The 72,089-nt window shown below is 41.6% G+C and overlaps 3 protein-coding genes across 4 annotated transcripts; all 3 read left to right on the top strand.

Annotated features, from left to right (window-relative positions):
• The first annotated feature begins 6,863 nt into the window (after nt 1–6,863).
• LOC106593538 (zinc finger protein 2 homolog) lies at nt 6,864–13,878 on the top strand. The gene is made up of 2 exons (XM_014184878.2): nt 6,864–7,473; nt 12,783–13,878. The coding sequence occupies exons 1-2, from the start codon at nt 7,092–7,094 to the stop codon at nt 13,652–13,654; spliced, it is 1,254 nt and encodes a 417-aa protein (XP_014040353.1). The 5' UTR covers nt 6,864–7,091; the 3' UTR covers nt 13,655–13,878.
• An 8,689-nt stretch (nt 13,879–22,567) lies between these two features.
• Nucleotides 22,568–37,575, top strand: LOC123725373 (gastrula zinc finger protein XlCGF17.1-like). The gene is made up of 2 exons (XM_045690496.1): nt 22,568–23,099; nt 36,280–37,575. Exons 1-2 carry the CDS (start codon nt 22,784–22,786, stop codon nt 37,029–37,031), a joined length of 1,068 nt encoding a protein of 355 aa, XP_045546452.1. The 5' UTR covers nt 22,568–22,783; the 3' UTR covers nt 37,032–37,575.
• An 18,770-nt stretch (nt 37,576–56,345) lies between these two features.
• LOC106592602 (gastrula zinc finger protein XlCGF57.1) lies at nt 56,346–66,481 on the top strand. 2 transcript variants are annotated; one of them, XM_045690490.1, is made up of 2 exons: nt 56,346–56,931; nt 64,018–66,473. In XM_045690490.1, the coding sequence occupies exons 1-2, from the start codon at nt 56,739–56,741 to the stop codon at nt 65,658–65,660; spliced, it is 1,836 nt and encodes a 611-aa protein (XP_045546446.1). In that variant the 5' UTR covers nt 56,346–56,738; the 3' UTR covers nt 65,661–66,473. The 2 variants fall into 2 exon arrangements, with proteins under 2 accessions (XP_045546446.1, XP_045546447.1); XM_045690491.1 differs by lacking the exon at nt 56,346–56,931 and adding an exon at nt 57,026–57,044 and having other exon boundaries at nt 64,018–66,481.
• The last annotated feature ends 5,608 nt before the right edge of the window (nt 66,482–72,089 follow it).

The following is a 72,089-nucleotide window of genomic DNA, read 5'->3' as shown; positions in this document are numbered from 1 at the left end:
CGGGTGCGCACGTACACGTGAAGAGTCCATTTTACATTTTCAGTCTTTGAACGAAAACGACGTCTCCCGGTCGGAATATTATTGCTATTTTACGAGAAAAATCGCATAAAAATTGATTTTAAACAGCGTTTGACATGCTTCGAAGTGCGGTAATGGAATATTTTGACATTTTTTGTCACGATATGCGCCGGCGCGTCACACTTCGTTACCCTTCGGATAGTGTCTTGAACGCACGAACAAAGCGCCGCTATTTGGAAATAACTATGGATTATTTGGAACCAAACCAACATTTGTTATTGAAGTAGAAGTCCTGGGAGTGCATTCTGACGAAGAACAGCAAAAGGTAATCCAAATTTTCTTATAGTAAATCTGAGTTTGGTGGGTGTCAAACTTGGTGGGTGTCAAAATAGCTAGCCTGTGATGGCCGGGCTATCTATTCAGAATATTGCAAAATGTGCTTTCACCGAAAAGCTATTTTAAAATCGGACACCGCGATTGCATAGAGGAGTTCTGTATCTATAATTCTTAAAATAATTGTTATGTTTTTTGTGAACGTTTATCGTGAGTAATTTAGTAAATTCACCGGAAGTGTTCGGTGGGAATGCTAGTTCTGAACGTCACATGCTAATGTAAAAAGCTGGTTTTTGATATAAATATGAACTTGATTGAACAAAACATGTATGTATTGTATAACATAATGTCCTAGGAGTGTCATCTGATGAAGATCATCAAAGGTTAGTGCTGCATTTAGCTGTGGTTTTGGTTTTTGTGACATTATATGCTAGCTTGAAAAATGGGTGTCTGATTATTTCTGGCTGGGTACTCTCCTGACATAATCTAATGTTTTTCTTTTGTTGTAAAGCCTTTTTGAAATCGGACAGTGTGGTTAGATAAAGGAGAGTCTTGTCTTTAAAATGGTGTAAAATAGTCATATGTTTGAAAAATGGAAGTTTTCGGATTTTCGAGGAGTTTGTATTTCGCGCCACGCCCTATCATTGGATATTGGAGCGGTGTTCCGGTAGCGGAACGTCTAGATGTAAGAAGTTAACCTGGAGAAGAGTCCCCTCAGCCAGCTGGACCTACAGAGAGATGAACCTGGAGAAGAGTCCTCTCAGCCAGCTGGACCTACAGAGAGATTAACCTGGAGAAGAGTCCCCTCAGCCAGCTGGACCTACAGAGAGATTAACCTGGAGAAGAGTCCTCTCAGCCAGCTGGACCTACAGAGAGATGAACCTGGAGAAGAGTCCTCTCAGCCAGCTGGTTCTGGGGCTCTGTTCACAAACACAAACAGACTCCACAGAGCCTTCACCTACAGAGAGATTAACCTGGAGAAGAGTCCCCTCAGCCAGCTGGACCTAAAGAGAGATAAACCTGGAGAAGAGTCCTCTCAGCCAGCTGGTTCTAGTGCTCTGTTCACAAACACAAACAGACCTCACAAAGCCCTCACCTACAGAGAGATTAACCTGGAGAAGAGTCCTCTCAGCCAGCTGGTTCTGGGGCTCTGTTCACAAACAGACCTCACAGAGCCTTCACCTACAGAGAGATTAACCTGGAGAAGAGTCCCCTCAGCCAGCTGGACCTACAGAGAGATTAACCTGGAGAAGAGTCCTCTCAGCCCACTGGTTCTAGTGCTCTGTTCACAAATACAACCCACAATGCCCCAGGATAGCAGCACGTTTAGACCCAACCAAATTATGAGAAAAGCAAAAAAGATAACTATTTGACACATTGGAAAGAATGAACCAAAAAAGGAAATTTGGTTATTATTTGTCCCCAAACACAGAGTACAAAATTAAGGAAATGTAAGGAAATGTAAGGAAATCCTTGACTATGTGCCTCACTGCCCACAAACTGAGGTCAGAAACCGAGCTGCACTTCCTAAACCACATTAGAGATACATATTTCCCACAAATCACAGACCCACAAAGACTTTTTTTAATTTTTTTTAAATCAAACATTGATGAACTCCCATATCTATTAGGTGAAATACCAGTGTGTAAATCACAGCAGCAAGATTTATGGCCTGTTTGTCACGACTTCCACCGAAGGTGTCTCCTCTCCCTGTTCGGGCGGCGCTCGGCGCTCGGCGCTCGGCGGTCGTCGTCGCCGGTCTACTAGCTGCCACCGATCCCTTTTTTCCCTTTTCAACTGTTTTGTGTTTCACCTGTTTCTAGTTTGGGTTATTAGTGGGGTACTGTTGGGGATAGGGGTAAGTATTTGCACGGCCGGATAAAAAAACGTACCCGATTTAATCTGGTTACTACTCCTGCCCAGTAACTAGAATATGCATATAATTAGTAGATTTGGATAGAAAACACCCCAAAGTTTCTAAAACTGTTTGAATGGTGTCTGTGAGTATAACAGAACTCATATGGCAGTCAAAACCCTGAGACAAATCCTAACAGGAAATGGAAATCTGATGTGTGGAAATCACTTCAAACATTTGCCATTGAAACACACAGGGGCTTATTAATCATTTAGCACTTCCTAATGCTTCCACTAGATGTCGACAGTCTGTGGCACAAACTGACCCAAAGAGAGGCTGTGGAACTTGGTCACAGGGGGTGGGCCATTTACTACAATGACGCGGCCGCCCATGGCTACCCTCCCCTTTCGAAACGTTTAGTAAGACAATGCAATCGTCCGCCTTGAATATTATTGAAGCTCTGGTTGAAAAAGCCCCTAAAGATTTATGTTATCCTCTTGACGCTACCCTAGGATAGGGGGCGCCACAGCACATTTTGGAAAAAATGTGTGCCCATTTTCAACGGCCTACTAATCAGACTCAGAAGCTAGGATATGCATATAATTAATACCTGTGGATAGAAAACACCCTAAAGTTTCTAAAACTGTTTGAATGGTGTCTGTGAGTATAACAGAACTCATATGGCAGTCAAAACCCCGAGACCGATTGAAACAGGAAGTGGAATTCTGAATTGTGGACTCAACTTCACGTCGTCGCCTATTATTCACACCGTGAACTATCGTTATTTGAGCACTTCCTATTGCTTCCACAAGATGTCGCCAGTCTTTACAAAGTGTTTTGAGCCTTCTACTGTCGAAACTCAGTCAATGAGACGCGTTGGAAATTGGTCACAGCGGGAGGGCCATCACCATTATGACGCCGGCGGCCCTGTCTACCCCCACCTTTGGAAACATTTTGAAACACATTGAAATCGTCCCCCTCGAATCTTATTGGCTCTCTTGTTGAAACAGGCCCTGAAGATGTATGTTATACAACGTTTGACATGTTTGAACGAACTTAAATATATTTTTTTTGCACATTCATGACGACAAGTCCCGCGCACTACGGTACATTTTGAGTAGCCTTCGGAACACGCTAACAAGAAGGAACTATTGGGACATAAATTATTCACTTTTTCGAACAAAACTACATTTGTTGTGGACCTGGGATTCCTGGAAGTGCCTTCTGATGAAGATAATCAAAGGTAAGGGAATATTTACAATAGTATTTTTGATGGTTGATGGTTCCAAGATGGAGCTAACATGAATCGCCTAGCCTATTTTTCTGAGCATACCAAGTCGTTTATTGGAAAGTGTGATTTCCCAGTAAAGTTATTTTTAAATCTGGCAAAGCGGTGGCATTCACGAGATGTTAACTTCTCTAGGGCCAGTGGGACGATTTCGTCCCACCTACGTAACAGCCAGTGAAATCCCGTGGCGCGTTATTCAAATACCTTAGAAATGCTATTACTTCGATTTCTCAAACATATGACTATTTTACACCATTTTAAAGACAAGACTCTCGTTAATCTAACCACACTGTCCGATTTCAAAAAGGCTTTACAACGAAAGCAAAACTTTAGATTATGTCAGCAGAGTACCCAGCCAGAAATAATCAGACACCCATTTTTCAAGCTATCATATAATGTCACAAAAACCCAGAAGACAGCTAAATGCAGCACTAACCTTTGATGATCTTCATCAGATGACAACCCTAGGACATTATGTTATACAATACATGCATGTTTTGTTCAATCAAGTTCATATGTATATCAAAAACCAGCTTTTTACATTAGCATGTGACGTTCAGAACTAGCATACCCCCCGCAAACTTCCGGTGAATTTACAAAAAATGTACTAAATTACTCACGATAAACGTTCACAAAAAGCATAACAATTATTTTAAGAATTATAGATACAGAACTCCTCTATGCACTCGATATGTCCGATTTTAAAATAGCTTTTCGGTGAAAGCACATTTTGCAATATTCTAAGTAGATAGCCCGGCATCACAGGGCTAGCTATTTAGACACCCAGCAAGTTTAGCCTTCACCAAACTCCGATTTACTATTAGAAAAGTTTGATTCCTTTGGTGTTCTTCGTCAGAATGCACTCCCAGGACTTCTACTTCAATAACAAATGTTGGTTTGGTCCCAAATAATCCATAGTTATATCCAAACAGCGGCGTTTTGTTCGTGCGTTCAAGACACTATCCGAAAGGGTAAAGAAGGGTGACAAGCACGGCGCATTTCGTGACAAAAAAATTCTAAATATTCCATTACCGTACTTCGAAGCATGTCAACCGCTGTTTAAAATCAATTTTTATGCCATTTTTCTCGTAAAAAAGCAATAATATTCCGACCGGGAATCTGCGTTTAGGTAAAAAGACTAAAGAAAATACAGCACGGGGTCGACTCGTGCACGCGCCTAAGCCCATTGTCCTCTGATCGGCCACTTGCCAAAAGCGATAATGTGTTTCAGCCTGGGGCTGCCTCGATATCATTCAGCTTTTTCCCAGGCTCTGAGAGCCTATGGGAGCCGTAGGAAGTGTCACGTTACAGCAAAGATCCTCAGTCTTCAATAAACAGAGACAAGAAGAACAAGATCTTGTCAGAGAGGGCACTTCCTGTAAGGAATCTTCTCAGGTTTTTGCCTGCCATATGAGTTCTGTTATACTCACAGACACCATTCAAACAGTTTTAGAAACTTTAGGGTGTTTTCTATCCAAAGCCAATAATTATATGCATATTCTAGTTACTGGGCAGGAGTAGTAACCAGATTAAATCGGGTACGTTTTTTATCCGGCCGTGTCAATAATGCCCCCTACCCCCAACAGGTTAATCTCTAATTCTTTGAATGGCAATATTACATTTTAACAATGTTTTCGAATAGTAATTTTGTAAATTGTAGCGCTGATTCACCGGAAGCATTTGAGGGAAAAGATTTTCTGAACGTCACGCGCCGATGTAAAATGCTGTTTTTATATATAAATATGAACTTTATCGAACAAAAAATGCATGTATTGTGTAACATGATGTCCTAGGAGTGTCATCTGATGAAGATTGTCAAAGGTTAGTGCTGCATTTAGCTGTGTTTTGGGTATTTGTGATGCATCTAGTTGCTTTGAAAATGGCTGTGTGATTATTTCTGGCTGGTTACTCTCCTAACATAATCTAATGTTTTGCTTTTGCTGTAAAGCCTTTTTGAAATCGGACAACGTGGTTCGATTCAGGAGAGGTGTATCTATAAAACGGTGTAAAATAGTCATATGTTTGAGAAATTGAAGTTATAGCGTTTATGAGGTTTTGTATTTCGCGCGACGCGATTCCACTGGCTGTTGACTAGGTGGGACGCAAACGTCCCACTGGCCCAGACAGGTTTTAATCTCGCCCTACCAGTTTAGTTTCGTGCGGGATTGTTTGTTTACCTGTGGTTGTTTTTAAAAAAAATATTTTAATGTTCTGTTAGACAGGTGTATTTTTCTGGATTTTGTTTTCCGGATTATTTTAGTGGGCTGCTGTTGTGGTCTGTTGCCTGTTCTATTGGATGGAAAATAAATAAATAAATAACTTAAATAAACACCTTCTCTATATTATTACTCTCCTGCGCCTGACTTCACACCCACCACCCCTCTCCTAGGGAGCATTGATACCGTTGCCATGAGAACAGGGCAACCAGTGGAACACAAACAACATTGTAAACACCACCTATATTTATCTGTTTTTTATCTACCTACTATTCTCTACTACAACTATTTGCACATTGCTAAAACACTGCTAATATAACACTTGAAATGTCTTTATATAATTTTTAAAACCTTTTTGAGTGCAATATTTACTGTTCATTTCTATCGTTTTTTGTTGTTGTTGATGTTTCGTGTCTTCTCTATTTTGTTTATTGGAGAGGAGAGGAAGAGACAGAAATAAACAGATAGAAATAAACAGAGAGAGAACAGAGGGGAGAGAGAGAGAAAGTGGTATAGATACAGAGAGGCTGAGAGTGGGTCAGACGGGAGAGGGGTCTCTCTCTCTCTCTCTCTCTCTCTCTCTCTATATATATATATATATATATATAGAGAGAGAGAGAGAGAGAGAGAGAGAGACAGACAGACAGACAGACAGACAGACAGACAGACAGACAAACAGACAGACAGACAGACAGACAGACAGACAGACAGACAGACAGACAGACAGACAGACAGACAGACAGACAGACAGACAGACAGACAGACAGACAGACAGACAGACAGACAGACAGACAGACAGACAGACAGAGAGAGTGAGAGAGTGAGAGAGTGAGAGAGTGAGAAATGGACAATGATATTAAGCAGATTCTGATTGACTCCCAGCCTAAATGTTTCAAATGATCACTTTGTATTTGCATTAATCAATGCATGGTTCCCTTTATGTACGTTTCATATAATGTTATAATATTATTATTGAAATCAAATAATATATATTTTTTTTAATCGTTAAAAGTGATTCACTTTTTTTGCATCTAAATAAAATAAATGTTTCCCTCAACTGCGTTACCCACTCCAGTCAGCAGATGGCGGTGTGGGAATTTAAGGTAGTGCTGTTGGTGTGACGTATAATCTAGTGGACGGAACACTTCTTTTTTTTTACCTTTACGCAACAACAGCTAGTCAGCCATCTCGGAAACCAAAATAGCTGAAACGTTAAAACTCTCTATACACTTTCTGGTATATTAGCCACGGTATTTGGTGGACACATTTCTGTCGTCTAGTTAGTTATCCGATTTCATTTTATATTTACTGTGTTGTTGTTGTTAGTCAGTTAGCGGGCTGGTTACGTTAGCATTAGCATAGCTAGCTAACATCTCCGACCATGAGGTCACGAAGCTACTCTCGTCCTGCTAAAGATGAGGAGGAAGAATCTCTCGTCAAAGAGGAGGAGGAAGAGGAGGATATCACAGTAAAAAAAGAAGTAGAGGGTGAAGCTGCTACAGTGAAAGAAGAGGAAGAGGCGTTCAGAGTGAAAGAGGAAGAGGAGGATGTTACAGTAAAAGAAGAGGAGGATATCACAGTGAAAGAAGAAGAAGAGGAGATGGACGTTTCAGTGAAAGAAGAGGAAGACGCGTTCCGAGTGAAAAAGGAGGAAGATGTTAAGGTGAAGGAAGAGGAAGATACCGTTTTTGTAGTGAAGGAGGAAGGAGAGATAACTGTCATATTGGAGGAAGAAGAGGAGATTGGAGATCTGATTAACACCAGTAAGTATTGTCGCACACTATGAATGCCTCATGAGTTTAGTTCAACTGTCATAACCCATCAGAACCCCAAATAGAAGCTTGTTTTTACTCTTGTTTGTAAACGAATTAAATGATAAATCAACACTGTACAGCCTCAACATGGTTAAAACTATAATGTTGATATCATGGATGGTCAGTCCTTTGCATCCATAGGTCTGTCTATGAAAAACAAGGCCGGCAAACCGTGCCAATATCCTCCAAACACCAGCTTCGAGGGCATTATCACTTTTATACAACGAGTTACCAACACATTCAAATAATGATTGACATATTTTCATTAAAAACTTTATTTTAATTAATTTATTCATACTATTTCATCCTTACACAATATATATAGCCCCGACACAAATCTAGGGTTGCTAGAGACACGACCCAGTTCTCTATATATATATATATGTGTATATGTGTGTGTAACAGATGTAAATCGTACTCTCCATGCGTTGTGTTTTCTCCTAATAAATCACACCAGCCAGTGGTCCCAGTTGAGCATCATTTATTACCTGTTGTTAAATAGGAAACAGCACGTTAGTTGTGGAGGGCTTAACGATATTGATGGCTGTCGATGGTAAAATCTGTAGCATGAAAACAACTGCGTCAGCAGTGGGCTTATGTGACCATTACAACGGTGTATGCTAGCTAACACACTTATTTACAGCAATCATATGCCAAAGCACATCCCAGAAAGCCCCTCAATCCCTAACAGGTACCATATACCCACACATGTATAAATCAGTAACGTACAGCAATCATATGCCAAAGCACATCCCAGAAAGCCCCTCAGTCCCTAACAGGTACCATATACCAACACATGTATAAATCACTAACGTACAGCAAACTTGTACACGTTGTATAATATAAAACAGTATTCAGAACGTGACTCCTTGCATCACATTTTCATACTGGGGAGACCTGACGTTCGCAATCTCCCCCTATCTGCAAGCGGGGGGCCAATCACAACACGCCTTATTGTCATCGGAGTTGAACCAACCAATAAGAATGCTTGAACATTAAATACACCTTTCTTTAGAGGCAAGTGGAAACATAACCAACCTTGTTACATTCTCCCCTGCTGAATTACACTTGCATAATATAATAGAAACAAAATGAGCTATGCAATACCTTGCAATACATATGTCACCAAATATTCCAGTGCAAAGACTATTCTCTAAAGAGAATTAGGGGAATTCAAAAATGGCGTCTCTTGATAGTTAAAAAAAAAATACAGACTTGGATTCTAATCCTACACCTACACAGGTATTCTAATGAATTCTGTATGAAAAACCCCTCTGTCTGCATTAGTCTCTATGAGTCTCACTGGGGCGTTTCCTAACCCGACAAGCCCCTGACCTGACAGGCCTAACAGAGTTATTATGTTTAACCTGTTCACCTACATATATAAATATATGTTATCTATATAGAATATCTATCGACGCGACCCAGTCGTTTGTTCTAAATGTTCCATCGCCGTACTGGCTGGCAACGTTCTTATCCCCTTGCTTGCTGACTAGCCAACTACGGCTAATTTACAATCGCGTCAAAAAATAACAGCCAGAATAACAGTAAAAAGTAGCTGCGTTTTTGTTGAAGCTGTTTTTTCTAGTGACTTTTTATTTGGATGCAGTCATAACACTGAACTAATGAGGCACGATTTCACCTGACATAGAACATGTGTTATCTCCTTAGGACACTGTTCAAAACGAGCTGGTACTAATAATATAACAATCACTTAGCAACAACAATATAACTTCATACTGAAGCTGGAAAGAAGCTGCAAACAAGATAAACTTCGTTTTGTTTGACCTTTTTCAATTTACATGTCTTTGTTTATATATATATATATATATATATATATACTGCTCAAAAAAATAAAGGGAACACTTAAACAACACATCCTAGATCTGAATGAAAGAAATAATCTTATTAAATACTTTTTTCTTTACATAGTTGAATGTGCTGACAACAAAATCACACAAAAATAATCAATGGAAATCCAATTTATCAACCCATGGAGGTCTGGATTTGGAGTCACACTCAAAATTAAAGTGGAAAACCACACTACAGGCTGATCCAACTTTGATGTAATGTCCTTAAAACAAGTCAAAATGAGGCTCAGTAGTGTGTGTGGCCTCCACGTGCCTGTATGACCTCCCTACAATGCCTGGGCATGCTCCTGATGAGGTGGCGGATGGTCTCCTGAGGGATCTCCTCCCAGACCTGGACTAAAGCATCCGCCAACTCCTGGACAGTCTGTGGTGCAACGTGGCGTTGGTGGATGGAGCGAGACATGATGTCCCAGATGTGCTCAATTGGATTCAGGTCTGGGGAACGGGCGGGCCAGTCCATAGCATCAATGCCTTCCTCTTGCAGGAACTGCTGACACACTCCAGCCACATGAGGTCTAGCATTGTCTTGCATTAGGAGGAACCCAGGGCCAACCGCACCAGCATATGGTCTCACAAGGGGTCTGAGGATCTCATCTCGGTACCTAATGGCAGTCAGGCTACCTCTGTCACGTCTGTCACGTGCTCAGTGTGAACCTGCTTTCATCTGTGAAGAGCACAGGGTGCCAGTGGCGAATTTGCCAATCTTGGTGTTCTCTGGCAAATGCCAAACGTCCTGCACGGTGTTGGGCTGTAAGCACAACCCCCACCTGTGGACGTCGGGCCCTCATACCACCCTCATGGAGTCTGTTTCTGACCATTTGAGCAGACACATGCACATTTGTGTCCTGCTGGAGGTCATTATGCAGGGCTCTGGCAGTGCTCCTCCTGCTCCTCCTTGCACAAAGGCGGAGGTAGCGGTCCTGCTGCTGGGTTGTTGCCCTCCTACGGCCTCCTCCACGTCTCCTGATGTACTGGCCTGTCTCCTGGTAGCGCCTCCATGCTCTGGACACTACGCTGACAGACACAGCAAATCTTCTTGCCACAGCTCGCATTGATGTGCCATCCTGGATGAGCTGCACTACCTGAGCCACTTGTGTGGGTTGTAGACTCCGTCTCATGCTACCACTAGAGTGAAAGCACCGCCAGCATTCAAAAGTGACCAAAACATCAGCCAGGAAGCATAGGAACTGAGAAGTGGTCTGTGGTCCCCACCTGCAGAACCACTCCTTTATTGGGGGTGTCTTGCTAATTGCCTATAATTTCCACCTGTTGTCTATTCCATTTGCACAACAGCATGTGAAATTTATTGTCAATCAGTGTTGCTTCCTAAGTGGACAGTTTGATTTCACAGAAGTGTGATTGACTTGGAGTTACATTGTGTTGTTTAAGTGTTCCCTTTATTTTTTTGAGCAGTGTATATATGTATATATATATGTATATATGTATATATATATGTATATATATATGTATATATGTATGTATATATGTATGTAAATATATGTATGTATGTAAATATATGTATGTATGTATATATGTATGTATATATATATATGTGTGTATATATATGTATATGTATGTATGTATATATGTGTGTATATATATGTATATGTGAATATATATATGTGTGTGTGTATATATATGTGTATATATATACACATGTATCTATGTGTGTATATATATATATACACATGTATGTGTGTATATATATACACATGTATGTGTGTATATATGTGTGTATATATATATGTGTGTGTGTGTGTGTTATATGTGTATGTATATATATGTGTGTATGTTATATGTATATGTGTGTGTATATATATATGTGGGTGTGTGTGTGTGTGTATATATGTGTGTATATATATATGTGTGTATATATATGTATGTGTATATATATATAATATATATATGTGTGTATATATATATAATATATATATGTATATATATATGTGTGTGTGTGTGTGTATATATGTATGTATATATATATATGTATATATATATGTGTGTGTATATATGTGTGTGTATATATATATATAATATATATATATATATGTATATATATATATGTGTGTGTGTGTATATATGTATGTATATGTATATATGTATATATATATGTGTGTGTATATGTGTGTGTATATATATATATATATGTATATATATATATATATATATATATATATATATATATATATATATATGTGTGTGTGTGTGTATATCTTATATATATATATATATATATATATATATATATATATATATATATATATATATCCATAAAAGTTATACCAGCTGATTTAATGATTTTGACTGGCTGAGAAACGCTACATGCCTCTCGTCCCGAACCCGACCCTGACCCCGACACAAACAATGCTGCAAATGTCGGAGAGACGGACAGCAAGGTGTATTACAAATCTCTGCTGTTGAAAACTAAATGTTAGTCTAAAAGAAATGTTAGATAATGTCTAGATGCTTTTTATAGTGGAGATCAAGTTTATAAATTGCCTGGCTGGGCTGCTGAGACAGTGGATTGTGCACAGTCAGATGGAACAGAGTAAATATTCATTTTAACACTATAGATTTAGCCGGTGGTAACTTGTGGAATAGACACCGGCTGGAATGCGGTTTTAACCAATCAGCATTCAGGATTAGACCCACCTGTTGTATACATTTCTCCAGCCCCATTCTTCAGTTTATTAGCAAAACGCATTATCGTTTCAGCTGCAGATTCCTATCCAAGATTTAATCAGCAACAAAATGGCCACTCTGATGCAAGGAATGTCCAGAATATTTTGGTGTCTCATTCCCTATGCTGGTGAAGACAGTTATCCTCCATGTTGGATCTAATATCTCTAGTAATAAAACAGTTATCCTCCATGTTGGATCTAATATCTCTAGTAATAAGACAGTTATCCTCCATGTTGGATCTAATATCCCTAGCAATAAGACACTTATCCTCCATGTTGGATCTAATATCTCTAGTAGTAAAACAGTTATCCTCCATGTTGGATCTAATATATCTAGTAATAAGACAGTTATCCTCCATGTTGGATCTAATATATCTAGTAATAAGACAGTTATCCTCCATGTTGGATCTAATATCTCTAGTAGTAAAACAGTTATCCTCCATGTTGGATCTAATATCTCTAGTAATAAAACAGTTATCCTCCATGTTGGATCTAATATCTCTAGTAATAAAACAGTTATCCTCCATGTTGGATCATCAGGATTATGTTGACAATTAGATACTGTACGACTGGAGTTTAACAGCGGTGCCTGAAGACTCCATCTTTCATGTTTTTTTCGTCAGAGATGCCTTATTAAATAACAGAGACTGAGGTCGCAATACAAGGTCATGAGTTAACCATCTGTCTGACTTTGTCTTTCACACAGGAGAGACATGTGACAATCGTCAATCCTCTGGGGAGCCTCAACAACATCATGATGCTGACGAGGCAGAGAAGAGTCTCTCCAGATCAGAACACCTCAAGAAAAAACAGCGGAGACCCACAGGGAAAAGAATTCACTTCTGCTCTGACTGTGGGAAAGGTTACAAATATTCATCAGCTCTTAAAAAACACCAGAGATTCCACACTGGAGAGAAATTATACCACTGCTCAGACTGTGGGAGGAGGTTTACTTCCTCAGTCGGAATGCAATTACATCAGAGAACCCACACTGGAGAGAAACCATACCACTGCTCAGACTGTGGGATGGGTTTTACTACCTCATGTAGGCTGATATCACACCAGAGAATACACACCGGAGAGAAACCATATCACTGCTCAGACTGTGGCATGGGTTTTACTACCTCAGGTGGAATGATATCACACCAGAGAGTACACAATGAGAAGAGTTTTGCTGCCCGGGCAGCCCTGGCTACACACAAACGAATCCACACTAAGGAGAAACCGTTTCACTGCTCCGACTGTGGAATGAGCTATATTACCTTCAGCGGCCTGAAAACACACCAGTCTAAACATACCGGAGAGAAACCGTATAGCTGTGATGTATGTGGGGATAGTTTTTCTCTCTCCACAACTCTATCTATACATAAACGAACACACACAGGTGAGAAACCATACCGCTGCCCTGACTGTGGAATTAGCTTTTCTGCTTCAAGTGGCCTGAGAAGACACCAGAGAAAACATACAGGAGAGAAACCTTACAGTTGTGATCAGTGTGGGAAGAGTTTTCTTCGATCAGACTCCCTGGCAAAACACAAGACAAGAGCCACAGAGTGTGGAATGACATCTGTGGATTAGGCGAAGGAGGGGTTGCGGTCAGGAGGTCAGGTCAGATCCCCTGAAGGGAGTAATAAGGGTTTAGTATCCTGTTACCCTCTTCCTGTCGAACCAGAAGATGTAAGGATTGGAGAGAAGGAGTGTCAAAAGTGGGGTATATATACTTGTGATGATGGAAACATGTTTTTGTCTGAATTTACAGCTGTAACGACCCTTTGGGAAGAATTAAAACTTTGTTAAACTTCTCTAGTGTCCGTGAGTTATTTACTCTGAAACAATTTGAACCTAACAGTTGGTTTGAATATTCCAGTCCATCAATGATTCCCAAACAAATTTACTGAGCTTGAGCACATTGTCACAAAAACAATGAATATATATGCAAGGTTGGTAGAATCTTATTCAAAACCCGACCAACAAACCAAAAGAGACCCAGAAAACCTAAGCTTATGCCAGTAGCTTGTGGCTATTAAGAATGATGCAGTGACCAAAGATTATCAGAGGGATTTTCAGGCTGAACTGAAGGTTCAACTGAGTCCATTTCTACGACAGCTGAGAAGTGATGCGGTACCATAGATTTTTTTTTCTCCTTCACAACAAAACAGAAGCTTGCTAACCTAGCTGGGTAAGTTAGCTTGCTAACCTAGCTGGGTAAGTTAGCTTGCCAACCTAGCTGGGTAAGTTAGCTTGCTAACCTAGCTGGGTAAGTTAGCTTGCTAGGCTAGCTGGGTAAGTTAGCTTGCTAGCCTTGCTGGGTAAGTTAGCTTACTAGCCTAGCTGGGTAAGTTGGCTTGCTAGCCTAGCTGGGTAAGTTGGCTTGCTAGCCTAGCTGGGTAAGTTGGCTTGCTAGCCTAGCTGGGTAAGTTGGCTTGCTAGCCTAGCTGGGTAAGTTGGCTTGCTAGCCTAGCTGGGTAAGTTGGCTTGCTAGCCTAGCTGGGTAAGTTGGCTTGCTAGCCTATCTGGGTAAGTTGGCTTGCTAGCCTAGCTGGGTAAGTTGGCTTGCTAGCCTAGCTGGGTAAGTTGGCTTGCTAGCCTAGCTGGGTAAGTTGGCTTGCTAGCTAACGTTAACGTCCTGTATTGAACTCTGATTGCCATCAGTTAAATCATATAGATATTTACACGTTGTCAATCAATTTCACTTATGCCACGGTACTGGTAGTCACTGCTAGACTGGTAGCTACCTTGAGCAGAGTAAACATGTTTGTTCATTCTATCTTTGACTGACGTAAGTTAACGTAAGCTAACTAATGTTAGCCAGCTATTCCACCCTTGTCTGGAAAACACTCCGTTACTAAAAAGATAATTGTCTTTATAGCCTCCTTACACTGTGTGTGGGGGTTCTGACTTATACACTTGAAACATCCTTAATCATGTCACAGAGGGAGAGAGAGGAATGCAGGACGTGTCAGAGAGAGAGAGGAACGCAGGACCTATCACAGAGGGAGAGAGAGGAATGTAGGACGTATCACAGAGGGAGAGCGAGGAATGTAGGACGTATCACAGAGGGAGAGAGGAATGTAGGACGTGTCATAGAGAGAGAGAGAGAGGAATGTAGGACGTATCACAGAGAGAGAGAGGAATGTAGGACGTATCACAGGGAGAGAGGAATGTAGGACGTGTCATAGAGAGAGAGAGAGGAATGTAGGACGTATCACAGAGGGAGAGAGAGGAATGTAGGACGTGTCATAGAGAGAGGAATGTAGGACTTATCATAGAGAGAGGAATGTAGGACGTATCACAGAGAGAGAGAGAGGAACGTAGGACGTATCACAGAGGGAGAGAGGAATGTAGGACGTATCACAGAGGGAGAGAGAGGAATGTAGGACGTATCACAGAGGGAGAGAGAGGACTGTAGGACGTATCACAGAGAGAGAGAGAGGAATGTAGGACGTGTCATAGAGGGAGAGAGAGGACTGTAGGACGTATCACAGAGGGAGAGAGAGGAATGTAGGACGTATCACAGAGGGAGAGAGAGGAATGTAGGACGTATCACAGAGAGAGCGAGAGGAATGTAGGACGTGTCATAGAGAGAGAGAGAGGAATGTAGGACGTATCACAGAGGGAGAGAGAGGAATGTAGGACGTGTCATAGAGAGAGGAATGTAGGACTTATCATAGAGAGAGGAATGTAGGACGTATCACAGAGAGAGAGAGAGGAACGTAGGACGTATCACAGAGGGAGAGAGGAATGTAGGACGTATCACAGAGGGAGAGAGAGGAATGTAGGACGTATCACAGAGGGAGAGAGAGGAATGTAGGACGTATCACAGAGAGAGAGAGAGGAATGTAGGACGTGTCATAGAGGGAGAGAGAGGAATGTAGGACGTATCACAGGGAGAGAGAGGAATGTAGGACGTATCACAGAGGGAGAGAGAGGAATGTAGGACGTATCACAGAGAGAGCGAGAGGAATGTAGGACGTGTCATAGAGAGAGAGAGAGGAATGTAGGACGTATCATAGAGAGAGGAATGTAGGACGTATCACAGAGGGAGAGAGAGGAATGTAGGACGTATCACAGAGAGAGAGAGAGGAATGTAGGACGTATCACAGAGAGAGAGAGAGGAATGTAGGACGTATCACAGAGAGAGAGAGAGGAATGTAAGACGTATCACAGAGGGAGAGAGAGGAATGTAGGACATATCACAGAGGGAGAGAGGAATGTAGGACGTATCACAGAGGGAGTGAGAGGAATGTAGGACGTGTCATAGAGAGAGGAATGTAGGACGTATCACAGAGAGAGAGAGGGGAATGTAGGACGTATCACAGAGGGAGAGAGAGGAACGTAGGACGTATCACACAGAGAGAGAGAGAGGAATGTAGGACGTATCACAGAGAGAGAGAGAGAGGAATGTAGGACGTATCACAGAGAGAGAGAGAGGAATGTAGGACGTATCACAGAGAGAGAGAGAGGAATGTAGGACGTATCACAGAGGGAGAGAGAGGAATGTAGGACGTGTCATAGCGAGAGAGAGAGGAACGCAGGACGTATCACAGAGGGAGAGAGAGGAATGTAGGGCGTGTCATAGAGAGAGAGAGAGGAATGTAGGACGTATCACAGAGAGAAAGAGGAATGTAGGACGTATCACAGAGGGAGAGAGAGGAATGTAGGACGTGTCATAGAGAGAGGAATGTAGGACGTATCACAGAGGGAGAGAGAGAGGAATGTAGGACGTATCACACAGAGAGAGAGAGAGGAATGTAGAACGTATCACAGAGAGAGAGAGGAATGTAGGACGTATCACACACAGAGAGAGAGGGATGTAGGACGTATCACAGAGGGAGAGAGAGAGGAATGTAGGACGTATCACACAGAGAGAGAGAGAGGAATGTAGAACGTATCACAAAGAGAGAGAGAGAGAGGAATGTAAGAGGTATCGCAGAGAGAGAGAGAGGAATGTAGGACGTATCACAGAGGGAGAGAGAGGAATGTAGGACGTGTCATAGAGAGAGGAATGTAGAACGTATCACAGAGGGAGAGAGAGGAATGTAGGACGTATCACAGAGAGAGAGAGGAACGTAGGACATGTCATAGAGAGGGAGAGAGAGGAATGTAGGACGTATCACACAGAGAGAGAGAGAGAGAGGAATGTAGGACGTGTCATAGAGAGAGAGAGGAATGTAGGACGTATCACAGAGGGAGAGAGAGGAATGCAGGAAGCGTCACAGAGGGAGATTAGATTAGGGTTGGAGTGAAAACCTACAGGAAGGTATCTCTCCAAGAACAGGGTTGCAGAGCCCTGATTTAGAACCACCGTAACATTTTTATTTATTTTTATTCATTTATTTCACCTTTATTTAACCAGGTAGGCAAGTTGAGAACAAGTTCTCATTTACAATTGCGACCTGGCCAAGATAAAGCAAAGCAGTTCGACAACATACAAAAACACAGAGTTACACATGGAGTAAAACAACATACAATCAATGATGCAGTAGAAAAAAAAAATACAAAAAAAATAAGATTATATACAATGTGAGCAAATGATGTGAGATAAGGGAGGTAAAGGCAAAAAAATGCCATGGTGGCAAAGTAAATAAAGTATAGCAAGAAAAACACTGGAATGGTAGATTTGTAGTTTGAAGAAAGTTCAGAGATAAAATATAAATAATATGGTGCAAAGGAGCAAAATAAATAAATACAGTAGGGGAAGAGGTAGTAGTTTGGGCTAAATTATAGATGGGCTATGTACAGATGCAGTGATCTGTGAGCTGCTCTGACAGCTGGTGCTTAAAGCTAGTGAGGGAGATAAGTGTTTCCAGTTTCAGAGATTTTTGTAGTTCGTTCCAGTCATTGGCAGCAGAGAACTGGAAGGAGAGACGACCAAAGGAGGAGTTGGCTTTAGGGGTGACCAGAGAGATATACCTGCTGGAGCGCGTGCTACAGGTGGGTGCTGCTATGGTGACCAGTGAGCGGAGATAAGGGGGGGACTTTACCTAGCAGGGTCTTGTAGATGACCTGGAGCCAATGTGTTTGGCGACGATTATGAAGCGAAGGCCAGCCAACGAGAGCGTACAGGTCGCAGTGGTGGGTAGTATATGGGGCTTTGGTGACAAAACGGATGGCACTGTGATAGACTGCATCCAGCTTGTTGAGTAGGGTATTGGAAGCTATTTTGTAAATGACATCGCCGAAGTCGAGGATTGGTAGGATGGTCAGTTTTACGAGGGTATGTTTGGCAGCATGAGTGAAGGATGCTTTGTTGCGAAATAGGAAGCCAATTCGAGATTTCACTTTGGATTGGAGATGATTGATGTGAGTCTGGAAGGAGAGTTTACAGTCTAACCAGACACCTAGGTATTTGTAGTTGTCCACAAATTCTAAGTTAGAACCGTCCAGAGAAGTGATGCTGGACAGGCGGGCAGGTGCAGGCAGCGATCGGTTGAAGAGCATGCATTTAGTTTTCTTGTATTTAGGAGCAGTTGGAGACCACGGAAGGAGAGTTGAATGGCATTGAAGCTCGTCTGGAGGGTTGTTAACACAGTGTCCAAAGAAGGGCCAGAAGTGTACAGAATGGTGTCGTCTGCGTAGAGGTGGATCAGAGATTCACCAGCAGCAAGAGCGACATCATTTATGTATACAGAGAAAAGAGTTGGCCCAAGAATTGAACCCTGTGGTACCCCCATAGAGACTGCCAGAGGTCCAGACAGTAGGCCCTCCGATTTGACACACTGAACTCTGTCAGAGAAGTAGTTGGTGAACCAGGCGACGCAATCGTTTGAGAAACCAAGGCTACTGAGTCTGCCGATGAGGATGTGGTGATTAACAGAGTCAAAAGCTTTGGCCAGGTCAATGAATACGGCAGCACAGTATTGTTTCTTATCGATGGCGGTTACGATGTCGTTTAGGACCTTGAGCGTGGCTGAGGTGCACCCATGACCAGCTCTGAAACCAGATTGCATAGCGGAGAGGGTGCGGTGGGATTCGAAATGGTCGGTAATCTGTTTGTTAACTTGGCTTTCGAAGACCTTAGAAAGGCAGGGTAGGATGGATATAGGTCTGTAGCAATTTGGGTCAAGAGTGTCACCTCCTTTGAAGAGGGGGATGACAGCAGCTGCTTTCCAATCTATGGGAATCTCAGACGACACGAAAGAGAGGTTGAACAGGCTAGTAATAGGGGTTGCAATAATTTCGGCAGATAATTTTAGAAAGAAAGGGTCCAGATTGTCAAGCCCAGCTGATTTGTAGGGGTCCAGATTTTGCAGCTCTTTCAGAACATCAGCTGAATGGATTTGGGAGAAGGAGAAATGGGGGAGGCTTGGGCGAGTAGCTGTGGGGGGTGCAGTGCTGTTGAATGCAGTAGGGGTAGTTAGGTGGAAAGCATGGCCAGCCGTAGAAAAATGCTTGTTGAAATTCTCAATTATAGTGGGCTTATCGGTGGTGACAGAGTTTCCTATCCTCAGTGCAGTGGGCAGTTGGGAGGAGGTGTTCTTATTCTCCATGGAATTTACAATGTCCCAGAACTTTTTAGAGTTGGAGTTGCACGAAGCGAATTTCTGTTTGAAAAAGCTAGCCTTGGCGTTTCTAACTGCCTGTGTGTATTGGTTTCTAACTTCCCTAAAAAGTTGCATATCGCGGGGGCAGTTCGATGCTAATGCATAAATATGGATATGTTCTAGAACCACCGTAACATAAATATGGATATGTTCTAGAACCACCGTAACATAAATATGGATATGTTCTAGAACCACCGTAACAATAAATATGGATACGTTTTATTAATCTGCCTTTCTTGATTCACAGAAGATATTTATATCAGCTGTACAGGGCTCTGTAGAATCAAACAGATGCTAGACGTTCCCATATCCAAAGAATGTTTGTTTATTTGTCAAATTCTAACATACAGGGGAGTGTACACTATTTAAGGCTAACTCAAGAGAACTGGGTATTCAACAAGAATGTTATATGGTAAAGTACCCCCCCCCAAAAAAAAATAGTATGAACGGTGTAGTTCAGTTCAGAGTGTGTCTCAGGTGTAGAGACCTGTAGCTACAGATTGTTACACCAGATAATGTGATTTAACCACAGGTTGTTACTCCAGATAATGTGATTTAAACACAGATTGTTACACCAGATAATGTGATTTAACCACAGATTGTTACTCCAGATAATGTGATTTAACCACAGATTGTTACTCCAGATAATGTGATTTAACCACAGATTGTTACACCAGATAATGTGATTTAACCACAGATTGTTACTCCAGATAATGTGATTTAACCACAGATTGTTACACCAGATAATGTGATTTGGTAGGCACCTTCGTACCTTGGTAGGCACTAGCGGTTCTGGGGTGGTGGTGGAGGGGCAGCGCCCCTGTGACAACAATTTTGGACCCCCTTGTGGCCCCCCCTAAATGTGGAGTATGAAATAATTTTTACTTAACAAATTTTTGCTATCGTTCTTTTTTTTTTTACATCCATTATTAGACAGTGGCAAGGCGGAACACGAATGATTATGAACATGGTCTTTTGCCTGCTAATGGCAGTGAAGAAAATGATATGACAACAATAACGTCTAATTTAACTGGGCCCCCCTCTAACAGTACACCCCCCCCCCCCCCCAGTTGAAATGGTCTAGAACCGCCACTGCAGTGGTTCCTCCTTTAAAAGTTGGGCTCTTACACTGCGGGACTTAGAGGTACCCAGCGTCACTGCTTCATTGCTCCAGACCACCACAAGGGGGAGTTAGAGCACTCATTATGCATTTGGGTCCCAAGGTTTTTATATGACCAATCGTATCGAGTGGTTCCAATGATGAATTGTGACGCGAGCCACCCGTCGTTCCTGGTGGCTTTCTTCAGCAAAGATGGCTGTAAAAACATTACGGGGGAAGCAGATGTAAGTAGTTATAACGAGTCAAGCAAAAAATGTACAATTGAGAGGAATATGTTAGTTAAGTTAGCAAACAGAACAATTACTTGATTTCCCCACCACTGTAACACAGTAGTATGTTAGCATTAAAATGGGGCAGAGCTACTAGTAACTAAGTAGCAAACACACAATATGGGGTTCAGTAGTTGTTTAGCTAGCTAGCTAACTAATTAGAAAAGAACAAACTTGATTTCCCCCCCACTGTAACACAGTAGTATGTTAGCCATTAATACACAATATGGGGTTCAGTAGTTGTTTAGCTAGCTAGCTAACTAAGTTAGCAAACAGAACAATTACTTGATTTCCCCCACACTGTAACACAGTAGTATGTTAGCCATTAATACACAATATGGGGTTCAATAGTTGTTTAGCTAGTGTAAGGTATAATTATCTTTTTACATCAGCACATGTATCAATATGTTCTATTGTTTTGTTAAGCTACATGCTTGTGTGATTATTATGTCCTAAGGGACCGTGTATGTGACTAAGTGCTGAGCTGTGGCTAATTAGGGGGTAAACCTGTTGAGGCATGAAGAAGGCTGTTTCACAAACTAGAGTAACATGAGAAACCAATTGATATTGAAATACAATAACAAGAACTGAGCCTGTTGTCAATAGGCTCAGAGTGTACAGGAAGTGCGTCACGAGGCTGGGACCAGCCTGCACGCCAACGATAGGATGAGTAAGTTTAAACCATGCTCATCCTCCCTCTGACAGGCCAGCAGTGAGCGGGAACTATCTCTGTCAGAGTATTTAAAGAAGAACAAAGGATGTGACACTCAGTTGTCTGTATACCCTGCGAGGTGGTGCAGTGAGCCCGTATATATGAACATCATATTTTCCATTTGTACTATCATACTATTTACTTAAAGATGAATTAAATAATCATTGCAAAACTAAGTTGCATGGTTTGTTTATATCCTAATACCAGATTAGATTGACGCAACCCAACACTAGCTAGCTAACTAAGTTAGCAAACAGAACAATTACTTGATTTCCCCCCACTGTAACACAGTAGCATGTTAGCCATTAATACACAATATGGGGTTCAGTAGTTGTTTAGCTAGCTAGCTAACTAAGTTAGCAAACACACAATATGGGGTTCAGTAGTTGTTTAGCTAGCTAGCTAACTAAGTTAGCAAACAGAACAATTACTTGATTTCCCCCCAGTGTAACACCACCTATATTTATCTGTTTATTTATCTACCTACTATTCGTACTACAACTATTTGCACATTTCTAAAACACTGATAATATAACACTTGAAAGGTATTTTAGATGTTTCAGTTTGTTGTTTTGTTGTTTTGTCTTCTCAACTTTGTTTCCATGCTAATAAAGCCCATTTTAAATCAATTACCCTTTATGTATCGTTTCATATAATGTTAGAATATTATGATTGAAATAAAATAAAAACCATCGTTAAAAGTGATTCATTTTTTGCATCAAAATTAAATAAACATTTTACTGAACTGCGTTACCCACTCCAGTCAGCAGATGGCGGTCTGGGAATTTAAGGTAATGCTGTTGGTGTGACGTATAATGTAGTGGACGGAACGCTTCTTTCAACATCAGCAACAGTTAGTCAGCCACCTCGGTAGCTTGCTAGACAAAATAGCCGAACCAATAAAGCTCTTTAGACGCTTTAGTGTATATTAGCTACTGTGTTTTAAACCCACTTCTGTCGTCTAGTTAATTATCCGATTTAATGTAATATAGTGTTGTTGTTATTAGTCAGCTAGCGGGCTGGTTAAGTTAGCATTAGCCTAGCTAGCTAACATCCCCGACCATGAGCTCACCAAGCTACTCTCCTGTTAAAGACGACGAGGAGGAGGTCTGCTTGACGGAGGAAGAGGGTCTGTGGCTGAACGTTGTAGTGAAAGAGGAGAAGGAAGAGGAGGATGTTACAGTAAAACAAGAAGTAGAGGGTGAGGCTGTTACAGTGAAAGAAGAAGAGAAAGACGTTTCAGTGAAAGAAGAGGAAGACTCGTTCAGAGTGAAAGACGAGGAAGATGTTAAAGTAAAAGAAGAAGAGGAAGGAGAGATAACTATTATATTGGAAGAAGAAGAAGAGGAGGAGGAAGTTGGTGAACTGATTAACACCAGTAAGTAACGTCTTAATAACAGAAGCACACACTATAAATGCCTCATGCTCCTGGTACCTACTACAATACCCCGTTCAAAGGAACTTCAATCTTTTGTCTTGTCCATTCCACCCTCTGCATGGCACACATACACAATCCATGTCTCAAGGCTTTATTAACAAAAAATCCTTCTTTAACCTGTCTTCTTCTCTTTTTAATCTGTACTGATTTTTGAAGTGGATTTAACACTGGCCTCCCTGTGGCTCAGTTGGTAGAGCATGGTGTTTGCAATGGTGTTTGCAACGCCAGGGTTGTGGGTTCGATTCCCACGGGGGGCCAGTATGGGAAAAACATGTATGAAATGTATGCATTCACTACTGTAAGTCGCTCTGGATAAGAGCGTCTGCTAATAGACAAAAATGTAATGTAAATGTAACAACTGACATCAATGAGGGTCAGTCTGTCATTGTGAGAGACAGTCTTTCATGGTCAGGGTCAGTCTGTCATGGTAAGAGACAGTCTGTCATGGTGAGAGACAGTCTGTCATGGTGAGAGACAGTCTGTCATGGTGAGGGTCAGTCTGTCATGGTGAGGGTCAGTCTGTCATGGTGAGGGTCAGTCTGTCATGGTGAGAGACAGTCTGTCATGGTGAGGGTCAGTCTGTCATGGTGAGAGACAGTCTGTCATGGTGAGGGTCAGTCTGTCATGGTGAGGGACAGTCTGTCATGGTAAGAGACAGTCTGTCATGGTAAGGGTCAGTCTGTCATGGTGAGAAACAGTCTGTCATGGTGAGGGTCAGTCTGTCATGGTAAGGGTCAGTCTGTCATGGTGAGAAACAGTCTGTCATGGTGAGAGACAGTCTGTCATGGTGAGGGTCAGTCTGTCATGGTGAGAGACAGTCTGTCATGGTGAGGGTCAGTCTGTCATGGTGAGAAACAGTCTGTCATGGTGAGGGTCAGTCTGTCATGGTGAGAGACAGTCTGTCATGGTGAGGGTCAGTCTGTCATGGTGAGAAACAGTCTGTCATGGTGAGAGACAGTCTGTCATTGTGAGAGACAGTCTGTCATGGTGAGAGACAGTCTGTCATGGTGAGGGTCAGTCTGTCATGGTGAGGGTCAGTCTGTCATGGTGAGAGACAGTCTGTCATGGTGAGAAACAGTCTGTCATGGTGAGAGACAGTCTGTCATGGTGAGAGACAGTCTGTCATGGTGAGAGACAGTCTGTCATGGTGAGAGACAGTCTGTCATGGTGAGGGTCAGTCTGTCATGGTGAGAGACAGTCTGTCATGGTGAGAAACAGTCTGTCATGGTGAGAGACAGTCTGTCATGGTAAGAGACGGTGTTTCCTGATGTTTTGTTTACTAAGTCATTTATCAGTTATATTCTATAAGAATCAATCGCTATCTATATATAGATCTTTCTATAACGTAGCCAGTGAGGATTTCCTGTGGTGGACGTCTTGTTACAGCTGTTTAATAAGTCATTAATAATAAATCATTTTTTTTTTATTTGTTATTCAATGTGTTTTTATTTATTTATTTTATTTCACCTTTATTTAACCAGGTAGGATAGTTGAGAACAAGTTCTCATTTATAACTGCGACCTGGCCAAGATAAAGCAAAGCAGTTCGACAACAACACATGGAGTAAAACAAACATACAGTCAATAATACAGTAGAAAAATAAGTCTATATACAATGTGAGCAAATGAGCAAGTTCTCATTTATAACTGCGACCTGGCCAAGATAAAGCAAAGCAGTTCGACAACAACACATGGAGTAAAACAAACATACAGTCAATAATACAGTAGAAAAATAAGTCTATATACAATGTGAGCAAATGAGGTGAGATAAGGGAGGTAAAGGCAAAAAAGTCCATGGTGGCGAAGTCAATACAATATAGCAAGTAAAAAACTGGAATGGTAGATTTGACAGTAGATGAGTGTGCAAAGTAGAAATACTGGGGTGCAAAGGAGCAAAATAAATAAATACAGTAGGGGAAGAGGTAGTTGTTTGGGCTATTTATAGATGGGCAATGTAGAGGTGCAGTGATCTGTGAGCTGCTCTGACAGCTGGTGCTTAAAGCTAATGAGGTGAGATAAGGGAGGTAAGGCAATAAATAGGCCATGTTGGCGAAGTAATTACAATATAGCAATTAAATACTGGAATGGTAGAATGTGCAGAAGATGAATGTGCAAGTAGAGATACTGGGGTGCAAAGAAGCAGGATAAATAAATACAGTATGGGGATGAGGTAGGTAGATTGGATGGGCTGTTTACAGATGGGCTATGTACAGGTGCAGTGATCTGTGAGCTGCTCTGACAGCTGGTGCTTAAAGCTAGTGAGGGAGATATGAGTCTCCAGCTTCAGAGATTATTTTTTTTGCAGTTCGTTCCAGTCATTGGCAGCAGAGAACTGAGAAGGAGAGGCGGCCAAAGGAAGAATTGGCTTTTTTGGGGGTGACCCGTGAGATATACCTGCTGGAGGGCGTGGTGGAGGGCGTGGTGGAGGGCGTGCTGGAGGGAGTGTTGGAGGGCGTGGTGGAGGGCGTGCTGGAGGGCCTGCTGGAGGGAGTGCTGGAGCGCGTGTTGGAGGGCCTGCTGGAGAGCGTGCTGGAGGGAGTGTTGGAGGGCGTGCTGGAGGGAGTGTTGGAGGGAGTGTTGGAGCGCGTGCTGGAGCGCGTGCTGGAGGGAGTGTTGGAGGGCGTGCTGGAGGGCGTGCTGGAGCGCATGTTGGAGGGCCTGCTGGAGCGAGTGTGATATTAAGATATAAAGTAGGGATGATATATCTGTCAACGTATCGCAATCGGACGATTATTAACTAAAAATGGCAACATCGGTATCGGCCCATTGTCTAGTTTAACGCCGATGTGCAAAACCGATGTCAAAGATGACGTGCTTACCTCTATAACGTAAGTACATGACGTAATGACGCCACGTAAATGTTTTTTTGGCGCTACACGTGCAACACAGCATTCCTAACCTAGCCCACAATGTCTGCTGTGTGGATCGAGCAGTCTACAAGTCCAGCGGTCATTTGAAAGAGGAAGAACATTTCAGCGAGAGACAACTCAAAGGCGACATACATTTAACGCCAAGATAATGGAATTCATTGCCCTTGATAATAAACCGTTCTCTGTTGTGGGTGATGTCTTTCGACCAACTGGTCGAGCATCGGTAAACACTACCAAGTAGGAGATATTTTACAGATGTGAGCACCGGTACACACTACCAAGTGCGCTATTTTTCAAATGTTGCCCTACCAGAGTTACACAGTAATAGCGTCACTGCTATTAGCTTCACGACATACTATGGAACACCGTTTGGGTCTTTGCGTGTCAAAAAAAGATACACACGTCAAATAACACTATTTGACAATAACACTATTTAACGTGTTAAATAAGCTTTTAATTTAACACGTCGTATAACACAGTTCTATTATAGAATGTTGTTTGTTCTGAATTTGCCCGTTCAAGCCAAGCGCCACCACTACTACTATCAGTAGCACTGTCAAAGCTGTACAAAAAAAAAGTCTGCAAACATGCAAACACCGGCCACGAACATGTGTTTACAATACCGCGTTGGTAATAAAGGATTATTTGTTCGACCACAACTTCTGGGGTAGCTAGCTTTAGCCTGGTACCTAGCTAGCACCAACACAACCAGTCTGAAAACAATGACCAGTAGAAACTGCAGTCATTTTTCATTATTCTTAGCAATGATTTAGGAATCCTTGTAACTATTAGCTAGGTAGCTACTTGTTGTTCATCTATTGAAATTGAACTTCAGTTCATGAAAATAAATAGCTAGCCAGCTACTTAACCCTGTTGCCCTAAAGCTAAAGTTATAAGCAGCCGGGCTAGCTTCATCTGACTAGTGAGGCTCGACCGGACCGGGTTATGTGTTGTGAAGCTAGCCACAATAAGGATTAGGCACAATAGTGGACTTTGCGGTTTGCCTTCAAAATAAAAGTACCTTTTTGAAAGTGTTGAAGAAGTTTACATTTGGTGGATTCATGCCATATTTAGACTAGAGCAGTGGTTCCCAAACGTCTTAGTGGCTCAGTTGGTAGAGCATGGTGTTTGCAACGCCAGCATGGTGTGTGCAACGCCAGGGTTGTGGGTTCGATTCCCACGGGGGGACAGTATAAAAAAAAAAAATGCATGAAATGAAATGTATGCATTCACTACTGTAAGTCGCTCTGGATAAGAGCATCTGCTAAATGACTAAAATGTAAATATAAATGTAAAACGTGTTATAGTCCTGTACCCCTTCAAACATTCAACCTCCAGCTGTACCCCCTCTAGCACCAGGGTCAGCGCACTCTCAAATGTTGTTTTTTATGCAATCAATGTAAGCAGGACTCTACACACACTGACAGGACTCTACACACTCTGACAGGACTCTACACACTCTGACAGGACTCTACACACTCTGACAGGACTCTACACACTCTAACAGGACTCTACACACTCTGACAGGACTCTACGCACTCTGACAGGGCTCTACGCACTCTGACAGGGCTCTACGCACTCTGACAGGGCTCTACGCACTCTGACAGGACTCTACACACTGACAGGACTCTACACACTGACGGGACTCTACGCACTCTGACAGGACTCTACGCACTCTGACAGGACCCTACACACTGACAGGACCCTACACACTGACAGGACCCTACACACTGACAGGACCCTACACACTGACAGGACCCTACACACTGAAAGGACCCTACACACTGACAGGACTCTACACACTGACAGGACTCTGACAGGACTCTACACACTGACAGGACCCTACATACTGACAGGACTCTGACAGGACTCTACACACTGACAGGACTCTACACACTGACAGGACTCTGACAGGACTCTACACACTGACAGGACTCTACACACTGACAGGACTCTGACAGGACTCTACACACTGACAGGACTCTACACACTGACAGGACTCTGACAGGACTCTACACACTGACAGGACTCTACACACTGACAGGACTCTGACAGGACTCTACACACTGACAGGACTCTACACACTGACAGGACTCTGACAGGACTCTACACACTGACAGGACTCTGCACACTGACAGGACTCTGACAGGACTCTGCACACTGACAGGACTCTGACAGGACTCTACACACTGACAGGACTCTACACTCTGACAGGACCCTACACACTGACAGGACTCTACACACTGACAGGACCCTACACACTGACAGGACTCTACACACTGACAGGACTCTACACACTGACAGGACCCTACACACTGACAGGACTCTACACAATAATGATGAAAGAGCTTAGCCTGACTGAACAGCCAAACACGATGGCTCTCCTGACAGGACTCTACACACTGACAGGACTCTACACACTGACAGGACTCTGCACACTGACAGGACTCTGCACACTGACAGGACTCTGACAGGACTCTGCACACTGACAGGACTCTGACAGGACTCTACACACTGACAGGACCCTACACACTGACAGGACCCTACACGCTGACAGGACTCTACACACTGACAGGACCCTACACACTGACAGGACCCTACACACTGACAGGACTCTACACACTGACAGGACTCTACACACTGACAGGACTCTGCACACTGACAGGACTCTGCACACTGACAGGACTCTGACAGGACTCTGACAGGACTCTACACACTGACAGGACCCTACACACTGACAGGACTCTACACGCTGACAGGACTCTACACACTCTGACAGGACTCTACACACTCTGACAGGACTCTACACACTCTGACAGGGCTCTACGCACTCTGACAGGGCTCTACGCACTCTGACAGAGCTCTACGCACTCTGACAGGACTCTACGCACTCTGACAGGGCTCTACGCACTCTGACAGGGCTCTACGCACTCTGACAGGGCTCTACGCACTCTGACAGGGCTCTACGCACTCTGACAGGACTCTACACACTGACGGGACTCTACACACTGACGGGACTCTACGCACTCTGACAGGACTCTACGCACTCTGACAGGACCCTACACACTGACAGGACCCTACACACTGAAAGGACCCTACACACTGACAGGACTCTACACACTGACAGGACTCTGACAGGACTCTACACACTGACAGGACTCTACACACTGACAGGACTCTGACAGGACTCTACACACTGACAGGACTCTACACACTGACAGGACTCTGACAGGACTCTACACACTGACAGGACTCTGACAGGACTCTACACACTGACAGGACTCTACACACTGACAGGACTCTGACAGGACTCTACACACTGACAGGACTCTGCACACTGACAGGACTCTGACAGGACTCTGCACACTGACAGGACTCTGACAGGACTCTGCACACTGACAGGACTCTGACAGGACTCTACACACTGACAGGACTCTACACACTGACAGGACCCTACACACTGACAGGACTCTACACACTGACAGGACCCTACACACTGACAGGACTCTACACACTGACAGGACCCTACACACTGACAGGACCCTACACGCTGACAGGACTCTACACACTGACAGGACCCTACACACTGACAGGACCCTACACACTGACAGGACTCTACACACTGACAGGACTCTACACACTGACAGGACTCTGCACACTGACAGGACTCTGCACACTGACAGGACTCTGACAGGACTCTGCACACTGACAGGACTCTGACAGGACTCTACACACTGACAGGACCCTACACGCTGACAGGACTCTACACACTCTGACAGGACTCTACACACTCTGACAGGACTCTACGCACTCTGACAGGGCTCTACGCACTCTGACAGGGCTCTACGCACTCTGACAGGACTCTACACACTCTGACAGGACTCTACGCACTCTGACAGGGCTCTACGCACTCTGACAGGACTCTACACTCTGACAGGACTCTACGCACTCTGACAGGACTCTACACACTGACAGGACTCTACACACTGACAGGACTCTGCACTCTGACAGGACTCTACACACCTGACAGGCCCACTCTGACAGGACTCTACACACTGACAGGACTCTACACACTGACAGGACTCTACCCACTGACAGGACTCTGCACACTGACAGGACTCTGCACACTGACAGGACTCTGACAGGACTCTACACACTGACAGGACCCTACACACTGACAGGACCCTACACGCTGACAGGACTCTACACACTGACAGGACTCTACACACTGACAGGACTCTGACAGGACTCTGCACACTGACAGGACTCTGACAGGACTCTACACACTGACAGGACCCTACACACTGACAGGACCCTACACGCTGACAGGACTCTACACACTGACAGGACTCTACACACTGACAGGACTCTACACACTGACAGGACTCTACACACTGACAGGACCCTACACACTGACAGGACTCTACACAATAATGATGAAAGAGCTTAGCCTGACTGAACAGCCAAACACGATGGCTCTCCTGACAGGACTCTACACACTGACAGGACTCTACACACTGACAGGACTCTGCACACTGACAGGACTCTGCACACTGACAGGACTCTGACAGGACTCTGCACACTGACAGGACTCTGACAGGACTCTACACACTGACAGGACCCTACACACTGACAGGACCCTACACGCTGACAGGACTCTACACACTGACAGGACTCTACACACTGACAGGACCCTACACACTGACAGGACTCTACACACTGACAGGACTCTACACACTGACAGGACTCTACACACTGACAGGACTCTGCACACTGACAGGACTCTGCACACTGACAGGACTCTGACAGGACTCTGCACACTGACAGGACTCTGACAGGACTCTACACACTGACAGGACCCTACACACTGACAGGACTCTACACGCTGACAGGACTCTACACGCTGACAGGACTCTACACACTCTGACAGGACTCTACACACTCTGACAGGACTCTACACACTCTGACAGGACTCTACGCACTCTGACAGGACTCTACACACTCTGACAGGGCTCTACAGACTCTGACAGGACTCTACACACTCTGACAGGACTCTAGACACTGACAGGACTCTACACACTCTGACAGGACTCTACACACTCTGACAGGACTCTACACACTCTGACAGGACTCTACACACTCTGACAGGACTCTACGCACTCTGACAGGGCTCTACGCACTCTGACAGGACTCTACACTCTGACAGGACTCTACGCACTCTGACAGGACTCTACGCACTCTGACAGGACTCTACACACTGACAGGACTCTACACACTGACAGGACTCTACGCACTCTGACAGGACTCTACGCACTCTGACAGGACTCTACGCACTCTGACAGGACTCTACACACACTGACAGGACTCTACGCACACTGACAGGACTCTACGCACTCTGACAGGACTCTACGCACTCTGACAGGGCTCTACGCACTCTGACAGGGCTCTACGCACTCTGACAGGGCTCTACGCACTCTGACAGGACTCTACGCACACTGACAGGGCTCTACGCACACTGACAGGGCTCTACGCACACTGACAGGACTCTGCACACTGACAGGACTCTGCACACTGACAGGACTCTGCACACTGACAGGACTCTGACAGGACTCTGCACACTGACAGGACTCTGACAGGACCCTACACACTGACAGGACCCTACACGCTGACAGGACTCTACACACTGAGAGGACTCTACACACTGACAGGACCCTACACACTGACAGGACTCTACACACTGACAGGACTCTACACACTGACAGGACTCTGCACACTGACAGGACTCTGCACACTGACAGGACTCTGACAGGACTCTGCACACTGACAGGACTCTGACAGGACTCTACACACTGACAGGACCCTACACACTGACAGGACTCTACACGCTGACAGGACTCTACACGCTGACAGGACTCTACACGCTGACAGGACTCTACACACTCTGACAGGACTCTACACACTCTGACAGGACTCTACACACTCTGACAGGACTCTACGCACTCTGACAGGACTCTACACACTCTGACAGGGCTCTACAGACTCTGACAGGACTCTACACACTCTGACAGGACTCTAGACACTGACAGGACTCTACACACTCTGACAGGACTCTATACACTCTGACAGGGCTCTACACACTCTGACAGGACTCTACACACTCTGACAGGACTCTACGCACTCTGACAGGGCTCTACGCACTCTGACAGGACTCTACACTCTGACAGGACTCTACGCACTCTGACAGGACTCTACGCACTCTGACAGGACTCCAAACACTGACAGGACTCTACACACACTGACAGGACTCTACGCACACTGACAGGACTCTACGCACACTGACAGGACTCTACGCACTCTGACAGGGCTCTACGCACTCTGACAGGGCTCTACGCACTCTGACAGGACTCTACGCACACTGACAGGGCTCTACGCACACTGACAGGGCTCTACACACTGACAGGACTCTATACACTGACAGGACTCTACACACTGACAGGACTCTACACACTGACAGGATATATACACCTTCCCCCTATACATATCTACTGACTGACTTAATGTCTTCTTATATCTGTTGGGTTTTTATTCTACCTTATTTTCTAGTATTATATTGTTATTGATTATTACATTGTTATTGATTATTACATTGTTGTTGATTATTATAATGTTGTTGATTATTGCATTGTTGTTGATTATTACATTGTTGTTGATGTATTGCATTGTTATTGCATTGTTATTGATTATTACATTGTTATTGCATTGTTATTGATTATTACATTGTTATTGATTATTGCATTGTTATTGATTATTGCATTATTGCATTGTTATTGATTATTACATTGTTATTGATTATTGCATTGTTATTGATTATTGCATTGTTATTGATTATTACATTGTTATTGATGTATTGCATTGTTATTGATTATTACATTGTTGAATATTACATTGTTATTGATTATTGATTTATTGCATTGTTGTTGATTATTACATTGTTATTGATTTATTGCATTGTTATTGATTTATTACATTGTTATTGATTATTACATTGTTGTTGATTATTACATTGTTATTGATTTATTGCATTGTTATTGATTATTACATTGTTATTGATTTATTGCATTGTTATTGATTATTACATTGTTATTGATTATTGCATTGTTATTGATTATTACATTGTTGTTGATTATTACATTGTTGTTGATTATTACATTGTTATTGATTTATTGCATTGTTATTGATTTATTGCATTGTTATTGATTATTACATTGTTATTGATTATTGCATTGTTATTGATTATTGCATTGTTGTTGATTATTACATTGTTATTGATTATTACATTGTTGTTGATTATTGCATTGTTGATGATTATTGCATTGTTATTGATTATTGATGTATTGCATTGTTATTGATTATTGCATTGTTATTGATTATTACATTGTTGTTGATTATTGCATTGTTGATGATTATTGCATTGTTATTGATTATTGATGTATTGCATTGTTATTGATTATTGCATTGTTATTGATTATTACATTGTGGTTGATTATTGCATTGTGGTTGATTATTGCATTGTTGTTGATTTATTGCATTGTTGTTGATTTATTGCATTGTTGTTGATTTATTGCATTGTTATTTCATTGTTATTGCATTGTTATTGATTATTGCATTGTTATTGATTATTGCATTGTTGGGTTTAGAGCTGAGAGAGAGTCATTTCACTGTACTTGTCCACGTGACATTGACACTTGAAACTAACGCTGATGGAAAAGCCAGCCAAATAGAATTTTACTGATTTTGAAGTGTTTTAAAAAAAAGTATAAAGCAGTTGATTTGCAACGATGACACAAACATTATATTAAGCGGGACATTTAAATAAGCCTTACAATTGAGGCGGCAGGTAGCCTAGTGGTTAGAGCGTGGGGGCCAGTGACCGAAAGGTTGCTAGATCGAATCCTCGAGCTGACATGGTAAAAAAGAAATCTGTCGTTCTGCCCCTGAATAAGGCAGTTAACTCACTGTTCCCCGGTAGGCCGTCATTGTAAATACGAATTTTTCCTTAACTGACTTGCCTAGTTAAATAAAGGTTAAATAAATAAATGATTATCCAAAAGTAAAATGTGAAATGCACTTATAAGCAACCTGTAAATGGAGGCTATATTAGCTGTCAGCCTATGAGAACTCCCCTGAGTTTTCCCCCATGGTGGTGAATTAGTGAATAGACACAGAGCTTAATGTGAGTTTCCTTGAGAAGCACTCCTGATCTTGTGCTGTAATATTCAGAATACATTGTGAATTAGTAGATAATGCAGATATAAACTCCTATATATAAAATAAACGTCCTCTCACTGTCAACTGCGTTTATTTTCAGCAAACTTAACATGTGTAAATATTTGTATGAACATAACAAGATTCAACAACTGAGACATAAACTGAACAAGTTCCACAGACATGTGACTAACAGAAATGGAATAATGTGTCCCTGAACAAAGGGGGGGGTCAAAATCAAAAGTAACAGTCAGTATCTGGTGTGGCCACCAGCTGCATTAAGTACTGCAGTGCATCTCCTCCTCATGGACTGCACCCGATTTGCCAGTTCTTCCACCAAGGCACCTGCAAGTTCCCTGACATTTCTGGGGGGGATGGCCCTAGTCCTCACCCTCCGATCCAACAGGTCCCAGACGTGCTCAATGGGATTGAGATCCGGGCTCTTCGCTGGCCATGGCAGAACACTGACATTCCTGTCTTGCAGGAAATCACGCACAAAACAAGCAGTATTGCTGGTGGCATTGTCATGCTGGAGGGTCATGTCAGGATGAGCCTGCAGGAAGGGTACCACATGAGGGAGGAGGATGTCTTCCCTTTAACGCACAGCGTTGAGATTGCCTGCAATGACAACAAGCTCAGTCCGATGATGCTGTGACACACCGCCCCAGACCATGACGGACCCTCCACCTCCAAATCGATCCCGCTCCAGAGTACAGGCCTCGGTGTAACACTCATTCCTTCGATGATAAACGTGAATCTGACCATCACCCCTGGTGAGACAAAACCGCGACTCGTCAGTGAAGAGCACGTTTTGCCAGTCCTGTCTGGTCCAGCGACGGTGGGTTTGTGCCCATAGGCGACGTCGTTGCCGGTGATGTCTGGTGAGGACCTCCCTTACAACAGGCCTACAAGCCCTCAGTCCAGCCTCTCTCAGCCTATCGCGGACAGTCTGAGCACTGATGGAGGGATTGTGCATTCCTGGTGTAACTCGGGCAGTTGTTGTTGCCATCCTGTACCTGTCCCGCAGGTGTGATGTTCGGATGTACCGATCCTGTGCAGGTGTTGTTACACGTGGTCTGCCACTGCGAAGACGATCAGCTGTCCGTCCTGTCTCCCTGTAGTCTCTCACAGTAAGGACATTGCCATTTATTGCCCTGGCCACATCTGCAATCCTCATGCCTCCTTGCAGCATGCCTAAGGCACGTTCACGCAGATGAGCAGGGACCCTGGGCATCTTTCTTTTGGTGTTTTTCAGAGTCAGTAGAAAGGCCTCTTTTAGTGTCCTAAGTTGCCTGCCGTCTGTAAGCTGTTAGTGTCTTAACGACCGTTCCACAGGTGCATGTTCATTAATTGTGGTTCATTCAACAAGCATGGGAAACAGTGTTTAAACCCTTTACAATGAAGATCTGTGAAGTTATTTGGATTTTTACGAATTATCTTTGAAAGACAGGGTCCTGAAAAGGGGACGTTTCTTTTTTTTGCTGAGTTTACTATCAAATCAAAGTTTATTTGTCACGTGCGCCGAATACAACAGCTATAGACCTTACAGTGAAATGCTTTACTACATCCGTAACTAACGGTTTCCTCATTAGCATGGAGGAGTTTCTACAACCGAATTGCGGGCACATTGCTTTCGTGCAGCTATTTTAGCAAACACAGACCATAAGTCGTCTGGCACACTGCTTAGGATTTCAACAACTTCAATAACTTATTTCTCGCCTACAATTTCTAGTTACCACTAACTACAATCATCACTTTTACTACAAAGTGGAATTGTTTTTAAACAAAATATAGCTATTATTGCACACTCGACTGTCATATTAAGACAATTGTGAAATAAGTTTGCAAAAACATTTTAAACATTAATTTCAGACGTCAATTGTTGTACAACTTCCTGCTCTGGGCATCACCTTTTACCTCAAATAAACAGTGGATTACCGCTGTTGTGGGACTTTAACCATCTGTCTTACTTTGTTGTTCACACAGGAGAGAGACGGGACTATAGTGGATCCTCTGGGGAGCCTCAACAACATCATGATGCTGACGAGGCAGAGAAGAGTCTCTCCAGATCAGAAATCCTCAAGAAACCCCAGCAGAGACCCACAGGGAAGAAATCTCACCACTGCCCTGACTGTGGGAAGAGTTACTCAAGATCAGATTCACTAAAAGTACACCTGAGAATTCACACAGGAGAGAAACCTTACCACTGCTCTGACTGTGGGAAGAGATTTACCTCTTCGGCAGATCTTAAAAGACATGAGAGAATCCACACAGGAGAAAAACCTTATAGCTGTAATCAATGTGGGAAGAGTTTCACAACATCTAGCCAGTTGACTATACACCAGAGAACGCACACAGGAGAGAAACCGTACCACTGCTCTGACTGCGGAAAGCATTTTCTTAAGTCAGGACATTTAAAATCACACCAGAGAACACACACAGTAGAGAAACCTTATAGCTGTGATCAATGTGGGAAGAGTTTTACTCACTCAAGCTGCCTGATAGTGCACCAGAGAACACACACAGGAGAGAAACCTTATAGCTGTGATCAATGTGGGAAGAGTTTTGTTACTTCTAGCCGTCTGACTATACACCGGAGAACACACACAGGAGAGAAACCTTATAGCTGTGCTCAATGTGGGAAGAGTTTTGTTACATCTAGCAGTCTGATTATACACCAGCGGACACACAGGAGAGAAATCAATGTGGCAAGAGATACTCTGGTAAAAGATCTCTGATTAAACAATCAGAAAATACGGCCTCGCGAGTGGCGCAGTGGTCTAAGGCACTGCATCGTAGTCTTAGCTGTGCCACTAGAGATCCCGGTTCGAGGCTTTGGACTGGTGGAATAGATTCCCAGTGTGGAATGAGGTACAGTCAGTTAGGGAACCTAATTGTGGAAAGACATTTTCTAGGACACAGGACAATATAGATGCTGTTTTCTGTCAAGTTTTTTGACTGAGAATGTTGTTGATGCCTGAAAACACCTGAGGGGAACACACAGGAGAAAAGCCTTTCCTATGTTCCACTATGAGAATGTTGTTGATGCCATGTGAAATCATGTTTGTATAAAAATATTACTAAAATAAAATAGGCCTACTTTAGTTGTTTTCCTCTCAAGAAATGATCCATGTCTAAAATCAGATTTATAATTTTAAAATGTGTATTTTTATTTTCATTATGGATTTGGATTTGATTGAATACAAGTATGACCCCCCCTCAGATGTTCATGATATGACTTGGAAAGTTGTAGATTTTATTAAATAGATTTTTTTTTTTAAATGTGTATTTCTTGATTCTAACCTTGAGAAAAAGAAAAAAAAACTAGTCAATTTTAGTTGTTTTGTTTCATTGAATTAATTTGTGTACTAGTCTTCAAACTAAAGGTGTATGAAAATGTGATGACCTCTCTGATAACAGTTGTTGACATGAAGAACATTCACTTGCTATGCTCATCAATGTTACCAGATGTATTATATATTATATTATTATTATATATTATTATTCATGTCAGAGAAAGAAAACACAGATGCTGATTGTAAAAAAAAAAAGCATTTGATTTAATACAACTTATTTTTATCAGAATAAAAATCAAACGTGGAACGCAAATAGTAGACGTTCATTACAGTGCATTATGGGGTTGCTGGGTTTATTATGGATCCCCATTAGTTCCTGCCAAGGCAGAAGCTACTCTTCCTGGGGTTTATTAAGGATCCCCATTAGTTCCTGCCAAGGCAGCAGCTACTCTTCCTGGAGTTTATTATGGATCCCCATTAGTTCCTGCCAAGTCAGCATCTACTCTTCCTGGGGTTTATTATGGATCCCCATTAGTTCCTGCCAAGTCAGCATCTACTCTTCCTGGGGTTTATTATGGATCCCCATTAGTTCCTGCCAAGGCAGCAGCTACTCTTCCTGGGGTTTATTATGGATCCCCATTAGTTCCTGCCAAGTCAGCAGCTACTCTTCCTGGGGTTTATTATGGATCCCCATTAGTTCCTGCCAAGTCAGCAGCTACTCTTCCTGGGGTTTATTATGGATCCCCATTAGTTCCTGCCAAGACAGCATCTACTCTTCCTGGGGTTTATTATGGATCCCCATTAGTTCCTGCCAAGGCAGCAGCTACTCTTCCTGGGGTTTATTATGGATCCCCATTAGTTCCTGCCAAGTCAGCAGCTACTCTTCCTGGGGTTTATTATGGATCCCCATTAGTTCCTGCCAAGTCAGCAGCTACTCTTCCTGGGGTTTATTATGGATCCCCATTAGTTCCTGCCAAGTCAGCATCTACTCTTCCTGGGGTTTATTATGGATCCCCATTAGTTCCTGCCAAGTCAGCAGCTACTCTTCCTGGGGTTTATTATGGATCCCCATTAGTTCCTGCCAAGGCAGCAGCTACTCTTCCTGGGGTTTATTATGGATCCCCATTAGTTCCCGCCAAGGCAGCAGCTACTCTTCCTGGGGTTTATTATGGATCCCCATTAGTTCCTGCCAAGGCAGCAGCTACTCTTTATATTTGTTTATTAGCTCAGTTGGTAGAGCATGGTGTTTGCAACGCCAGGGTTGTGGGTTCGATTCCCACGGGGGGCCAAGTACGAAAAAAAAAAAAAATGTATGGAATGAAAAAAATGAAATGTATGCATTCACTACTGTAAGTCGCTCTGGATAAGAGCGTCTGCTAAATGACTAAAATGTAAAATGTAATGGATCCCCATTAGTTCCTGCCAAGGCAGCAGCTACTCTTCCTGGGGTCCAAACACATTAAGGCACTTAACATTACATATAAAACAATACATCATATAACATTATTACACCACTGCATATCTACAATACATAATGTATAATACCACCATACAACAATATTACAATGTAAGTGTGTGTCTGTACCTGTGTGTGTGTCTCTTCACAGTCCCCACTGTTCCATAAGGTGTATTTGTATCTGTTTTTAAAATGTGATTCTACCTGTATAAATTACCTGATGTGAAATAGAGTGTAGTCATGGCTCTATGTACATTTGTACTTCCTGTTTCAGGAAGTGATGTCACTGGCTACTGCCCCTATATATACAGTACATTTGTACCTCCTGTTTCAGGAAGTGATGTCACTGACTACTGCCCCTATATATACAGTACATTTGTACTTCCTGTTTCAGGAAGTGGAAGTGATGTCACTGAGTACTGCCCCCAGTGCATTCGGGAAAGTATTCAGACCCCTTTGACTTTTTCTACATTTCGTTACGTTACAGCCTTATTCTAAAATCGTTTCAATTGTTTTTTTTCACTCATCAACCTACACACAATACCCCATAATGACATCACAATACCCCATAATGACATCACAATACCCCATAATGACATCACAATACCCCATATTGACATCACAATACCCCATAATGACAAAGCGACAACAGGTTTTTAGAAATGTTTGCAAATGTATTAAAAATAGAAAAACCTTATTTACATTAGTATTAGGACCCTTTGCTATAAGACTCGAAATTGAGCTCAGATGTATCCTGTTTCCACTGATCATCCTTGAGATGTTTTACAACTTGATTGAAGTCCACCTGTGGAAAATTCAATTGATTAGACATGATTTGGAAAGGCACACACACTTGTCTATACAAGGTCCCACAGTTGACTGTGCATGTCAGAGCCAAAACCAAGCCATGAGATCGAAGGAATTGTCTGTAGAGCTCCAAGACAGGATTGTGTCGAGGCACAGATCTGGGGAAGGGTACTTAAACATTTCTGCAGCATTGAAGGTCCCCAAGAACACAGTGGCCTCCATCATTCTTGAATGGAACCCCCAAGACTCTTCCTTGAAGGCCAAACCCGCGGAGAAGGGCCTTGGTCAAGGAGGTGACGGAAGCCACTCCTCAGTAAAAGGCACATAACAGCCCGCTTGGAGTTTGCCAAAAGGCACCTGAAGGACTCAGACCATGATAAATAAGATTCTCTGGTCTGATTAAACCAAGATTTAACTCTTTGGCCTGAATGCCAAGTGTCACGACTGGAAGAAACCAGGCACCATCCCTACGGTGAAGCATGGTGGTGGCAGCATCATGCTGTGGGGATGTTTTTCAGGGGCAGGGACTGGGAGACTAGTCAGGATCAAGGGAACGATGAACGGAGCAAAGTACAGCGAGATCCTTGATGAAAACCTGCTCTAGAGTGCTCAGGACCTCAGACTGGGGCGAAGGTTCACCTTCCAACAGGACAACGACCCTAAGCACACAGTCAAGACAACACAGGATTGGCTTTTGGACAAGTCTCTGAATGTCCTTGAGTGGCCCAGCCAGAACCCGGACTTGAACTTGATCGAACATCTCTGGAGAGACCTGAAAATAGCTGTGCAGCAACGCTCCCCATTCAACCTGACAGAGTTTGAGAGAATCTGCAGAGAAGAACGGGAGAAACTCCCCAAATACAGGTGTGCCAAGCTTGTGGCATCATACCCAAGAAGACTAGAGGCTGTAATCACTGCCAAAGGTGCTTCAACAAAGTACTGAGTAAAGGGTCTGAATACTTTATGTAAATGTAATATTTCCTTTATTTAATTTTTTTATACATTTCCAACAATTTCAAAAAAACGTTTTTTTGCTTTTTCATGATGGTTTATTGTTATGTCATTATGGGGTATTGTGTGTAGATTGATGATGGGAAAATGTATATTTTTTTAGAATAAGGCTGTAAGGTAATAAAATGTGGGAAAAGTCAAAAGGGGTCTGAATACTTGTATACATACATTTTGTATTATTATAATAATTGTTTTTTATCCAACCACAGGAGACCACTCTCAATGTTCAATATACACCAGAGAGAAAAATGAGGCAAGCAAAGGATCAATAGTTTAGAAAACAATTTAGCTGTGGATTAAGTTTTATCACAAGCGCATACAGGTATCTGCCAAAAATAAAGGAAACACCAACGTAAAAAGTGTCTTTAAAAAAGGGTATTGGGCCACCACAAGCTGCCAGAACAGCTTCAATGCACTTTGGTATAGATTATGTGGACATAAATCATGCCAGGAAAATGCAACCCCCAACACCATAACGAATACTTTGTATCCCTTGTTTACTCAAGTGTTTCCTTTATTTTGGTAGTTACCAGTATGGTAGTTAAGGCATACTGGTAGTTACCAGTATGCCTTACAGGTATTGTCACGCCCTGACCAGTAATAGGGGTTATTTGTTATTGTAGTTTGGTCAGAACGTAGCAGAGGGTATTTGTTTTATGTGGTTCGGGGTGGTGGTTTGTTTAGTAGGGTATTTGATTTATGTATTCCGGGGGTTTTTGGGCACTGTTCTATGTTAGTGTATTTCTATGTTCTGTCTAGTCTTTTGTATTTCTATGTTTTGTTAATTGGGGTTGGACTCTCAATTGGAGGCAGGTGTTTTCTAGTTGCCTCTGATTGAGAGTCCTATATATACACACGTATGTCTTTGTTGAGTGCTTTGTGGGAGATTGTTCTGTGTATAGCCTTACTGTCAGGGATTTCTTCGTCGGAGGACGATATGGCGAAATCATCATCGGAAAATGAGGACCAATATGCAGCAGAGTTGAGATTGCTCATTTTGAACTTTTAATAAATTCCAAAACGAACATACAAAATAACAAAAACGAACGCACGATACACTGACAGTCCTGTTAGGTTTACACACACTAAACACGGAACAATCTCCCACAAATACACAGACAAACACACCCAACTAATATAGGACTTCCAATCAAAGGCAACACCACACAGCTGCCTTCAATTGGAAGTCCACCCCAATTAACTCAACATAGAACCAGATCCACCAGACTACACATAGAAAATCATCAACATAGACCATAACTCAAAACCCGGAAATAATAAATCAAACGCCCTCCTAACTAACACACCACCCTGAACCACATAAAACAAATACCCTCTGCCACGTCCTGACCAAACTAAAATGACAATTAACCCTTATACTGGCCAGGACGTGACACTTACCAGCATGTGAATAGTTGTTGTGGTTTCTTTGTGTACGTGTTTATTTTGGTTCTCCTTCTTGTCCGATTATAATAATAAAGAAGATGAGTGCACATTTCCCCGCTGCATTTTGGTCTAAATCCGACGACAGCCGTTACAGGTATACTGTAGTTTGAGCAGCAATTTCTTAACCCAGCCCTGTGGACACGTTAAAAGTGTGTTTTGACACGGGGGTATTTATCAAAATGTCTTGTCAAAAAGGAAGCAACGACAGCATAATTTTCAACTTAAGTTTTAGGAATATAAATTAAACATTTCCATTACATTAATGTCCAATGGAATTGTACTTAATCAGGTCAAAAAAAACTTCAGAAAAAAAAAAAAAATCTTCTGATGTTGATTTATTTTGATGATATCAGACATCATCAAAACTGGGTTTTCCCTGCCTCCTAATAATAATCTATCTCTCCCCCCTTTACATCAGTAAGGGATAATCAACGAGGGGCTATGCATTCTACGGAAAATAAGGAACAACGTGGAAGCTATATGGAACTGTTTCGAGAAGGTCATACCAAGGATCATTTAGCTTTTTTTGATTCTGTAATTTTAAGACTCCTTGAAGTATCCCCAAAAATACATAAAAAAAAATATTTGATGGAGAAAAAATTGTTGGGGCCTTACTGCTATTAGCCCATAGAAACACATTGAATAACAGATTACTGCTATTAGCCCATAGAAACACATTGAATAACAGATTACTGCTATTAGCCCATAGAAACACATTGAATAACAGATTACTGCTATTAGCCCATAGAAACACATTGAATAACAGATAGTCCTTACTGCTATTAGCCCATAGAAACACATTGAATAACAGATTACTGCTATTAGCCCATAGAAACACATTGAATAACAGATAGTCCTCACTGCTATTAGCCAATAGAAACACATTGAATAACAGATAGTCCTTACTGCTATTAGCCCATAGAAACACATTGAATAACAGATTACTGCTATTAGCCCATAGAAACACATTGAATAACAGATTACTGCTATTAGCCCATAGAAACACATTGAATAACAGATATTCCTTACTGCTATTAGCCCATGGAAACACATTGAATAACAGATAGTCCTTACTGCTATTAGCCAATAAAAGACAGTCCTTACTGCTATAAGCCCATAGAAACACATTGAATAACAGATAGTCCTTACTGCTATTAGCCCAAATAAACACATTGAATAACAGATTACTGCTATTAGCCCATAGAAACACATTGAATAACAGATTACTGCTATTAGCCCATAGAAACACATTGAATAACAGATTACTGCTATTAGCCCATAGAAACACATTGAATAACAGATTACTGATATTAGCCCATAGAAACACATTGAATAACAGATTACTGCTATTAGCCCATAGAAACACATTGAATAACAGATTACTGCTATTAGCCCATAGAAACACATTGAATAACAGATAGGCCTTACGGCTATTATCCCATAGAAACACATTGAATAACAGATAGTCCTTAATGCTATTAGCCCATAGAAACACATTGAATAACAGATAGTCCTTACTGTTATTAGCCCATAAAAACACATTGAATAACAGATAGTCCGTACTGCTATTAGCCCATAAAAACACATTGAATAACAGATTACTACTATTAGCCCATAGAAACACATTGAATAACAGATTACTGCCATTAGCCCATAGAAACACATTGAATAACAGATTACTGCTATTAGCCCATAGAAACACATTGAATAACAGATTACTGCTATTAGCCCATAGAAACACATTGAATAACAGATAGTCCTTACTGCTATTAGCCCATAGAAACACATTGAATAACAGATAGTCCTTACTGCTATTAGCCCATAGAAACACATTGAATAACAGATAGTCCTTACTGCTATTAGCCCATAGAAACACATTGAATAACAGATAGTCCTTACTGCTATTAGCCAATAAAAGACAGTCCTTACTGCTATTAGCCCATAGAAACACATTGAATAACAGATAGTCCTTACTGCTATTAGCCCAAATAAACACATTGAATAACAGATTACTGCTATTAGCCCATAGAAACACATTGAATAACAGATTACTGCTATTAGCCCATAGAAACACATTGAATAACAGATTACTGCTATTAGCCCATAGAAACACATTGAATAACAGATTACTGCTATTAGCCCATAGAAACACATTGAATAACAGATTACTGATATTAGCCCATAGAAACACATTGAATAACAGATTACTGCTATTAGCCCATAGAAACACATTGAATAACAGATTACTGCTATTAGCCCATAGAAACACATTGAATAACAGATAGGCCTTACTGCTATTATCCCATAGAAACACATTGAATAACAGATAGGCCTTACTGCTATAATCCCATAGAAACACATTGAATAATAGATAGTCCGTACTGCTATTAGCCCATAGAAACACATTGAATAACAGATTACTGCCATTAGCCCATATAAACACATTGAATAACAGATAGTCCTTACTGCTATTAGCCCATAGAAACACATTGAATAACAGATAGTCCTTACTGCTATTAGCCCAAATAAACACATTGAAAAACAGATTACTGCTATTAGCCCATAGAAACACATTGAATAACAGATTACTGCTATTAGCCCATAGAAACACATTGAATAACAGATTACTGCTATTAGCCCATAGAAACACATTGAATAACAGATTACTGCTATTAGCCCATAGAAACACATTGAATAACAGATTACTGATATTAGCCCATAGAAACACATTGAATAACAGATAGGCCTTACTGCTATTATCCAATAGAAACACATTGAATAACAGATAGGCCTTACTGCTATTATCCCATAGAAACACATTGAATAATAGATAGTCCGTACTGCTATTAGCCCATAGAAACACATTGAATAACAGATTACTGCCATTAGCCCATATAAACACATTGAATAACAGATAGTCCTTACTGCTATTAGCCCATAGAAAAACATTGAATAACAGATAGTCCTTACTGCTATTAGCCCAAATAAACACATTGAATAACAGATTACTGCTATTAGCCCATAGAAACACATTGAATAACAGATTACTGCTATTAGCCCATAGAAACACATTGAATAACAGATTACTGCTATTAGCCCATAGAAACACATTGAATAACAGATATTCCTTACTGCTATTAGCCCATGGAAACACATTGAATAACAGATAGTCCTTACTGCTATTAGCCAATAAAAGACAGTCCTTACTGCTATAAGCCCATAGAAACACATTGAATAACAGATAGACCTTACTGCTATTAGCCCAAATAAACACATTGAATAACAGATTACTGCTATTAGCCCATAGAAACACATTGAATAACAGATTACTGCTATTAGCCCATAGAAACACATTGAATAACAGATTACTGCTATTAGCCCATAGAAACACATTGAATAACAGATTACTGATATTAGCCCATAGAAACACATTGAATAACAGATTACTGCTATTAGCCCATAGAAACACATTGAATAACAGATTACTGCTATTAGCCCATAGAAACACATTGAATAACAGATAGGCCTTACGGCTATTATCCCATAGAAACACATTGAATAACAGATAGTCCTTAATGCTATTAGCCCATAGAAACACATTGAATAACAGATAGTCCTTACTGTTATTAGCCCATAAAAACACATTGAATAACAGATAGTCCGTACTGCTATTAGCCCATAAAAACACATTGAATAACAGATTACTACTATTAGCCCATAGAAACACATTGAATAACAGATTACTGCCATTAGCCCATAGAAACACATTGAATATTAGATTACTGCTATTAGCCCATAGAAACACATTGAATAACAGATTACTGCTATTAGCCCATAGAAACACATTGAATAACAGATAGTCCTTACTGCTATTAGCCCATAGAAACACATTGAATAACAGATAGTCCTTACTGCTATTAGCCCATAGAAACACATTGAATAACAGATAGTCCTTACTGCTATTAGCCCATAGAAACACATTGAATAACAGATAGTCCTTACTGCTATTAGCCAATAAAAGACAGTCCTTACTGCTATTAGCCCATAGAAACACATTGAATAACAGATAGTCCTTACTGCTATTAGCCCAAATAAACACATTGAATAACAGATTACTGCTATTAGCCCATAGAAACACATTGAATAACAGATTACTGCTATTAGCCCATAGAAACACATTGAATAACAGATTACTGCTATTAGCCCATAGAAACACATTGAATAACAGATTACTGCTATTAGCCCATAGAAACACATTGAATAACAGATTACTGATATTAGCCCATAGAAACACATTGAATAACAGATTACTGCTATTAGCCCATAGAAACACATTGAATAACAGATTACTGCTATTAGCCCATAGAAACACATTGAATAACAGATAGGCCTTACTGCTATTATCCCATAGAAACACATTGAATAACAGATAGGCCTTACTGCTATAATCCCATAGAAACACATTGAATAATAGATAGTCCGTACTGCTATTAGCCCATAGAAACACATTGAATAACAGATTACTGCCATTAGCCCATATAAACACATTGAATAACAGATAGTCCTTACTGCTATTAGCCCAAATAAACACATTGAATAACAGATTACTGCTATTAGCCCATAGAAACACATTGAATAACAGATTACTGCTATTAGCCCATAGAAACACATTGAATAACAGATTACTGCTATTAGCCCATAGAAACACATTGAATAACAGATTACTGCTATTAGCCCATAGAAACACATTGAATAACAGATTACTGATATTAGCCCATAGAAACACATTGAATAACAGATAGGCCTTACTGCTATTATCCAATAGAAACACATTGAATAACAGATAGGCCTTACTGCTATTATCCCATAGAAACACATTGAATAATAGATAGTCCGTACTGCTATTAGCCCATAGAAACACATTGAATAACAGATTACTGCTATTAGCCCATAGAAACACATTGAATAACAGATTACTGCTATTAGCCCATAGAAACACATTGAATAACAGATAGTCTGTACTGCTATTAGCCCATAGAAACACATTGAATAACAGATAGTCCTTACTGCTATTAGCCCATAGAAACACATTGAATAACAGATAGTTCTTACTGCTATTCGCCCATAGAAACACACTGAATAACAGATAGTCCTTACTGCTATTAGCCCATAGAAACACATTGAATAACAGATAGTCCTTACTGCTATTAGCCAATAGAAACACATTGAATAACAGATAGTCCTTACTGCTATTAGCCCATAGAAACACATTGAATAACAGATAGTCCTTACTGCTATTAGTCCATAGAAACACATTGAATAACAGATTACTGCTATTAGCCCATAGAAACACATTGAATAACAGATAGTCCATACTGCTATTAGCCAATAGAAACACATTGAATAACAGATAGTCCTTACTGCTATTAGCCCATAGAAACACATTGAATAACAGATTACTGCTATTAGCCCATAGAAACACATTGAATATCAGATTACTGCTATTAGCCCATAGAAACACATTGAATAACAGATAGTCCTTACTGCTATTAGCCCATAGAAACACATTGAATAACAGATAGTCCTTACTACTATTAGCCCATAGAAACACATTGAATAACGGATAGTCCTTACTGCTATTAGCCCATAGAAACACATTGAATAACAGATAGTCCTTACTGCTATTAGCCCATAGAAACACATTGAATAACAGATAATCCTTACTGCTATTAGCCCATGGAAACACATTGAATAACAGATTACTGCTATTAGCCCATAGAAACACATTGAATAACAGATAGTCCTTACTGCTATTAGCCCATAGAAACACATTGAATAACAGATAGTCCTTACTGCTATTAGCCCATGGAAACACATTGAATAACAGATAGTCCTTACTGCTATTAGCCCATAGAAACACATTGAATAACAGATTACTGCTATTAGCCCATAGAAACACATTGAATAACAGATAGTCCTTACTGCTATTAGCCAATAGAAACACATTGAATAATAGATTACTGCTATTAGCCAATAGAAACACATTGAATAACAGATTACTGCTATTAGCCCATAGAAACACATTGAATAACAGATTACTGCTATTAGCCCATAGAAATACATTGAATAACAGATTACTGCTATTAGCCCATAGAAACACATTGAATAACAGACAGTCCTTACTGCTATTAGCCCATAGAAACACATTGAATAACAGATTACTGCTATTTACCCATAGAAACACATTGAATATCAGATTACTGCTATTAGCCCATAGAAACACATTGAATAACAGATAGTCCTTACTGCTATTAGCCCATGGAAACGTATTGAATAACAGATAGTCCTTACTGCTATTAGCCCATAGAAACACATTGAATAACAGATTACTGCTATTAGCCCATAGAAACACAGTGAATAACAGATAGTCCTTACTGCTATTAGCCAATAGAAACACATTGAATAACAGATTACTGCTATTAGCCAATAGAAACACATTGAATAACAGATAGTCCATACTGCTATTAGCCAATAGAAACACATTGAATAACAGATAGTCCTTACTGCTATTAGCCCATAGAAACACATTGAATAACAGATTACTGCTATTAGCCCATAGAAACACATTGAATATCAGATTACTGCTATTAGCCCATAGAAACACATTGAATAACAGATAGTCCTTACTGCTATTAGCCCATAGAAACACATTGAATAACAGATTACTGCTATTAGCCCATAGAAACACATTGAATATCAGATTACTGCTATTAGCCCATAGAAACACATTGAATAACAGATAGTCCTTACTGCTATTAGCCCATGGAAACACATTGAATAACAGATAGTCCTTACTGCTATTAGCCCATAGAAACACATTGAATAACAGATAGTCCTTACTACTATTAGCCAATAGAAACACATTGAATAACAGATTACTGCTATTAGCCCATAGAAACACATTGAATAACAGATAGTCCTTACTGCTATTAGCCCATAGAAACACATTGAATAACAGATAGTCCTTACTGCTATTAGCCCATGAAACACATTGAATAACAGATTACTGCTATTAGCCCATAGAAACACATTGAATAACAGATAGTCCTTACTGCTATTATCCCATAGAAACACATTGAATAACAGATAGTCCTTACTATTATTAGCCAATAGAAACACATTGAATAACAGATAGTCCTTACTGCTATTAGCCCATAGAAACACATTAAATAACAGATAGTCCTTACTGCTATTAGCCCATAGAAACAGATTGAATAACAGATTACTGCTGTTAGCCAATAGAAACACATTGAATAACAGATATTCCTTACTGCTATTAGCCCATAGAAACACATTGAATAACAGATAATCCTTACTGCTATTAGCCCATGGAAACACATTGAATAACAGATTACTGCTATTAGCCCATAGAAACACATTGAATAACAGATAGTCCTTACTGCTATTAGCCCATAGAAACACATTGAATAACAGATAGTCCTTACTGCTATTAGCCCATGGAAACACATTGAATAACAGATAGTCCTTACTGCTATTAGCCCATAGAAACACATTGAATAACAGATTACTGCTATTAGCCCATAGAAACACATTGAATAACAGATAGTCCTTACTGCTATTAGCCCATAGAAACACATTGAATAACAGATTACTGCTATTAGCCCATAGAAACACATTGAATATCAGATTACTGCTATTAGCCCATAGAAACACATTGAATAACAGATAGTCCTTACTGCTATTAGCCCATGGAAACACATTGAATAACAGATAGTCCTTACTGCTATTAGCCCATAGAAACACATTGAATAACAGATAGTTCTTACTGCTATTCGCCCATAGAAACACACTGAATAACAGATAGTCCTTACTGCTATTAGCCCATAGAAACACATTAAATAACAGTTAGTCCTTACTGCTATTAGCCCATAGAAACAGATTGAATAACAGATTACTGCTGTTAGCCAATAGAAACACATTGAATAACAGATAGTCTGTACTGCTCTTAGCCCATAGAAACACATTGAATAACAGATAGTCCTTACTACTATTAGCCCATGAAACACATTGAATAACAGATTACTGCTATTAGCCCATAGAAACACATTGAATAACAGATAGTCCTTACTGCTATTAGCCCATAGAAACACATTGAATAACAGATAGTCCTTACTATTATTTGCCAATAGAAACACATTGAATAACAGATAGTCCTTACTGCTATTAGCCCATAGAAACACATTGAATAACAGATAGTCCTTACTGCTATTAGCCCATAGAAACACATTGAATAACCGATAGTTCTTACTGCTATTCGCCCATAGAAACACATTGAATAACAGATAGTCCTTACTGCTACTAGCCCATAGAAACACATTGAATAACAGATAGTCCTTACTGCTATTAGCCCATGAAACACATTGAATAACAGATTACTGCTATTAGCCCATATAAACACATTGAATAACAGATAGTCCTTACTGCTATTAGCCCATAGAAACACATTGAATAACAGATAGTCCTTACTGCTACTAGCCCATAGAAACACATTGAATAACAGATAGTCCTTACTGCTATTAGCCAATAGAAACACATTGAATAACAGATAGTCCTTACTGCTATTAGCCCATAGAAACACATTGAATAACAGATTACTGCTATTAGCCCATAGAAACACATTGAATAACAGATTCACTCCATGGAACAGATTATCCCCCCAAAAATATCAAAAGGAAGTTTGTTCTTAAGTGAGAGATATAAGAAAGACCAGGGAATGTATATTTATCTATGTATATATAAAAAAGTATAACAATTGAATAAATAATATAAAAAATAAGGGGAAAATAAATTAATAATAAACTATACAAATAATAAAGATAAAAATAAATAAATAACATAAAATAAAGATCAACATATCTCTAGCTTAAATTGCCTGATTTATTAAACGAATTAGATTTCCGTGCGTGGACATTGACCTTGGGGATTTTACAGAGGGGAGGTTGTTATTTTGTGCTGGCTAGGACAGTGAAACCCGGAAGTGAGGGGGAATTTGAGAAACCAGATAAGATATTCTCCCCAGCTTTGGAACAAACCATACTGGGTTTTTGTCAATTGTTTTACTTGGACATACCAATTAATTAGCTACGCTTTATTAGTGTTTGTAAATAGAGCTCGTTACCCCGTTTCTACTGTAATTAATCAGGTTTAAATCTACGGTGATCAACCTGAATATCGGGAATATAGTCTAGTTGTTTTTTCCCCCTGTACAGTTTGTCGCCAGTCCACCGTGAATAGTATCCACTGCCGGGTCAGTAAAAACAACACATAAAACAAGGCATTTAATGGAAAATGACAGCCAAATCCCTAGCTACTTTCCTAGTCTGAGTACCAGTCTTATTTAGATATAACATACCAGTCCTTGTCATTTCCTAAAGAGACTGATCAATGATCAATATGTGCTGGATTTACAACGGAGTTGCTCTTTGGTTGTTGTAAATAAACATTAAAATTTTCCATGTCAACATGTGGGGAAACCTAAAAAAAAAATGTCATTCGAATATATAACAAAGTCAACAAACTATTTATTAAACTGTTTTAACAATGTAAAGTTGTATTGTGAGGAGGATTTTAAAAAATCAAGACTACGACGTTTTGATGGTTGGAAATGTAGTGTTTAATTTGATAATTTAGGACGTTGAGCTAGCCACTTTAGACAGACCGGTTGCTTAGTGACCGGTTGCTTAGTGACCGGTTGCTTAGTGACTGGTTGCTTAGTGACCGGTTGCTTAGTAACCGGATACCAACACAATGTTCCGTGGAGACAACGTCATCTGTTCCAATATTTGTATAATCGTTGTGATTGGAGGATAGCTGTAAAGGGGGGTGGGGGGAGGGATTTAATCAGGATCTATTCGAGCTCATTAATAATGATAACAATGTTCATAATTGAAAGATGTTAGAAAGGTCAGTCTCTTTCTCTTTGGTACATAATGTGGAGTACAGGAAGTGGATTAGCTAAAGAGATTGGCTAGCCAGGACACATTCAAGGCAGAGAGGTTCATCACAACAAAATCTCTGTGAATTATAGCCCCCCTCATTAAGCCTTCTTGAAATATTCCAGAACAGTGTTTCATTACTCAAAGCAAAGCAAAGCAGTGAATTACATCAACTGAAATAGGTGCTGGTACTCATTTTGGGTGCTGGTACAGTTTATATAGATATAGGTGTAGGAGCTCCACAATACTGTTGAGCTGATATTCTATACAAGGAACAGGAGATGTAGCAGTAGAATATTTGAGGTGCCGGGTACTCAGCTCCGGTGAGCTCCTGTCCTAGTCGAGCACTGGGGTAAAAGGGGAGTTATCTGGAGATTAACTAATTTAATTTATGACAGAAAATAGTATTTTAGGGGTTCCCTTCACCACTTCCAATGAGATTGGTTTAGTATAACTTGGGTGCAGTGTTCAGTGCCACTTTGTATGCAGTCTGGTGATGTACCAGGGCCTGGGGATGCAGTTAGGATGGTATGCAGTCTGGTGATATACCAGGGACTGGGGATGCAGTTAGGTTTGTACAGTCTGGTGATATACCAGGGCCTGGGGATGCAGTTAGGTTTGTATACAGTCTGGTGATATACCAGGGCCTGGGGATGCAGTTAGGTTTGTATACAGTCTGGTGATATACCAGGGACTGGGGATACAGTTAGGTTTGTATGCAGTCTGGTGATATACCAGGGACTGGGGATGCAGTTAGGTTTGTACAGTCTGGTGATATACCAGGGACTGGGGATGCAGTTAGGTTTGTACAGTGTGATGATATACCAGGGACTGGGGATGCAGTTAGGTTTGTACAGTCTGGTGATATACCAGGGACTGGGGATACAGTTAGGTTTGTATACAGTCTGGTGATATACCAGGGCCTGGGGATGTAGTTAGGTTTGTACAGTCTGGTGATATACCAGGGACTGGGGATACAGTTAGGTTTGTATACAGTCTGGTGATATACCAGGGCCTGGGGATGTAGTTAGGTTTGTACAGTCTGGTGATATACCAGGGACTGGGGATACAGTTAGGTTTGTATACAGTCTGGTGATATACCAGGGCCTGGGGATGCAGTTAGGTTTTATGCAGTCTGGTGATATACCAGGGACTGGGGATACAGTTAGGTTTGTATGCAGTCTGGTGATATACCAGGGACTGGGGATGCAGTTAGGTTTGTATACAGTCTGGTGATATACCAGGGACTGGGGATGCAGTTAGGTTTGTATACAGTCTGGTGATATACCAGGGACTGGGGATGCAGTTAGGTTTGTATGCAGTCTGGTGATATACCAGGGACTGGGGATGTAGTTAGGTTTGTACAGTCTGGTGATATACCAGGGACTGGACATGCAGTTAGGTTTGTACAGTCTGATGATATACCAGGGACTGGGGATGCTGTTAGGTTTGTATACAGTCTGGTGATATACCAGGGACTGGGGATGCAGTTAGGTTTGTACAGTCTGGTGATATACCAGGGACTGGGGATGCAGTTAGGTTTGTACAGTCTGGTGATATACCAGGGACTGGGGATGTAGTTAGGTTTGTATGCAGTCTGGTGATATACCAGGGACTGGGGATGCAGTTAGGTTTGTATGCAGTCTGGTGATATACCAGGGACTGGGGATGTAGTTAGGTTTGTACAGTCTGGTGATATACCAGGGACTGGACATGCAGTTAGGTTTGTACAGTCTGATGATATACCAGGGCCTGGGGATTCTGTTAGGTTTGTATACAGTCCGGTGATATACCAGGGACTGGGGATGCAGTTAGGTTTGTACAGTCTGGTGATATACCAGGGACTGGGGATGCAGTTAGGTTTGTACAGTGTGATGATATACCAGGGACTGGGGATGCAGTTAGGTTTGTACAGTCTGGTGATATACCAGGGACTGGGGATACAGTTAGGTTTGTATACAGTCTGTTGATATACCAGGGCCTGGGGATGTAGTTAGGTTTGTACAGTCTGGTGATATACCAGGGCCTGGACATGCAGTTAGGTTTGTTTACCTCAATCAATCAAATTAAATCTAGAATCAGCTTCCTATATATAAAAAAAAATAAAAAAAAACCTTTATTTAACCAGGTAGGCCAGTTGAGAACAAGTTCTCGTTTACAATTGCGACCTGGCTAAGATAAAGCAAAGCAGTTCGACACATACATTATTGACATACAACAGTCAATAATACAGTAGAAAAATAAGTCTATATACAATGTGAGCAAATGAGGTGAGATAAGGGAGGTAAAGGCAAGAAAAAGGCCATGGTGGTGAAGTAAATATAATATAGCAATTAAAACACTGGAATGGTAGATTTGACAGTAGATGAGTGTGCAAAGTACATTTTACATTTTTACATTTTAGTCATTTAGCAGATGCTCTTATCCAGAGCGACTTACAGTAGTGAGTGCATATATTTCATACATTTTTTACCGTACTGGTCCCCCGTGGGAATCGAACCCACAACCCTGGCGTTGCAAACACCATGCTCTACCAACTGAGCCACACGGGACCACAAGTCCAAGTGTATAATTTTAAAAGGCTAATTGATCATTAGAAAACCCTTTTGCAATTATGTTAACACAGCTGAAAACTGTTCTGATTAAAGAAGCAATAAAACTGGCCTTCTTTAGACTAGTTGAGTATCTGAAGCATCAGCATTTCTGGGTTCGATTACAGGCTCAAAATGGCCAGAAACAATGAACTTCCTTCTGAAACTCGTCAGTCTGTTCTTGTTCTGAGAAATTAAGGCTATTCCATGCAAGAAATTGCCAAGAAACTAAAGATCTCGTACAACGCTGTGTACTACTCCCTTCACAGAACGCAAACTTGCTCTAACCAGAATAGAAAGATGAGTGGGAAGCCCCGGTGCACAACTGAAAACAAACTGTCCTTTCACTTCGTGTCCGTAGACCACACACACAAGTAGAAGATCCCATCTGCGTCCTAAGGACTAACCACAAGTGACATGCCGCCACGTCCTCTTGACGTACAGTGTGGCTCCTGGATATGTGTGATGTTGCGGTGTACACTGGCTTGTGTGTGTAGATCCTGGACGTGTGTGTGTGTCCCGGGAGCGTCCCTTTGTCTGGTCCCTCATCTCTCAAAGAGCCTGCTCGGTGCTGGAGGCAGACATGTCCAGTAGTCTCCAGGCCGCATCGGGGTTGAGCTCCTCCTGGTCACGACACAGAGCCCACACGTACATCATCCTCAACACCTTCTCCGGATCTCCTTCCACCAGGTCTCCCTTGGGACTACGAATCACCATGACCACCTGGGCCTGGAAGGTGATGATCAACACGGGGCCTTGATCCATGAGCTTCCCCATCGCCAAATCTATGTTGTCTATATCTAGGACCTTGGACTGGAACATTAGACCCAGGGCCCTGGCCTGTTGGATGGGGTGGGCCAGCTGACTGTATGTGGCTTCATAGCACCAGTCTTTCAGCATCTCGAGCTCCCCGCGGATCATAGCCTCTAGGATGTTGGGGATGATGTCCTTCTCGCACTGTTTGAGAAATGAGTCCTTGTCGAAGCTGGGATCTCCCTTTAAGATCTCCGTCAGCACCTGAGACATCTCCGTGGTAGAGAAGAGACCACCTAGTAGATCGGTGACTCTGTCGGTCACGGCTCGAGATGCTCTGGCAAGAGCGTTGTCACTCTCGTCATATTTCATTTTCATCTCAAAGAACCTGTTGAAAACCATGTTGTTGTCTTTAAAGTCCTTCCACTGTGTGTACCAGAGTAGAAATACTGGGGTGCAAAGGAGCAAAAATAAATAAATACAATACACGCTTTCCTTTGTACATCTCAATACATTAATATTATTTAATTAATGAAATTAAATGAACAACGTTTTGTATGAAAATAAAAAATAAAAACTTCTCTCAACTGCGTTTCCCCACTCCAGTCAGCAGATAGCGATGTGCGTCATTCAGGCGACGCTACCGGTGTGACGTATAATCTAGTGGACGGAACGAGTCTTCAACAACAACAACAACAGTTAGCTAGCCAGCCACCTCGGTAGCTTGTTAGCCAACATAGCGGAAACATTGTAGCTCTTTAGAAGCTTTCAGCGTATTTTCAACACATTTATTTCGTCTAGCTGTTACCCCATTTAATTTCATATTTACGTTGTTAGTTATCTATCTAGCTGGTTAAGTTAGCAATAACACTAAGCTAGTTGCTGATGCTAGTTAGGTAGCAAGCTAAACACCTCATGACAGGAGGTCACTAAGCTAACTCGGTCTGCTGGACGGAGAAAGAAACTCGAGAAAGAAGAGAAGGCTGTTAAACTAATTAAAAACAAGTAGAGGGTGAGGATGTTACAGTAAAAGAGGAAGAAGCTTTCAGAGTGAAAGAGGAAGAGGAGGATGTTGGCTACCGTGAAAGAAGAGGAGGAAGAGAAGGATACCGTTTTTGTAATGAAGGAGGAGGAGGAAGGAGACATGACTGTTACAGTGAAAGAAGAGGAATACGTTTTTGAAGTGAAGGAGGAGGAGATTACTGTCACATTGGAGGATGAAGAAGAGAAGACTGGAGAACTGATTAACACCAGTAAATACAGTGAGTACTATCTAATAAAACAGGGACATTGATCTGATTAATAACACCAGTAAATACAGTGAGTACTATCTAATAAAACAGGGACATTGATCTGATTAACACCAGTAAATACAGTGAGTACTATCTAATAAAACAGGGACATTGATCTGATTAACACCAGTAAATACAGTGAGTACTATCTAATAAAACAGGGACATTGATCTGATTAACACCAGTAAATACAGTGAGTACTATCTAATAAAACAGGGACATTGATCTGATTAACACCAAACTCTGCAGTTGTTGAACTAATGTGTGCCATGACCCAGGGGTCATCATGAATAACTAACAGCCATTACCCAGGGATCATCATGAATAACTAACATCCATTACCCAGGGATCATCATGAATTAACTAACAGCCATTACCCAGGGATCATCGTGAATAACTAACTAACAGCCATTACCCAGGGATCATCATGAATAATTAACTAACAACCATTACCCAGGGATCATCATGAATAACTAACTAACAGCCATTACCCAGGGGTCATCATGAATAACTAACAGCCATTACCCAGGGATCATCATGAATAACTAACAGCCATTACCCAGGGATCATCATGAATTAACTAACAACCATTACCCAGGGATCGTCATGAATAACTAACTAATAGCCATTACCCAGGGATCGTCATGAATAACTAACTAACAGCCATTACCCAGGGATCATCATGAATAACTAACTAACAGCCATTACCCAGGGATCATCATGAATAACTAACAGCCATTACCCAGGGATGCTCATGAATAACTAACTAACAGCCATTACCCAGGGATCATCATGAATAACTAACAGCCATTACCCAGGGATCATCATGAATAACTAACAGCCATTACCCAGGGATCATCATGAATTAACTAACAGTCATTACCCAGGGATCATAATGAATAACTAACAGCCATTACCCAGGGATTATCATGAATAAATAACAGCCATATACCCAGGGATCATCATGAATAACTAACAGCCATTACCCAGGGCTCATCATGAATAACTAACAGCCATTACCCAGGGATCATCATGAATAACTAACTGCCATTACCCAGGGATCATCATGAATTAACTAACAGTCATTACCCAGGGATCATCATGAATAACTAATAGCCATTACCCAGGGATTATGAATAAATAACAGCCATTACCCAGGGATCATCATGAATAACTAACAGCCATTACCCAGGGATTATCATGAATAAATAACAGCCATTACCCAGGGATCATCATGAATAACTAACAGCCATTACCCAGGGCTCATCATGAATAACTAACAGCCATTACCCAGGGATTATCATGAATAAATAACAGCCATTACCCAGGGATCATCATGAATAACTAACAGCCATTACCCAGGGATCGTCATGAATAACTAACTAACAGCCATTACCCAGGGATCATCATGAGTAACTAACAGCTATTACCCAGGGATCATCATGAGTTACTAACTAACAGCCATTACCCAGGGATCATCATGAATTAACTAACAGTCATTACCCAGGGATCATCATGAATAACTAACAGCCATTACCCAGGGATCATGAATAAATAACAGCCATTACCCAGGGATCATCATGAATAACTAACATCCATTACCCAGGGATCATCATGAATAACTAACAGCCATTACCCAGGGGTCATCATGAATTAACTAACAGCCATTACCCAGGGATCATCATGAATAACTAACAGCCATTACCCAGGGATTATCATGAATAAATAACTGCCATTACCCAGGGATCATCATGAATAACTAACAGCCATTACCCAGGGATCATGAATAAATAACATCCATTACCCAGGGATCATCATGAATAACTAACAGCCATTACCCAGGGATCATCATGAATTAACTAACAGTCATTACCCAGGGATCATCATGAATAACTAACAGCCATTACCCAGGGATCATGAATAAATAACAGCCATTACCCAGGGATCATCATGAATAACTAACAGCCATTACCCAGGGATCGTCATGAATAACTAACTAACAGCTATTACCCAGGGATCATCATGAGTTACTAACTAACAGCCATTACCCAGGGATCATCATGAATTAACTAACAGTCATTACCCAGGGATCATCATGAATAACTAACAGCCATTACCCAGGGATCATGACTAAATAACAGCCATTACCCAGGGATCATCATGAATAACTAACAGCCATTACCCAGGGATCATGAATAAATAACAGCCATTACCCAGGGATCATCATGAATAACTAACAGCCATTACCCAGGGATCGTCATGAATAACTAACTAACAGCCATTACCCAGGGATCGTCATGAGTAACTAACAGCTATTACCCAGGGATCATCATGAGTTACTAACTAACAGCCATTACCCAGGGATCATCATGAGTTACTAACTAACAGCCATTACCCAGGGATCATCATGAATTAACTAACAGTCATTACCCAGGGATCATCATGAATAACTAACAGCCATTACCCAGGGATCATGAATAAATAACAGCCATTACCCAGGGATCATCATGAATAACTAACAGCCATTACCCAGGGATCGTCATGAATAACTAACTAACAGCCATTACCCAGGGATCGTCATGAGTTACTAACTAACAGCTATTACCCAGGGATCATCATGAGTTACTAACTAACAGCCATTACCCAGGGATCATCATGAATTAACTAACAGTCATTACCCAGGGATCATCATGAATAAATAACAGCCATTACCCAGGGATCATCATGAATAACTAACAGCCATTACCCAGGGATTGTCATGAATAACTAACTAACAGCCATTACCCAGGGATCATCATGAGTTACTAACTAACAGCTATTACCCAGGGATCATCATGAGTTACTAACTAACAGCCATTACCCAGGGATCATCATGAATAACTAACAGCCATTACCCAGGGATCATCATGAATAACTAACAGTAATTACCCAGGGATTATCATGAATAACTAACAGCCATTACCCAGTTGAGGAGGAGGATTTTTTAAGATGCTGTTTAAGATGTTTCTGATGTTTTCGGGAAGATGGGCGGGGCCTCTGTTGTCCTAGCTTCAGGGGGAAGCTTGTCCCACCATTTGGGTGCCATGACAGAAAAGAGCTTGGACTGGGCTGAGCGGGATCCACACTCCCGTAGGGGTGGGACGGCCAAGAGACCTGAGGTTGCAGCGCAGAGTGCTCAGGTTGGGGTGTAGGGTTTGAGCAGAGCCTGAAAGTAGGGAGGGGCAGTTCCTCTTGCTGCTCCGTAGGATGCAAGCTCCAACTGGAAGCCAGCGGAGTGTGAGGAGGAGCGGGGTGACATAGGAGAACTTGGGAAGGTTGAAAATCAGGCCGGGCTGCAGCGTTCTGGATAAGTTGCGGGGAATTTTATGGCACAAGCGGGGAGCCCAGCCAACAGCGATTTCCAGTAGTCCAGACGGGAGAGGACAAGTGCCTGGATTAAGACCTACGCTACTTCCTGTGTGAGGTAGGGTCGTAATCTACGGATGTTGTAGAGCACGAACCTTGCAGGAGTGAGTCACTGCTTTGACGTTTTCAGAGAACGACAGGGTGTTGTCAAAGGGTCACGCCAACGTTCTTTGCACTCTGGGAGGGGTGACACTGTGGAGTTGTCAACCGTGATGGAGAGGTCTTTGAACCGGGCAGGCCTTCCCCGGGAGGAAGAGCAGCTCTGACTTCTCGAGGTTGAATTTGAGGTGGTGGGCCGACATCCAAGTTTTCAGGCACGCAGAGATGCATGTCTCCATCTGGGTGTCAGAAGGGGGGAAGGAGAAAAGTAGTAGAGTTTCATCCTCAAAGCAGTGATAGGAGAGACCATGTCAGGATATGACAGAGCTGAGTGACTTGGTGTATAGACAGAAGAAGAGAGGGCCTAGAACCAAGCCCTGGGGGACACCAGTAGCGAGAGTACGTAGTGTAGACATAGATCCTCTCAACGTCACCTGGTATGAGCGGCCTGTCAGGTAGGATTGATTCAAGTGTGTTTCAGATCCTGAGACGCCCTGCCCTGAGAGGGTGGAGAGGAGGATCTGATAGAGACTGAGACACCCAGCACTGAGGGAGGATCTGATAGAGCCTGAGACACCCAGCCCTGAGAGGAGGATCTGATGATTCATAGTGTTGAAAGCAGCAGATAGATCTAGGAGGATGAGAACAGAGAGAGAGAGAGAGAGAGAGAGTCAACTGCTTTTGTAGTCTCCAGGACACAGAGAAGAGCAGTCTCGGTTGATTGACCCGTCTTGAAGCCTGACTGGTTAGAGTCAAGAAGATTGTTCTGACAGAGAGAAGATAACGAGAAAGTTGATCAGAGACGCTCAAGTGTTTTGGAAAGAGAAGAAAGAAGGGATTCAGGTCTGTAGTTTTTTGACGTCAGATGAGTCGAGTGTTTTGGTTTCTTGAGGAAGGGAAGCGACTCGGGCCACTTTGAAGTCAGAGGGGAACGCAGCCAGTGTTCAGGGATGAGTTGATGAGGGAAGTGAGGAATGGGAGAAGGTCTCCAGAGATGGTCTGTAGAATGGAGGAGGGCATGGGGTCAAGTGGGCAGGTTTTCGGGTAGCCATACCTCACTAGCCGCAGGATTTAATCTGGAGAGAGATGAGGGAGAAAGAGGTCAAGGCGTGGGTTGTTCTGAGTGAATGAGACCATTGGACTCAATAGGCTGAGTGAATGAGACCAGTGGATGTTGTCAAAGTGGTTGACAAAGTCGTCCGCAGAGAGGAAGGAAGGAGGGGGTGGAGGATTAAGGAGCGAGGAGAAGGTGGAAAAGAGTTTCCTAAGGGTTAGAGGTAGAAGCTTGAAATTTAGAGTGGTAGAAAGTGGCTTTAGCAGCAGATACAGAGGAAGATGAGGGAGTAAAAGGATGATAGGTCCTCCGGAAGTTTAATTTGTCTCCATTTTCGTTCAGCTGCCCGCAGACCTGTTCTGTAAGCTCACCATGAGTCACTCGGTCACGGAGCAGGAGGGGAGGGGAGGGCCGAGCTGGCCAGGAGGAAAGGGGACAGTGCAAGTCATAGGATGCAGAAAGGGAGGAGACTAGGGTTTGAAGAGGCAGAATCAGGAGACAGGAGGGAGAAGGATTTAGCAGAAGAGGAGAGAGTAGTGAGAGAGCGAGAGCGAAGTTTGCGACGGCGCATGACCATCTGGGTAGGGGCTGAGTGGTTAGGGTTGGAGGAAAGGAGACAGAAAAGGAGACAAAGTAGTGAACAGAGACCCGGAGGGGGGTTGCAGTGAGATTAGTAGGAGAACAGAGACCTGGAGGGTGGTTACAGTGAGATTAGTAGGAGAACAGAGACCTGGAGGGGGGTTACAGTGAGATTAGTAGGAGAACAGAGACCTGGAGGGGGGTTACAGTGAGATTAGTAGGAGAACAGCCTCTAGTAAAGATGAGGTCAAGCATATTGCCTGTCTTGTGAGATGGAGGGGATTGGGAAAGGGTGAGGTCAAAAGAGGCAAGGAAAGGGAAAGAGAGAGTTGGAAATAAATTAATTGAAGGCAGACTTCGGGAGGTTGAAGTCGCCAAGTACGAAGAGCGGTGAGCCATCGACAGGAAATTAGCTCATCAAGGTCTCAAGATCATTGAGGAACTCCCCAAGGGCACCTGGTAGATGACAATGTTAAGCTTGAGTGGAAAAGTAACAGAATGGAATTCAAATGTGGAGATGGACAGGTGAGAGAGGGAGAAAAGAGAACATCTCCAATTATGAGAAGTGAGTAGCCCTGTGCCACCGCCGGCGACGACCAGATGCTCTAAGACTATGAGAGAACACCTAGTCAGATGACGAGACAGCAGCTGGAGTAGCAGTGTTCTCTGGGGTGATTCATGTCTCCTTCAGGGCCAAAATGTCAAGGGGACTGTAGGGCAGCATATAGGCTGAGAAGAACTCAGCGTTCTTGAACAGCAGATCCACAGTTCCAAACGTTGTTGAATTCCACGCAGGGAATACTAAACCAGAGATCTGGAATTCCACGCAGGGAACACTAAACCAGAGATCCGGGAATTCCACGCAGGGAACATTAAACCAGAGATCCGGAATTCCACGTAGGGAACACTAAACCAGAGATCCGGGAATTCCACGCAGGGAACACTAAACCAGAGATCCGGAATTCCATGCAGGGAACACTAAACCAGAGATCCGGGAATTCCACGCAGGGAACACTAAACCAGAGATCCGGGAATTCCACGCAGGGAACACTAAACCAGAGATCCGGAATTCCACGCAGGGAACACTAAACCAGAGATCCGGGAATTCCACGCAGGGAACACTAAACCAGAGATCCGGAATTCCACGCAGGGAACACTAAACCAGAGATCCAGGAATTCCATGCAGGGAACACAAAATTAGAAAGGTTGCAGCTAAGGGATGGGGGAGCGTCTGTAAAGCCTACAGGGAGAGGAGCGAACAGGTATAGAAAACACACACATAGTTGCCAAAAGCTACAGAAAATAGCAAAATAGCAAAGATCAACTATGGAGAACAACTCGGCAGAACAACTCGGCAGAACAACTCGGCAGAATCGTCTTTGTTTTGGGCGACGGTCTTAGTTTTAAGACAAAACTGCCACTGACACTAACGGCTATTAACAAACTACCGGCAATCAACAGAATCAACCAATCAACTACCGGTAATCAACAGAATCAACCATTCAACTACCGGCAATCAACAGAATCAACCAATCAACTACCGGCAATCAACAGAATCAACCAATCAACTACCGGCAATCAACAGAATCAACCAATCAACTACCGGCAATCAACAGAATCAACCAATCAACTACCGGCAATCAACAAAATCAACCATTCAACTACCGGCAATCAACAGAATCAACCAATCAACTACCGGCAATCAACAGAATCAACCAATCAACTACCGGCAATCAACAGAATCAACCAATCAACTACCGGCAATCAACAGAATCAACCAATCAACTACCGGCAATTAACAAAATCAGAATCTAAATGTACAGTTTTATATTGAGGGATCTAGTCCGGATTAAACAGTTTTATAATTTGGAGCTATAATTTAGATCTCTCTGTTTAACCAAATACTCTGTCTTTGGCAGGAGAGAGACCAGACTCTCACTCTGACGGCAGGAAGAGTCCTTCAGAGGAACCAGACCCAGAGATGCCCAAACCAGCGAGACGACACCACTGCTCCCAGTGTAATAAGAGTTTTAAGTGGTTATGGAAGCTGAAAGAGCATGGTAGAACACACACAGGAGAAAAGCCTTACCACTGCTCTCAGTGTGGAAAGGATTTTACCAATTTAGGGAACCTAAAAAAACATATAAAATTACACACAGGAGAGAAGCCTTTCCAATGCTCTCAGTGTGGAAAGGGTTTTACACGGTTAGGGAACCTGAAGGACCATAAAAGAATACACACAGGAGAGAAACCTTTCCAATGTTCCCTGTGTGGAAATGGTTTTACTCAGTTAGGGAACCTGAAAAGGCATGAGAGAATGCACACAGGAGAGAGAACTTTCCAATGTTCCCAGTGTGACAAGAGTTTCACACAGTTATGGAGCCTGAAAGAACATAAAATAGTACACACAGGAGAGAAGCCTTTCCAATGCTCCCAGTGTGGAAAGGGTTTTATTCTGTTAGGAAACTTGAAAAAGCATGAGAGAACACACACAGGAGAGAAGCCTTTCCAATGTTCCCAGTGTGGGAAGAGTTTTACACAGTTAGGGAGCCTGAAAGCTCATGAAAGGACACACACAGGGGAGACATCTTACCATTGCTCTCTGTGTGGAAAGAATTTTACCAAGTTAAAGAACCTAAAAAAACATATAAAATTACACACAGGAGAGAAACCTTTCCAATGCACCCAATGTGGAAAGGATTTTACACGGTTAGGGAACCTGAAGGATCATAAAAGAATACACACAGGAGAGAAGCCTTTCCAATGTTCCCAGTGTGGAAAGAGTTTTACACGGTTAGGGAACCTGAAGGACCATCAAATAATGCACACAGGAGAGAAGCCTTTTCAATGTTCCCAGTGTGGAAGTGGTTTTACCCAATTAGGGAACCTGAAAAGGCATAAGAGAATACACACAGGAGAGAAGTCTTTCCAATGTTCCCAGTGTGGAAAGAGTTTTGCACAGTTAGGGAGCCTGAAAGAACATAAAATAGTACACACAGGAGAGAAGCCTTTCCAATGCTCTCAGTGTGGAAAGGGTTTTACCCTGTTAGGGAACCTGAAAAAGCATGAGAGAATACACACAGGAGAGAAGCCTTTCCAATGTTCCCAGTGTGGAAATAGTTTTAAAAGTTTAGGGAGCATGAAGGAGCATGAAAGAACACACACAGGGGAGACATCGTACCATTGCTTTATGTGTGGAAAGGATTTTACCAAGTTAGGGAACCTAAAAAAACATATAAAATTACACACAGGAGAGAAACCTTTCCAATGCTCCCAATGTGGAAAGGGTTTTACAAGGTTAGGGAATCTGAAGGACCATAAATTAATACACACAGGAGAGAAGCCTTTCCAATGTTCCCAGTGTGGAAAGGGTTTTACCCAGATAGGGAACCTGAAAAGGCATGAGAGAACCCACACAGTCTTAACAATAACCCCAGGAGTTGGAACCAGTTCAGAAAACAGAACAGAAAACCGCAAAAAAAAAAGTGTTTTATTGAGGAACAGAAACAGAACCGGGAAAGAAAGTGATCTCTACCGTTCTGGAACAGAAGCATTATTTTAAAAGTATCGTAACCGGTTAATAATGTTTCATTTAAAGTAATTGTCCTGTGAAAATCTAACTTTTTAAAGTTAATCGTCTCTTAATTCATATCCAAATAATGTTGTTGACTCGTCCGATTCTCGTATTTGAGGCCAAAGCATAAATTATTATATAATAATTATTAATTATTATCATAAATTACAGGAAGAAAAAAAACTCTTTAAAAATTACTATTTCCTCATACAACATCTCCCTGAGGAGGATGAACTGGCCAATCAGCGGTCTTGAGGAGAATGAGCTGGCCAATCAACGGTCTACTCGTGTTATTTTTTATGACCCGGTATACGTCCACACCATTCTGTTGTTGGGGTACGCCCCACACCATTCTGTTAGGAAGGCTTTCTTAATGTTTTGTACTGTGTGCCTCTGCATTATGTATTGTTACACCATGTAGGAGCAGTATAAACCTAGTCTGTTCATTATATACATCTACATGATGTATTGTTACACCACGTAGGAGCAGTATAGACCTAGTCAATTCGTTATATATATGCTAATACTATCTGTTTGTTTGACTGAATTAATATTATATTTAATATTATTATTATAAATTATATATAAAATTATAAATTATATATAAAATTAATAAGACGTTGCCTTAAATGCAGATGTGTAATAGATGTTTTTTTTTTAATCCCCACTCATTAAAATTCTGCACTAATCAATCAACACTTGTTTCTCTTTATACGTCTCATGAAAAATTAACTTTTTTGGTCAACTTCCAGGTCAGTAGCATCAGTCAAACCTTACACACACACACACACACACACACACACCACCAACTGACATCTCCGATAAGCTACCCAGGAAATGGCAAAGAATATCCCATATTAATATATGCAGCCTTAGAAATAAGGTTCAGGAACTCAATAACTTGTTAACATCAGATAACATTCATATACTGTCCACCTCTGAAACTCACTTAGATAATTCCTTTGATACAGCAGGAGCAATACACGGATATAACATCTACAGAAAAGACAGGAATGCCTAAGGGGGAGGTGTTGCTATATGTTCAGAGCCATATTCCTGTAAAAGTTAGCGAGGATCTCATGTCAAATGTTGTTGGAAGTGTTGTGGCTGCAAGTTCACCTGCCTCATATAAAGCCTCTTCTGTGGTGCTGCTATGGGCCACCAAGTGCTAACTGTCAGTATTTGGATAATACAGCTCTGGAAAAAAATTAGGAGACCACAGCAAAATTATCAGTTTCTCTGGTTTTACTATTTATAGGTATGTGTTTGGGTAAAATTACATTTTTTGTTTGTTTTATTCTATAAACTACTGACAACATTTCGCCCAAATTCCAAATAAAAATATTGTCATTTTAGAGTATTTATTAATTTGCAGAAAATGACAACTGGTCAAAATAAAAATATAAATAAATAACAACAAAAAAAGATGCAGTGTTGTCAGACCTCGAATAATAATGCAAAGAAAATAAGTTCATATTCATTTTTAAAACAAGACAATACTCATGTTTTAACTTAGGAAGAGTTCAGAAATCAGTATTTGGGGGAACAACCCTGATTTTCAATCACAGCTTTCATGCATCTTGTCATGCTCTCCACCAGTCTTTCACATTGATGTTGGGTGACTTTATGCCACTCATGTGGCGCAAACAATTCTAGCAGCTCGGCTTTGTTTTGATGACTTGTGACCATTCATCTTCCTGTAGATCACATTCCAGAGGTTTTCAATGGGGTTCAGGTCTGGAGATTGGGCTAAGCCATGACAGGGTTCTTGATCTGGTGGTCTTCCATCCACACCTTGATTGACCTGGCTGTGTGACATGGAGTATTGTCCTGCTGGGGGGGGGAAACAATCCTCAAGAGTTTTGGGGAACATTGTCAGAGCAGAAGGAAGCAAGTTTTCTTCCAGGACAACCTTGTACGTGGCTTGATTCATGCGTCCTTCACAAAAGACAAATCTGTCCGATTCCAGCCTTGCTGAAGGACCCCCCAGATCATCACCGATCCTCCACCAAATTTCACAGTGGATGCGAGACACTGTGGCTCGGAGGCCTCTTTATCATATTGCCAGTCATTTCAATGACTATTTCACTTAGTAAAGTGGAAAAAACTACAAAAGAGAAATGACAACATTGATCAGTGAAACATCATATTTTTTAATAAAATATCTAATATTTGAAACATAAGGATTGCTGTTTTTTTGGTCAAGTTAAAACCTCTACAGGATCGGTGGGTCCCCCACGGGACAGTAGCGCTAAACGTAGGCTATTGCGATTAGCATGAGGTTTAAGTAACAAGAAAATGTCCCAGGACATAGACATATCTGATATTGGCAGAAAGCTTAAATTCTTGTTAATCTAACTGCACTGTCCAATTTACAGTAGCTATTACAGTGAACGAATGCCATGCTATTGTTTGAGGAGAGTGCACAGTTATGAACTTGAAAAGTTATTATAAACCAATTAGGCACATTTGGGCAGTCTTGATACAACATTTTGAACAGAAATAAAATGGTTCATTGGATCTGTCTTAAACTTTGCACATACACTGCTGCCATCTAGTGGCCAACATCTAAATTCCACCTGGGCTGTAATAATACATTATGGCCTTTCTCTTGCATTTCAAAGATGATGGTTCAATTTATTTATTTTTTTAAATGGTTGTTTTTCTTCTTTGTATTATCTTTTACCAGATCTAATGTGTTATATTCTCCTACATTCATTTCCCATTTCCACAACTTCAAAGTGTTTCCTTTCAAATTGTATCAATAATGTGCATATCCTTGCTTCAGATCCTGAGCTACAGACAGTTAGATTTGGGTATGTCATTTTAGGCAAAAATTTAAAACAAGTGGCGGATCCTTGTGAGAGAGGTGGGAAAATGTACAGTTATGAATATAACTACTGTTTCCTGAAGGAGGGAACAAGATAACATACTATGGGAGAGACCAATTATATTCACCTAAAATCTTCCGAGCCCGCCCTCGCATCCATTTCCTCAATTCAGTACTGCTCTTCAGCGAGCCCAAATCCCCTGTTGGCGCAGGGTCAGTATATGTTATACCTCGTTCCATCCTTTAGTTAACAGCAGTTATAGTCATAACGTGTGGATTTAATAGTATGTTGTACCTAGTTTCCCTTCCTTCAGAGAACAGTAGTTATAGTCATAACGTGTGGATTTAATAGTATGTTGTACCTAGTTTTCCTCCTTCAGGGAACCGTAGTTATATTCATACCTGTACGTTCCCTTTCAGTCAGTAACTGGTTACAACATATAATAGGGGTACCAAACTAGGAAGCCCACGGCAGCCCAAGCACACACAGGTTCCACTTTCCCCCCCACGGTTCCAAGAACAATACTTACCTTACGAGTCTGAAATGTCAGAACTCATACAAAGGAACCACACAAGTCCAAAAACAACAGAACACCTGGTCGTGACTTGGTAAACCGCGCACATGCGCGACACATAGCATCGACCAAAGTAAATGAGCCCAAGGAAACCCAAGGCTCTAACCCACAGGAAAACGGTGATAACCCAGATATATATGTATATTTATATATATATATATATATATATATATATGGGTTATCACCGTATATCTGGGTTATATATATATAAATGAAAAATGCACGCACATCCCATAACCATAGCAACGCTACGAGCCACACTGGGAGCAGCTACATCCGTGCCATCAAACCTCGCCGTCGTCAAGGCAAACCGTGTATCTTCGCTGCCGTACGCCAGGGAGATGGCCACAATCCAATGAGAAAGATGCTGCTTAGAGAGAGAGAGAGCCCTACCCTGAGCTGGATTAGTGAAACAGATTTTAAAAAAGCTGGTCTCAAATGTGGATATCCTTTGGTCCATACACACTGCTTAGAGAAAGGGAACACTGGACACAGGCCATGCAACCTTTGTTCTTCTCTGGAAGCAAATGAAGGAGATGAGAAAGGTGTCACGTCCTGACCATGGTAAGCTGTTATTTTCTATGGTAGAGTAGGTCAGGACGTGTGACAGGGGGGTTTATTCTATGTGTTCTATTTCTATGTTATTAGGTTCTAGTTTTTGTATTTCTATGTTGGTTTGTTTGGGTTGATCTCCAATTAGAGGCAGCTGGTCCTCGTTGTCTCTAATTGGAGATCATACTTAACCTCTATGGGCTACTCAACAGCCAGTGTAATCCCGTGGCGCGATATTCAAATACCTCAAAAATGCAAAAACTTCAATTTTTCAAACATTTATTACACCATTTTAAAGACAAGACTCTTGTTAATCTAACCACACTGTCCGATTTCAAAAAGGCTTTACAACGAAAGCAAAACATTAGATTATGTCAGCAGAGTACCCAGCCAGAAATAATCAGACACCCATTTTTCAAGCTACCATATAATGTCACATAAACCCAAACCACAGCTAAATGCAGCACTAACCTTTGATGATCTTCATCAGATGACAACCCTAGGACATTATGTTATACAATACATGCATGTTTTGTTCAATCAAGTTCATATTTATATCAAAAACCAGCTTTTTACATTAGCATGTGACTAGCATGTGACTAGCATTCCCACCGAACACTGCCGGTGAATTTACTAAATTACTCACGATAAACGTTCACAAAAAACATAACAATTATTTTAAGAATTATAGATACAGAACTCCTCTATGCACTCGCTATGTCCGATTTTAAAATAGCTTTTCGGTGAAAGCACATTTTGCAATATTCTCAGTAGATAGCCCGGCATCACAGGGCTAGCTATTTAGACACCCAGCAAGTTTAGCACTCACCAAAGTCAGATTTACTATAAGAAAAATGTTATTACCTTTGCTGTTCTTCGTCAGAATGCACTCCCGGGACTTCTACTTCAATAACAAATGTTGGTTTGGTCCCAAATAATCAATTGTTATATCCAAATAGCTGCGTTTTGTTCGTGCGTTCAATACACTATCCGAAAGGGTAAATAAGGGTGATGAGCATGGCGCATTTCGTGACAAAAAATGTCTAAATATTCCATTACCGTACTTCGAAGCATGTCAACCGCTGTTTAAAATCATTTTTTATGCCATTTTTCTCGTAAAAAAAAGTGATAATATTCCGACCGGGAAAGCGTGTATACGTACAAAGAGAGAGAAAATAAAAACATCTCGTGCCCTCGTGCACGAGCCTGAGTCTCAGAGTACTCTGACCGGCCACTATCCAAACGCGCAGGGGCGGAAATCGCGGGGGGGATGGGGGGGACACGACCCCCCCATCCTGGGAAAAATATGATTTGTCCCCCCCAATATATCACTGAAACATAACTATGTAATTTAAATAATATTAATAATACGCAATGAAAGCAATTGTGCTGATTATAGACACTTAATAGCGCGTTTTTAAGTTTCAAAAGATTGCGACCCCCCCACCCTTTTCCTCACAATGGTTTGATCCACTGGCAAGGTAACAGAGGGGTCGTAGCCACTGTCTGAAAGGCACTCAATGAACGTAACTGACGTGAGGTTAATCCAGTCAATCGCGCACACACACTAGCTGAATATGCAGAGCTAGTGCGCAAATATTAACTATTAAGCTAGCTAGTACCTATTCCATTTATGTGGCCTCGTCAAAGATGGAATCTTTGCTATCGTCAATTTATTCCGAGATCAGCATGCAGATGATGTAAGTTAGTGCTTCAAAGTCCCTGTGATAAGGTTAGCGATAAACTGAAGTCCAAACTGAACAGAACTACACTCTCTTCTACATTGTCTTAAATATATTTAATGGTCTCGTTGCAAAAGCTAAATTGTCGCAAGGGAACTTTTATTTATTTATTTTATTTCATCTTTATTTAACCCGGGTAGCAAAGATTATAGCAAACACCACTGAAACTGAATTGGTGCTCGCTAGCTTTGCAAATTCAGCTATTGTTGGAAGCCAGCCAATATGAAACAAACTATTAAAATTACAAAAGGTTGCAGCATATGTTGTGTAAATGGTGAACTCATACAGCTGTCAACTCTTGTCATTTTAATCCGTTTCACATTTGCTAGCTACCTTTTAGATCGAAGCCCAAATAGAATGATAAAAGATAAGATGATAGAAGCCCATCTCCTACTGTAAATAACCTACACACTGTGTGTGTGTGTAGCCAGCCAGCCAGGTAGAAAAATGGCAGAAAAATAAAAGACGGACATCAGAGTATTTTTCAGTACACCAAAACGCAAAGTAAGAACCCTAGTAGCCTAATATCTCAAAGACTAGTTGATAAAATGTTCATAAGAAAGAAATGAAACTCTAATGGAAATGTTTCACAATGATGTTATTAGGCAGAGCAGGCAACAGATGGCACACAGGCAGCAGAGTTGGGGACAGATATGCAGGGACAGACTGGCAGAGACAGGGAGTCTCAGGTAAGTTTGTTGAGTCTTTGTTTGGCAAC

This window comes from Salmo salar, chromosome ssa12 (assembly GCF_905237065.1).
Source record: "Salmo salar chromosome ssa12, Ssal_v3.1, whole genome shotgun sequence".
NCBI classification, from domain to species: domain Eukaryota; kingdom Metazoa; phylum Chordata; class Actinopteri; order Salmoniformes; family Salmonidae; genus Salmo; species Salmo salar.
Note: the sequence above shows the minus strand (reverse complement) of the source record. Positions and strands in the feature narration are given on the sequence as shown.

Bases quoted from the DNA above. Each gene is read 5' to 3' on its own strand.
- LOC106593538 (XM_014184878.2), top strand. From the start codon at position 7,092: ATGAGGTCACGAAGCTACTCTCGTCCTGCTAAAGATGAGGAGGAAGAA. The intron at 7,474-12,782 runs GTAAGTATTGTC...TCTTTCACACAG, and splicing joins TGGAGATCTGATTAACACCA to GAGAGACATGTGACAATCGT.
- LOC123725373 (XM_045690496.1), top strand. From the start codon at position 22,784: ATGAGCTCACCAAGCTACTCTCCTGTTAAAGACGACGAGGAGGAGGTC. The intron at 23,100-36,279 runs GTAAGTAACGTC...TTGTTCACACAG, and splicing joins TGGTGAACTGATTAACACCA to GAGAGAGACGGGACTATAGT.
- LOC106592602 (XM_045690490.1), top strand. From the start codon at position 56,739: ATGTTGGCTACCGTGAAAGAAGAGGAGGAAGAGAAGGATACCGTTTTT. The intron at 56,932-64,017 runs GTGAGTACTATC...TGTCTTTGGCAG, and splicing joins GATTAACACCAGTAAATACA to GAGAGAGACCAGACTCTCAC.